The 57,303-nt window shown below is 47.4% G+C and overlaps 2 protein-coding genes and 1 non-coding gene across 9 annotated transcripts; 2 read left to right on the top strand and 1 right to left on the bottom strand.

Moving 5' to 3' along the window:
- Nucleotides 1-1,792: 1,792 nt before the first annotated feature.
- Nucleotides 1,793-14,889, top strand: ZNF23 (zinc finger protein 23). Of its 5 annotated transcripts, none has more exons than XM_043436860.1 (6): nt 1,793-1,830; nt 2,224-2,339; nt 6,851-6,915; nt 9,086-9,212; nt 9,893-10,006; nt 12,595-14,889. In XM_043436860.1, the coding sequence occupies exons 3-6, from the start codon at nt 6,883-6,885 to the stop codon at nt 14,394-14,396; spliced, it is 2,076 nt and encodes a 691-aa protein (XP_043292795.1). In that variant the 5' UTR covers nt 1,793-1,830; nt 2,224-2,339; nt 6,851-6,882; the 3' UTR covers nt 14,397-14,889. The 5 variants fall into 5 exon arrangements, with proteins under 5 accessions (XP_043292795.1, XP_043292794.1, XP_043292796.1 ...); XM_043436859.1 differs by lacking the exon at nt 1,793-1,830 and adding an exon at nt 1,850-1,914; XM_043436861.1 differs by lacking the exon at nt 1,793-1,830 and having other exon boundaries at nt 1,921-2,339; nt 9,893-9,940.
- A 132-nt stretch (nt 14,890-15,021) lies between these two features.
- TLE7 (TLE family member 7) lies at nt 15,022-29,869 on the top strand. 3 transcript variants are annotated; one of them, XM_043436864.1, is made up of 10 exons: nt 15,022-17,343; nt 25,929-26,336; nt 26,450-26,472; nt 26,651-26,709; nt 27,206-27,418; nt 27,525-27,766; nt 27,968-28,109; nt 28,243-28,396; nt 29,140-29,213; nt 29,510-29,869. In XM_043436864.1, exons 2-10 carry the CDS (start codon nt 26,029-26,031, stop codon nt 29,612-29,614), a joined length of 1,320 nt encoding a protein of 439 aa, XP_043292799.1. In that variant the 5' UTR covers nt 15,022-17,343; nt 25,929-26,028; the 3' UTR covers nt 29,615-29,869. The 3 variants fall into 3 exon arrangements, with proteins under 3 accessions (XP_043292799.1, XP_043292800.1, XP_043292801.1); XM_043436865.1 differs by lacking the exon at nt 15,022-17,343 and adding an exon at nt 17,730-17,832; XM_043436866.1 differs by lacking the exon at nt 15,022-17,343 and adding an exon at nt 17,787-17,832 and having other exon boundaries at nt 25,999-26,336.
- A 3,161-nt stretch (nt 29,870-33,030) lies between these two features.
- TRNAM-CAU lies at nt 33,031-33,103 on the bottom strand. Its single transcript has one exon. It is a non-coding gene; the product is annotated as a tRNA-Met (tRNA).
- Nucleotides 33,104-57,303: the final 24,200 nt, after the last annotated feature.

Here is a 57,303-nt window from a genome sequence, read left to right as displayed (position 1 = left end):
AGTGAAGTATTCCTTCTCCAAGGGATCTTCCTAACCCAGGAATCGAATCCAGGTCTCCCACATTGCAGGCAGATTTTTTTACCAGGGAAGCTGAGCCACCAGCTTGGAAGCCCAAGAATACTGGAGTGGGTAGCCTATCCCTTCTCCAGTGGATCTTCCCGACCTAGGAATTGAACCAGGGTCTCCTGCATTACAGGGTCTCCTGCATTACAGGCGGATTCTTTACCAGCTGAGCTACAAGGGAAGGCCTTGTACAAGAAGTAGCTGAGCTTAAATTGAGTACTATTTTCCAACATCATCTATCATAATGTGTTACTGTGTCAGTGGTCACAGGATACAGAGCAGTTACACACATACCACACATGCACACTTACATCTGATAAATAGCTTGTCTAACCAAACCCCTACCATCCTCCCACTAATTCTCATACTTTATATACCATTATCACCCTGCCACACCCCCCAAATAAGTCAAAGCATATAAGATTCTGCTAACTCACAAACATTCTGCCCTCAATTCACCAACCCAAAGTTAGTTGAACTCCATACTTGCCTAACTACACCATTGAGTTATTTACATATATAAGGCTTATATAGACAGCCACCTATCTCAATCTGCCATTTACCTTGAGCAAAATTAAAAGTAAAAATTACATTTTAATGATCATTTTGGAGTTTAACAGGGCTATTTTTGTCACAAGATTTGGTGGTGTTGATTGGGAGCCAGGAGTAACACAGCCTGCAGTGCACAACACAGACCTGCCTATGAAAAGTTTTCACAGGCTTTCATATGTCTTGATGGGCATTCACATAGGTAAAAACTGCTTACAGATGATCTGAATCTAGAGCTTTTTTTTTTTTTTTAAATCAGGATAAACACAGTATATTTTTGCACAGTTTTGACATAGCTGATTCTCCAAAAATCTAACTACTGTGTATGTGTAATCAGGAGATTCTGTGATAAACCATTTTGGATCACACCTTGTAGTTTTTTGAAATACCAACATAAGATACAACATTATGGCTGTGGACCCCGTATGTTCTATGTGTAGAGGCAAGTTATCTGAGGACTTATTAGGTCTCTGGGCTTCCCTGGTGGCTCAAGACAGTAAAGCATCTACCTGCAACGCGGGAGATCTCCGTTCGAATCCCTGGGTCGGGAAGATCCCCTGGAGAAGGAAATGGCAACCCACTCTAGCACTCTTCCCTGGGAAATTCCATGGACGGAGGAGCCTGGTAGGCTACAGTCCATGCGATCGCAAAAAGTCGGACACGACTGAGCAATTTCACTATTCGGTCTAAATCCGACTTACCAAACATTTACCTACTGAAATACATACACTTTAAATTATAAATTATTTTATTTTTCCTTTATAACATTACTTTTTAAAGTGCAGGTTGTTTATACTGTCTATGATCTTCTAAGCTATTATCTATGAGTTTCATGACAGGAGCTTATGGTGGTCATTAGGAAATATTTGTTTCAAAAAGGGGGGCCTTAGGTTTGCCATCGTGTGATCAGGGGTCCAGTCCGGAAACTCCCAAATCTGGTTATACCTGCAGCTTTACTACGATACAGATCCCCGGCGCCAGCCCCTGGTTTGGGTCCATCGCTCGCCTCATTCTTGCCTTCCCTAACCCATCTCGAGGACCACTGCTTTCTCTGTTAGACCCGCAACCGGGAGAAGGAAGCCAGGATTGCGTACCCGGTATTCCGCTGCAGGGGGCGGGGCCAGAGCACATCCGAGTAGGAGCGATGCTGCTGCTAGAGACTCGGCCGCGCTCTGGTGACGTACTTCCGGCCGCGCCGTGGAGCGGCTAGCTTCGGCGGTGAGATTGGGCTGCGGGAGGCGGGGGCGGTGCCTGGTCAAACGCTCTGGTTGCGGTTGTGATGCTCCTCCAAGCTCCGTTGAGGTGGATCTGTGGGCTTCTTCGGTCCTCTTCGCGCCTTCTTTAGATTTAGTAGCCGATTACGTTCCGTCGGGTAGAAGGCGAAGCCTGGGTTTTTGTCACAACCGCGAAGCCGCGAGCAATTAGCACTTTGGAGAAGATGCTACTGGCCTTTTGGGAGCTTGTGTTGGAGCAGCCAGAGGGTGGAATATTTGCAGAGATGAAGAGGCCTAAGATAGTATCACGAGTCTCTCGATGTGTTGGGTTAGTGCAGGGGCTTTTATCTGTATGCGTTTCAAGTATAAGCTTTATGTGTCTTCCTTCCGAACACAGGGTGAATCGAGGTCAGTGGGGAACAGAAAAAGCAGAGCCCCTCCAGGGCACCCGAGATCGGAAGAAGCCCGGATTTTGGAGGGCACTGTCTTCTGGAGCGATGTCAGTTCCAAAAGGTAACCGGGCCCGACATCTCTGGGGCTGTGGGATGACGATGACCTGGGAATGATTGTTACAATGTAGAATATGCTGATTTTCTCCGTTCTAGAATACCCATAAAATAGTTATTGAATTGCTCATTCATACCCTCAGGAAAGCAAGTTTATTAAAAATGTAAAGCAGTAATGAAGACATGTGTGTGTGTGTGTGTGTGTGTGTGTGTGTGTGTGTGTATATTTGAAAAGCTTTTGGAATGTAGTTTGTAGTGCATTCAAAGGAAATTTGTGGTTTTAACTGCCAAATAGGGAAGAATGGCAATAAATTTAAAAATCATACAACCTCAAGAAGCCTTTGGGTACAGGTCTTTTTAGCCTTAGAGTATTTAGTTAAAATATTATTTATCAGAGTTACTTGTTTTCTTTCCCATCGCTTCAGTGCAGTAATGTTGTGGTATGGTTAGGCTCATTTGCTGTTGTTTTTAGTTTTTGGAGGTTGTCACCCCCATCCCATCCTGGTGGTTGATTTTTTTAATATATGTATGTGTGTGTGTATTTTGATATGCAAAGCATTACATGAAAGTCAGAACAAAAAGACACACTCAGTGAGGTGTCATTTCCTGTCACCCCTTCTACTTCTGCACCCAGGTTTCCTTTCACCCTGTTTCCATTCCCTGAGTTCCTTTCACTGACTTCCCATCCACACCTGAGGCACCCATTCTCCTTAGTTTCTGGTTTTTCCTTTTATTTCTTTTTGCACAAATCACCAGATATACATATATTATAGTTCCTTTTTGTTTTACACAGAAGATAGCACAGTACCTTTTGCATGTTGAAAATTATTTCATATCATACAGATAAGTATATATTTTAAATGTAATTCATGTATTCAGAAGATTGATCTAGCATGGCATTTATGAAGCATAGTAGTGATGTGAGCACCCATGAGACACTCCAATAAAAAGGAGAACATTGCCAATATGGCTGCATGTGTTTGTACACTCCTCCCCACTCCAGCTCCCACTTTCTGTCCCCTAGAGGTACTCTCTTGAATTTTGTGTTAATCATAGCCTTTGCTATTGTTGTTTAGTTGCTAAGAGTCATATCTGACTCTTTTGCAGCCCCAAGGACAGTAGCCCTCCAGGCTTCTCTGTCCTTAGGATTTCCCAGGCAAGAATACTGGAGTGGGTTGCCATTTCCTTCTTTGAGGGATCTTCCTGACAGAGGGATCAAATCTGAGTCTCCTGCATTTCAGGCAGATTCTTTACCACTGAGCAACTAGGGAAATCCATTATTCCTTTACCTATTTTAAAAAATAATTTTATCAGATATACTTGTTTCTGTAAATAATGTGATTAATTCTGTTTGTTTTTGAGTTTTATGAAGGTAGTGTCATGGTGTCTGTAAGTCTTCTGGGCAAGTCTTCTGACTTGCCTAACTTGCCTAACTCAGTATTATGATCCTGAATTCATCCAGATTGTGTGTGTTGCTGAGGCATTCATTTTTGCTACTGGGTGATGTTTCATTGTAAAAATAGTATGACAGCTCGTTTTGCTGAAAGTTTTCACTTCATCTCAGGGTCAAAGGATTTGTTAACAAAATAAGCCACTTGTTCCATACAAGTAAACAATAGCAATATTTATTAGAGAATTATGTAGCTTACTTTTAATATACTAACATTAAAAGAAAAGAGAAACAGAAACAGCAGAGGATGCATCACCAAATTGGGTTTTGACCAACGTCCAAACTCAAACAGCCCTGGGAAGTCCCGTGTCACAGCACATCTGGAGTCCCAGTTGGGAAAAGGTCCCAGGCAGGGCATCTTCTCCATGGGTGAGACTTCAAAGATTGCAGTTTGGGTTTCCTTTTATGATCCAGGAAGCAAACTGATATCGTTGTCAATCTGAGCAAAACTGCAGCAGTGGTATTATGTTAATTTTTTTACAATGCTGTTTGCTTTGTTCTACAGTTTCCCTAACACTGCTTGTTCATATTCTCAGTGGACATGTGAGTTGTTTCCAGTAATGAATAATTTTGTATGTATATCACCTACATATGAGAAGTTCCTTAGGGAATTAGTTTTAAAATTTAGGTGTGAATGTTGAATTTTATCAAACACGTTTGACATCCACTGAGATGGAGAGCATGTTTATATTTCTTTGATTTATTAATGTGAAAAAGTACAATCTGTACACCAATACTGAACTTTACTTGCATTCATGGGATGATCCCTCCCAGTCATGATGTCCCGTTAATAAACTACTACAAACTTATTTTGCTGGTATCTGCTACAGTTTAAGTAGTGTTAGAATTATTCATTTCTTTAAAATTTGAAAGGATTCGCCCATGATATATAAGGACTCAGAGTTTTGTGAGAGTTCACTCTTTACTGGGTCTCTAAACAATTAGGTAAAAGTAATCATGGGTTATGGAGAAAACGTTATGTAATAAAATTGGTAGAACCTTTTGTAGTTTAGCATTCCCTAAAAGCAGAACATTGGACAGAGGCTTGTGGGCAGGCTGTTTATTTGGAACTTTAGTCGTAGGGCAGAGTTAAAGACAAGGGGAGTGAAACAGAGAAGGAGGGACCAATACAGGGATGCGTTGCCAGGCTGGTCTCTCAGTGGGAGAGTGGTACTCTGACTTACAGGGTCTTTGAAGAGCCTTGGAGTCTCATGGCTCCCCACCTGGGAGACTAAAGGGGAAAATGTTTTTCCATTGACCTCTATCTGTTGTTGGTCAGGGGTGGCATCACAGGTGTTAACTCCCCTGTCCTTCAGGACCCAGTGGACGTCTGCAGATGTCCCACACAGGACAGAGAAGCCCCAGGGCAGGAGCCATTACCATGTGTGGTGTAGACCCTTGAGGAAGCATTGGTAGGTTGTACTTGTGCAAAGCTGGTCAAAGCCTCTGGAACTGGACTAAGAGTGGACAGGCGGATTTGGTAAGGTGCATAAGGTATCTCTTACAGAGCTAGAGAAACAAATTTTACAAAGCAGAGCTTAGGGGCACACATGTGCACCCATGCATTCATGTTGATATATGGCAAAAACCAACACAATATTGTAATTATCCTCCAATTAAAATTAATTAATTTAAAAAATCAGAACTTAATTAAAAAGTAGAAAAGGAAGTGGTGTTCAAAATTAAAAAGCTGGTTGTTTAAAAATAAAAGTTAACATAGATATACCACACTTCAGCCTAATGTTTTTAGTCTGCCTGGATTGCCATAACAAAACACCATACACTGCTTAAACAACAGAAAGTGATTTCTCTTAATTTTGGAGGCTAGAAGTACAAGATCAAGGTACTAGATAATTTGTTTCTTGGTAAGGATTCTTTTTGGTTACAGATGGCTGCTTCTCACTTGTGTCCTCACATAGCAGAGAAGAGAACTCTGGAGTCTCTTCCTCTTCTTAGGGCACTGGCCCTATGGATTATGACCTTGTTTAACCTTATTACGTCTTCATGAGTCCTGTCTCCAAATATAGTCACATTGGAAATTAGGGCTTCAGCATACAAATCTTGAGGGGAGACATTCAGTCCATAACATTAACTAAAGCTAAAAGGTCTGGACAACACATATATCGAAAGAAGTAGGAAAAGCAGAGTAGCTTCAGGTATGGGAAAAAGTGAAAGAAAAAAATCACAGGCCAGTGTTGCCCATAATCCTACACTCAAGTTTAAATTCTGAAAGACATGGACAGTATTTTAAGAAAATATAACATCTCAAGACTGACTTTGGAAGCAGTAAAAATCAGGAAATAACCAGTCCATGTTGTTTGGAATATAACGAACAAGGAGTGCTAGGCCATGGCACCCTGGATGCTATAGTGACTCCCTCTCTCAGGCAGCTGAGGCCTTGGCTTCTTTGCCATCAGAAGCCTGGAAGGTATGAGGAGCCAGCCTGGTATCTCACTTGCAGCCCAGCATCCTCATCGTAATGCTGGACTGGGCAGGAGCCTAACTTCCAAGATCTGTACAGAGATATCAGGAGTCTTGAGGGCTCTCAGCTGTATGGGGGAACAGGCCCATGGGAGAGAGTGGCTGTACCTTTCTCCACGAACTGCCTCCCTGGGGCCTGACTCTCAGGCCTCTGTATTGGGGCTGCAGCCTCTCTATCTTGGCTTCTCTTGTTGTAAAATAGAAGGGGAAGCTCGTTTAGAGAAAGACAAATAAGCCTAAGACCTTGGGAATGTTCTGTCCCTTGAGCTGAACTGTTGCTACATGAGTCTTTGTTTTAGTATTCTTCAGGCTCTACCTGCATTTTATGTACACACTTTTGTGTGTACAGTATATGTCAGAATTGTAAAAATCCCAGAGTTCCTGGCAGTGAGCATCGATGTCATGGCTGGGAGGACCCCTGGGCACAGAACCATTGAGCAGATCACTCCTTTCTTACCATGGCAGGTAGCTCTGCTCGCACCTCTTGTCTGGATGCTGGCTGCCTGTGTCTCAAACCTTCTGTGAGGGGCTATATGTTTCCTGGTGGGGGTGACTTGTCTTATACTTGTTCCCCTGTTTTCCCTCAGCTCCAGTCCTCCTCTGAGAGGGAGACCAGATAATGGCAGCCATGCTCCTGACATCCTGGCCCGAGGTGAGCTGTGGGTCCTTCATCTCTTCCTCTGAGCAGTTTCACATTGAAGAAAACTGAGAAGGGAAGCTGGTGAGCCTTGCTGTGAAAGCTGGAGGGGGCCTCCATGCTTCAGCCTGCTGGGCTGGAGCTTGTGGAAAGGGGTGATGTGGAGGGATAGGGTCCAGAGACCAGGAAAGGAAAGACACGAGTGAGGGGAAGGCAGAGGTATAGTCTTCTGCACAGCAGTTTGTCTTGCTCCACCAGCAGAGGGCTCTGGTGAATAAGAGAAGTGGAAGCTGCCCGTGAATGGAGAAGAATAGCAGAGGAGTAGGATTCCAGGAAGGGGAATATAAATAAAGAGGGATAGCAGGACCAGATCCACATAAAGGTGGTTGTACCTATAGTTCCAGGGCAAGCAGAAGATGAGAGTGGGGTCAAGTGAAGGAAAAAAGGAAGGATGTACTGTGGGGTGGGATGTCTTACTGTGTCCTGGAGAGGCTTTTAGGGCTTGGGGTGCAGTGGTAAAAGTTTAGTTCTCTATTAAGAGCTGTGGATACTCTCCTCCAGAATAACAAGCAAACAGAATTTTCCATACAATTTCAGGGATTTCATGGACCCCCTGATGCTCCTTGGGCCTCCATGGACTATAGTTTGGGAATAATCATAGTCATAGTGACTCTAGTTACACCATTTGAAGCTTACTATACTGCAGCCACCATACTAAGCACTTTATTTGGATTACTCAGTTCTGACTGCAGCACTGGGAGATAGGCACTGTGTTGTGTTCATTCTGTCACAAATGAAACAAAGGCAGAGGGGATTGAAGTGACTTGCCCACAGTCACACAGTCATTGCATGACTCTTTACTGTTCAGCCCTGTGTCACATGTGGGACCATAATGTGGTCAGATTTCTTATGGCTATATAGGGAATAGTTTTGAGGGGAGATTTGAAAGCAGAGTGACCACTTCAGAAAAAGTCCCATCAGTCTAGGTGATGTAGGCTTCATTAAGACAAGTGGTTGCTAAAGAGGAGGATGCTTAACATAATTCAGGTAATGCTTAACAAAAATCTCTAGGACAGTGAATCCAAGGATTGGGGTGGGATAAAGGAGGGAGGAGCCAGGAATAAATCACCAGGTTTCTTTTTTATGCGGATGATGGTGGGTGACACCAGCTGAGATTTGAATTCAGGAAGAAGCACTGGTTGTGGGAAAAAGCGGGTGGTGGCTGATGTTGAGGGCATTTCATTTTGTACTGGGAAGTTACTTGACTTATCCAGGTCACACAATGAGTGACTCACAGAAATGCTCACAGGTTGGACTAGAATGGTTGACGGGTTGGAGGCCAGTACAACTGAATAAAACGGATCCTGGTAGAGAACTAGTTGAGAGGCAGATCGCTGCCAGTGTGTCCCAAAGGTGTTTCAGAAGGCCGAGGAAGGAGTCTGTGCTGAGTGTGGAGTGATGCAGAGGAGTAAGTGAAATGATGGTAACCTCCTTGGAGAGACAGTGAAGTCTTGGTTGAAGTTGGACAGGATGAGGCTTAAATGGGAGAGGGTAACAGAAAACAGGCTTTCAGTGAAACCCATTTGGAAGCAGAATGGGCAGCCTGCTCTTACCACACTCTCCACCCCCACGCCACCCAGCTGATCTGGGCAGCACCGAGTTTCCTCTGCTGTAGACGCTGGAGTAGAGGTTGCACATCCTCTCATAGAGGGCGCGTGATAGAAATCTGTGGCAGGTGGGGGTGGATGGGATAGAAGCCATGGATATGCTTTGGAGCTGACTTGAGGGTGAGGGCAAGGTGTGGTAAGCTGGGCGCAGAAGGCAAGACCTCAAGGCCAGGAGTGTGAAGCCTATGGGTGGGTCCGGGGTTGCTTCTGCCAGTGAGGGGCATGGTAGCTTAACTGAAAGAAAGCAATTGCATTGGGAGAACTCAGTCATGAGAATTTGTTTTCTTTCATTTCAACTTAATGTCATCTTTGGTAAGTATGAAATATGGCATGAGGTTTCTCTGCTGTGAGCCAGATATGCCATGCCTTACTTTCTAGGTGTTTTTTGTAAATATTTCCCCCTATTACCTCTGTGCTCTCCACAAGCGCCTCCTCAAGCCCTCATACTGCCCTCTGCCCCTCACCTAGGGCATGAGCCATGGAATTGGCCGTAGGGCAGCAGGAACCTGTTGTTTCAGAAGTTGGTGACCTTCGAGGACGTGGCTGTGTACTTCACCCAGACGGAGTGGGACAGCCTGTCCACTGCACAGAGGGCCCTGTACAGGGATGTGATGCTGGAGAATTATGGGAATGTGGCTTCCCTGGGTAAGCACTTTCTCCCCCCTGGGGCTCAGACTGCTTATTAGGGTTTCCTGGCTTCCTTTCCCTTTACTGGTTGCAAGGGGGCTTCTGGTAATCCTTTACAGAGTAGGAACCTCAGGAGCTGATTCCTAATCCCCTAGACCCAGGGGTTGCTGGGAAGGATGAACCCTAAGCCCTTTTAGGGCCAATATAGGACTCTGCTGGGACTGGCATGCACTCTTGATTCACCCTATAGGCTGTTCTGGATACAGAGAGGAAAAAAAGTAACTTCCTTTTCTGCGGTATTACCTTCAGGTTCCCCCTCACCCAACCTGCATCTCTTGAGTCTTTCTAGGAATCTCAGTGTACTTGGAATAGTATTTAGGCCGTGGTCAAAAAATGGTATCTGTCCCTTTAGGCAGAATATCTTTATTTGCCCTGCATGAACTATCTCAGTCTGGCCCTGCCCAAATCCTCCCACATCTTCTCAAGCTTCTGCCTCCCACCCCACCCTACACATGCACCTTCCTACCCACCCACGCCACCCCCTTTCCGATAGTTCTTAGGCACAGGACCCCCCCCCGCCCCCGCCCAGGACTCTTTCCTTCTCTCCCCATTACTGACACAATCTGAGAAATCAGGTTTAGGAAATCAGCTGTGGGAGATTATTCACCTGCCTTTCCTTTTTCCTTTCTCTGAAACAGGATTTCCGCTTCTCAAACCTGCTGTGATCTCACAACTGGAGGGAGGAGGTGAGCTTGAGGGCCCATCTCCACTGGCCTCTGGAGCAGGCACAGGCCCCCAGGGCCTCTGGACTGGTAAGGAGGCACACATTGCCCTTATGCTGGAAAGTAGTTTAACCCTTTAGGAAGAAAGTCAACTTCAGCAATGTAGAAGCATGCCATGTTTAGTGGCCAGGTGTACAGAATAACATTTAAATAAATTTTGATTTCTAGAGATAGGAACATTTGAGACCTTTCTGTTTTTGTAGTTTGCTATTTCTTTATAATTCCAAGAACAGATCTTTTTTTGAATGCTTCATTCTAATTCTTTTCAATCCTAATTTTGTTATTCTACCTTTCTGAAACAAAAGGATTCAGTACTTCTTTGGGTCCTTGATATTTTCTATGCACTATCCACTTAATATGAAGGGTACAGAATTAAGTCTTTCAATGTAGGCTTTGGAGTAGACTTTCTCAGATCCAGTCCTAACTGTGCTACTTCCTAGTTGTGTGACTTGGAGCAGGTCAGTTATTTGCATTCTCTAATAGTATTCTCACTCTTGCAAATGGAGTAGTAATTATAAAATGAGGTAATAGTCCTTTGGATTGTGGATTGGTGATAAAATGAGAGAACATGTACCAAGCCCCTAACTTATAGTGTGTGCTCAGTTAAATTTTGTTTTATTATTTACTAATGTATTTTAGGAGAAAGCTGTATATAATAAGCTGTAGGAAGTAAGGTGGGAAGTACTGCTATCAGTTCGGCATTTCTCAAAAGAAGAATGAGTGCATCACCTGGGCATCTTGCATATGTGCAGGTTGTCATTCAGTTAGTTTGGGGCAGGGCCAAGATTCACTCTTGAAGTAATGAGGTTCTCATGGGCTCACACAGAGTAGCTGCCAGGTGATTTCCCATTTTTCATGAGGCCTAGCTTTAATTCCTGCCTTTGGGGTCCATAAGATACTCTTGCATCCTTTTGATAAATCTTTTTTTTTAAAAAAAAGATGGTTTCATTGGATTTTTGTTCCTTGTGATCATACAACCAGTTGTTTACTGACCAAGGAAGACATATTTTGGAAATGAAATGGAGAGTTTAAAGTGTTTGACCAAACAGAGGGGCAAGTCAGTGATGTTGTGGAGATTCTCAGTCAGAGAAGTCTAGATTTCATTCTGTAGGCAGCCCACAGTCCTGAAGTCTTTGAACAACCCATCATGATGTCAGCAGAGGATAGAAACATTCATCTCATTAGTGTATGTAGGTTAATTGGGATAAGGAACCAAATGGGTTCTAGGCAGGCAGAAGGGTAAATCATAGGGCACAAGACCTATGTCAGCAGAGTTGATTTCTTTTTTAATTAATTGATTTATCTCTGCACTCAGTCTTTTGTTGCTTCATGTGGGTGTTCGCTACTTGTGGTGAGCAGAGGCTACTCTTTATTGTGGAGCATGGGCTCTGGGCTTACCAGCTTCAGTAGTTGCAGCATGCAGGCTTAGTTGCCCCATGGCATGTGAAATCTTCCCAGACAAGGGACTGAACCCATGTCCTACAGGAAGAGAAAGATGACTTGGGATTACTGTTTCGCATTACTGTCTTGGTATTATAATGAAATACTGAGGTAGGGGGCTTATTACATATGATTGAGAAGAGATGAGAAATGAAAAAATAGAGGCAACATTTTGGGGCCAATTTTGAGAAATTTGAAAATAAGTGTACAGATCATTAGTTCTACTAGGACTGTGGGGATTATAGAAAAACTAGTAAGACGACAGAAAGAATGTTGGAGAGTGACCAATTTTAGGATTGTAGAAAGAGGTATGAGGAAAGACAAGGTGAATGCAGCAGTGTTCTGGTGGGGGTGGGAAGAGGTGGGGTCAGAGGCATCTAATGGGCCTGAATGGAGCCATTCACAAGTACAGAAAAAAGATGTTAAAGGAGAAAGTTTGGAAAGCCTAGAAGTTTGGTTCTAAGAAAACAAACAAAATTCATTCCCATTTGCTTCCTAGTGCTGTCAATGCTTGCCATCCCTTGTTGCCACATGTTGTTGGATTCTGTGCCTTATCCTTCTTAAGCAATTTCCATTTTTATTAATGGAAACTGCAGAGTGTAGTAAAATATGATGTGATAGAAGGAATTTGATCTGACAGATAAGACCCTAGAATTTTGTCCCACTGCTGTTACTCTTAACCTTCTTGTTATTGGCTGTTGGTTTAGAGACTGATAATCTTTTGAAATCATTACTTTACTATGTGTAATATTTGCACATGCTCAAAACAGTACAAAAAGTGCATAAGGTGAAAGCAGTGGGGAAGTTTCCCCAAATTCCTGTGCCAGTTTGATCAGTTTCTTGTGTATGCCTGCAGTAGATTTCTAGCCATATTCAAATAGATGTATGTCAGCCCTTTTTACTTTCTGTAACAAATGGAAGATATTTTACATACCATATCTCAAGTTGTTTTTCCAGTAAACAGTGTATTTTTGACATCTTTTCACTTCAGCACACATGGGTTTATTTCATTTTTTTAATAGCTACATATTATTCCAGATTTAGATTCTTTGGCCCAATCTGGTGATTTTAAAGAGCCCTCTTGATTACTTTGATCATGTATTCTGTCACAGTTCTTTCTTTTTTTTTTTTTTAACATGGTTCTTACATGATATTTTATGTTTTGTTTTTTATATTAGATATTGATATCCAGACTGACAATAATTTGACAGGAGAAATGTGTGAAGAAAAATATAATACATCATATGAACTTCAGAGGAACTCTTTTCAGGAAACAGATTTTACAGAAACGTATATTCTAAAGAAACAGCAGGAGGTCCACTCAGTAGGTAGTGTGAAGAAAGAAAACAGCAATGTCATTGACAGGATGGTGAAAGACAATACTAGCCCCATGGAGGAGTGTTTCTTTAGTCAAAGTCCAAATTTGAATCAGTGTCATACCGTCTCCACTGGAGAGCAGCCCCCTGAGTGTACAAGACTGGAGAAAGCCTTCAGCTTTGACACAAAACTTATTCAACAGGAAATAATTAATTCTGGGGAAAGACCTTTCAAATGTGAAGAATTAATAGAAAACTTTAGCTGTAACTCTCAACTTAATCAGGGTCAAGATAGCTACACTGGGGAGAAGCCCCATCAATATAAGGAGTATGGCAAAGCCTTTAACATCAATGCAAAATTAATTTGGCATCAAAGACTTCACAGTGGGGAGAAGCCCTTCAAATGTGTAGAGTGCGGTAAAAGCTTCAGTTACAGTTCCCATTATATTACACATCAGACAATCCACAGTGGGGAGAAGCCCTATCAGTGTAAGGTGTGTGGAAAAGCCTTCAGTGTTAATGGGAGTCTAAGTAGGCATCAGAGAATCCATACAGGAGAGAGGCCCTATCAGTGCAAGGAGTGTGGGAGCGGCTTTAGCTGCAGTTCTGCATATATCATACATCAGAGAATCCACACTGGAGAGAAACCTTATGAGTGTAATGACTGTGGAAAAGCTTTCAATGTTAATGCAAAATTAATTCAACATCAGCGGATCCACACTGGAGAGAAGCCTTACGAATGTACTGAGTGTGGGAAAGGCTTCAGGTGCAGTTCCCAGCTTAGGCAGCATCAGAGCATCCACACTGGAGAGAGGCCCTTTCAGTGTAAGGAGTGTGGAAAGGCCTTTAGTAGTAATGCAAAACTCATTCAGCATCAAAGAATTCACACAGGGGAGAAACCCTATGAGTGTACTGAGTGTGGAAAAGCCTTTGGTGTCAAAGGGAAATTAATCCAGCACCAGAGAATCCACACGGGTGAGAAACCCTATGAGTGTAAAGAATGTGGCAAACCCTTCAGGTGTAACTCCCAGCTTCGGCAGCATCTGAGAATCCACACCGGGGAGAAGCCCTATGAGTGTAATGAGTGTGGAAAGGCCTTCAACGTTAATGCGAAATTAATGCAGCATCAGAGGATTCACACTGGGGAGAAACCCTTTGAATGTAATGAGTGCAGAAAATGCTTTACTTCTAAAAGAAACCTACTTGATCATCACCGAATCCATACTGGAGAAAAGCCCTACCAATGTAAGGAATGTGGGAAAGCGTTTAGCATCAATGCCAAACTAACTAGGCATCAGAGAATACACACTGGGGAGAAACCTTTCAAATGTATGGAATGTGAGAAAGCATTCAGCTGTAGTTCTGACTATATTGTGCATCAGAGAATCCATACTGGAGAGAAACCCTTTCAGTGTAAGGAGTGTGGAAAAGCCTTCCATGTTAATGCTCATTTAATTCGGCATCAAAGAAGCCACACTGGTGAGAAACCCTTCAGATGTGTGGAGTGTGGCAAAGGCTTCAGCTATAGTTCTGACTGTATTATACATCAGACGGTTCATACTTGGAAGAAACCCTATGTGTGTAATCTGTGTGGGAAAGCCTTCAGGTTTAGCTTCCAACTTAGTCAGCATCAGAGCATTCACAGTGAAGTAAAGTCCTCATGAAAGGGATGTAGAAAATTGTCAGTGTTAACGCTGAACTGGATCAAGTGTCCTCAGATTCACCCTGGTGGAAAACCCTGAAAGGGAAATTAATATGGCCGAGTCTTCACAAGGAAACAAATCTTTTTCATTTTATTCAATTTTAAATCAAGAATGATGACCAGTTTTCAAATAACATCCAAAACTAAATAGTTTGGTTTATACCAACAACCAATAGAAAATATAATGAAGGAAAATATTCCATTCCCAACAGCATCAAGAACAGTCAATTTTCTGGGTATAAACTTATTATGTAGGACTTCTGTGGAGAACTTAACAGATCTCCACTGAGGGCCACAGAAGGGAAGTTAAATAAATGGAAGAGAGCAGTACCTTCTTAGATAGAAAAACTCTTCAACTACTTACCTAAATTAATTTATTGCCCTTTAATTTTTTACAACAAGCATGCACCAGTTTGTAAAGAGGTATAACAATAAAACTTTCCTTAAGGGAAAAATAATGAGTAAAATCTTTTTATTTTCATGGAATGGAGAAAACCTTTCTAAGCATCAGATGAAAGCTAGAAACCAACCATGAGGGAAAATATTGATAAATTGGCTTTTCAAAATTGAACCTTTATGCTTTTGTTTTAAATAACTCCAAGTAAAAGATAAAGCACAAAAAGTGGAAATACCTTTGTAAAATTTGTGATATTAACATGTAGTATGTAATATACAAAGAAATCTTACAGTTAAGAGAAATTCTAAAACCCAGCAAACAATAGCAAGCAGCTTTTTAAAAAGATACAAAAGTGACTAATGAAGATGTTCAGTCTCAGGAGTACTCTAAGGAGTAAAAATTAAAAGCATACAGTCACACATAGTAAGCCCTCAAACCTCTGTCCCACATCAAGATGAACACAGACTCTCATAGACACACAGTATACCCCACAGCACCCCCTTTCCCCACACCTGCTCCTGCACTCTCTGTAGCTCGGAAGACCAGTGTTGGCTGGGAGCACTGTCTTTTGTACCTCAGAGGAACCACTCCTGGCAGAAAGCTAATGACATGGTGTAGCACCTCAGCAGAATGTCCAGGACCACTGTATAAGTGACCTCTCCCCGCCCCCAACTCCAGCTTCTGGAAGCTGCACATGGGTGGAGGCAGACCCTGGCAGCCCCCGAACACAGGAGAGCATAGTCCTTTACCCAACCATCTTGGCCTACTCCTTTGGGCAGTTGTAGACCACACAAACCCAGAAGTGCCTCAAGCCATGGATCCATGTTCTTCATTTACTTACAGAAACACTGAAACAGAGACAGATGGCACTGCCCCTGGTCACACAGCAATCAGTGGCTGATGTGTCCCATTACCCAGGCCAGAGAAGAGGGTAGAAGGCCGTGGCTCACCCCACCCCTCCTAGGTCATGAATATTCTCCAGCTGGTCTCTGGATGTGACAGGAGAGATGGGGACAGGAAGTCCTGCAGTCCTGGCTCCAGGTGGAGTCTTAGCACCATCTCTGCTGTGGCAGGACCAAGGCAGGGACTCTAGGAGGGCTGAGAATCACTGAGGACAGAACCTATCTTCTGGATCTGCCCCCAAATCCTGTGTGAACTTGGGCTCTGGGTCTTAAGGCTATTGATCTGCAGGGTTGGGACTGGACATAGGGCGTAAGGCCCATCTCACCCAGACGGCTCCTGAGAGTTTTCTCCCTCTCTGTAGCTTTGTTACTATCCATGGTAGGTCATCTGCTCAGATCCCAAGGATACGAGGGTGAATAAAGCAGGTAACTGCAAAGTCTCGTGAAGTCATGTGGACCCTATGGCCCAGAAGTCCTGACACCTTGTAGCCTCCATGTTCACTACTCCAGTGAAGAGCTGCCTGGGTCCAGTGGGGGCCTTCCAGAGACTAAGAAGAGCCATGGCACTGGAGACCTCGAAAAAGCACTTCTTTCTCATCAGGAGCCATGAGCCTGGAAGGGTCAGGATTAAATCAAGTGTCTCTCTCAGTCCAGGTAAACATGTTCCATCTCTGCAGCACAGGGCACCCTTCTGCCCAGGCCTGTCACACTGGAAGGGACCTCAGAAAATACCTGATCCTGCCCTGTCCAGATCAGGAGGGAAAACAGGCTCAGAGGAAATATGGCTGATGCAGGGCATTCAGCAGGTCTGGGAAGCCTGGCGAGCAGAGGCCCAATCAGGGAGGGAGGGTGTGTGCAATGGGTGGAGGCAGGGCTTCTGTGACATCTGGTCAGGGTGGGGGTGGGGGTGGGGGTGGGGGGGTGGGCGGAAAGAGACAGCACAGCTCCCCCTGGGTGGCAGCCCTGTCCTTGTGGTGGGGCTGGGGGTTCTGAGAAGAGGCTCGTAAGATGTTCCTCTGACCTCTCCGCCTCTGACATCCCCGTTCCTCACAGACCATAGCCCCGCTCTGCTGTTCTTTCTCCTGACAAGGAACTGAGGACACCCCTTCCCTTACACAGTTCACTCAGTTCAACTGAACATTTGTGGGCCCATCCACAGGCCAGGGTTTCCGAAGTGCCCGGGGACTCCGAGAGGAGCGAACTTTGGTCTTCTCCGCGACCTCCCTGCAGCCTCTTCCGCCTTCTCTCGGGCCCCATTCGCACCACAGACCACGTGGTCTCAGCAAATCCCACACCTCACAGGGTTCCTGGGGCTTCCGCCCGGGGTCTGAGCCCGCTCTGCGGGGGCCCGGCGTTCTCCGCCTGCTCCTGGGCTTCCCGGGCCTGAGTCCCACTCCGGCTCTGGTTTCCCACCCTCCCCTCCCTGCTCCCCAGCCCCTGCCCTGCGCAGGTCGGTGCTCAAGTGTTTCCAGTGCCCCTGAAGCGTGCCCCCCCCCCCTCCTCCCGGCCACTGAAATCCCACCCACACTCAGCCGAAGCCCAGCCTCCAGGAAGCCCTCCCAGCGGCGCGGCCGAACGCACCTTCTCGCCCCTCTCCTCGGCTCGCCAAGGTAAGGGGTCCTCCTGCCCAGGGTTTGACGCATTTGCCGGCCGTGCTGGCCGGGCCTCCGGGGCCCACCTGCTGCAGATGGGGGCCTGAGGCTCTGGGTCCCATCCGTCCTGGGCCATAGACGTGCGGCGCTGGCAGCCGGTGGCCGCCTCCAGTGGTTGCCTCCCTTCCTGTCGCCCTTGGGCGCGCGCCTTGTCGCCCTGGGACTCTGTTTTGGCCTCGAAGTGAGAGAGAGCGGACAGGACAGGCCTGCGCGTCCAGGGCTCGGAGGCCGGCGCTGTGGGCACGAGGAGCCAGCCATTAAGACGCACAGACCGCCAGCTTGGCCCCTGCTGCCCCCGGCGGCCGGTCCGCTCACTGCAGGGCGGGAAGAAACGAACTAGGAGCGCGAGGTTCCCCGGGTTCCCTTGTTGCGGTCCGGCTCTCCCTGCTCTGGTCCTGAGGAGTCTCCCAGGCGGAGTCCCGGGGCAGCCGGTCTGAGCCCTTGACGGTAAGTCTCCTGTTGATCCGCGGAGTGAGGGGTGGGGGACGACACGATCTTAGAGACCAGGGCGCGGGGGTGGGGGTGGAGGTGGGGGAATGTTGGGGTGCGTGAAGGCTCGGAGTTGGACTGTGTGCGTCCAGGACCCCGTGTCCTGCAGGTCAGTCAGCGGGACGCATAGAAGGCGTTGCAAACTTTTCTTAAAAGAAGCACAGCCTATTCCCACCCCCACCCTCAGTCCTACACCCCATGAAATCTGACTTGAGGCCTAGATGGTGAACACAATAGAGGGCTGCCTTAGGACTGCGGGCCGTGCCTAGTCGCTCAGTTGTGTCTGACTCTGCGATCCCATGGACTGTAGCCCGCCAGACTGCTCCGTCCTTGGGGATGATCCAGGCAAGAATACTGGAGTGGGTTGCCATGCTGTCTTCCAGGGGATCTTCCCAACGCTGGGATTCAACCCTGCATTTCACTTTTCCTGATGGAATGATCTCTTACCTCCCAAGGGACCCACCAGGTGGGTTCTTTACTATCTGAGCCACCAGGGGAATGTACTTAAATAGAACTGTTGTAGGACTTCGGGGAGGGGGCAGTCCCAGGCCCCTGGGAATGAGGGGCAGGGGCTTTGCTTAAACGTCCCTTGGGAGGTAAGAGGTCATTCCGTCAGGAAAAGTGAAATGCAGAACTGAGAACACAAGCTTTCAGTAGCCAGGCTGTGGGGGTGAGATGGGTAGGAAGAACCTACAAGATGGGGGAGGTGGGACCCACCACCGTGCTCTTGTGGGAAGGGCTCAGAGTAAGGAGTGGTGAGTTGGAGGCTCCTCACGACAGGAAGGGAGGGGGAGAGAGGAAGCGCGGGGACCCAGGGAACTGTGAGGAGTGTCCCTTCCCTGGAGAACTCTTCCCCTCCCCCTTCACACAGCTCAGCCAAAGGCCACCTCCCCTTCGCTGGCCTCCCTGATCTCCTTGGTTGGTTAGCACTGTGTCCCCTGTTCTGGGTCCTCACCTCACCTCCATCTAATTGATACCATTTTCTGCCTTCTCTACTTGGAGCTGCTGGTTTACTGACTCGCCTTGTGGACCACAAGCTCCTTGTGGGTAACTCATTGGGCGAGGCCGGAACTTCAGTTCAGTTTAATCGCCCAGTCATGTCTGACTCTTTGCGACCCCATGGACTGCAGCACACCAGGCTTCCCTTTCCATCACCACCTCCCGGAACTTACTGAAACTCATGTCCATTGAGTTGGTGATGCCATCCAACCATCTCATCTTCTGTCGTCCCCTTCTCCTTCTGCCTTCAGTCTTTCCCAGCATCAGGGTCTTTTCCAATAAATCAGTTCTTCACATCATGTGGCCAGAGTATTGGAGTTTCAGCTTCAGCATCAGTCCTTCCAATGATATTCAGGACTGATTTCCTTTAGGATGACTGGTTGGATCTCCTTGCAGCCCAAGGGACTCTAAAGAGTCTTCTCCAACACCACAGTTCCAACACCACCTCCAGCATTCACAGGCTGGGTGGAACTTGCCTGTGAATAATTTCTGTTGAATGGATGATGTCAACAAATTCGTAAGGGAAGAAGTGTTTTGTGCCTGTGTTTATATGGTTTATACATTTTCATCCACAGCAGGGGCCCTAGTCAGTTCTCTGGAGGCTCTCCTGCAGAAAGAGAAATTCCAGGGTGGGGGAGTGGCACCCTGAGTACAACCATTAAGTGCTTTGGGATGTGAGCACAGATATCTTAGGTGGTTAGAATTGGGTTGCTCTCTGATTGCCCACCAGAGGGCGAACAAACCCTTGCCCGTTAGACTGTAGCTGGCCAGGGTCTCTGGGCAGGGAGGGGTTCAGTTCAGTTCAGTCTCTCAGTCGTGTCTGACTCTTTGTGACCCCATGAATCACAGCACACCAGGCCTCCCTGTCCATCACCAACTCCCAGAGTTTACTCAAACTCATGCCCATCGAGTTGGTGATGCCATCCAGCCATCTCATCCTCTGTTGTCCCCTTCTCCTCCTGCCCCCAATTCCTCCCAGCATCAGGGTCTTTTCCAATGAATCCCTCCCAGCATCAGGGTCTTTTCACATGAGGTGGCCAAAGTACTGGAGTTTCAGTTTCAGCATCAGTCCTTCCAATGAACACCCAGGACTGGTCTCCTTTAGGATGGACTGGTTGGATCTCCTTGCAGTCCAAGGGACTCTCAAGAGTCTTCTCCAACACCATAGTTCAAAAGCATCAATTTTTCGGCGCTCAACTTTCTTTACAGTCCAACTCTCACATCCATACATGACCACTGCAGGGAGGGGTACATACCTGCATCTTGCTGGTTCTTCTTTTATGGAAGCAAAGGTTAGAAAACTACCAGCTAAACTGTTTGGGGTTTGGTGGATGAAGAGGAAGAAGGGGAAAATGCTACTGGGACTTGCACGGCCTCTAACTCATTGGCACAAAGTCTGTTTTCATTGGCTTTCTAATTGTGGTAAAATACACGTAACATAAACTTTACCGTTTTAACTATTTTAAAGTGGCATTTGTACTTTCACAGTGCACTGGTCACTACTATCTAGTTTCAGACCTTTTCATCACCCCAGAGAGAACCTCATGACTGTTAAGCAGTTGATCCCTATACCCCCACCCCCACCTTCCAATCCCTAGAAACCACTAATCTGCTTTCTCTTTATATAGATCTGACTATTCTGGGTATTTCATGTAAATGGTCTCTGATCTCTGTTGTGGCTCAGATGGTAAAGAATCTGCCTGAAATGCAGTAGACCCTGGTTTGATCCCTGGATCAGAAAGATCCCCTGGAGGAGGGAATGGCAACCCACTCCAGTATTCTTGCCTAGAGAACTCCTTGGAGTGATTCATGGGGTCACAAGGAGTTGGACATGACTGAGCAAAGAACACTTACACTTTCATTCTGGGTATTTCATGTAAATGGCCTCATACATATGGAGCTATTATGTCTGTTTTTTTACTTAGTGTAATGTTTTCACGGTTCATCTAAGCTGTAGCATGTATGTGTCCTTCCTATTTACTGGTGACTAATATTCTAGTGTATGGATATACCACATCTTGCCTATCTATCTGTTTGTTAATGGACTCTTGGGTTGTTTGTTTGCACCTGTTAGCTATTGCGAATAATGCTGCTGTGAACACTGGTATACAAAAATCTGTTTGAGCCTCTGTTTTCAATTCTTTTAGGTATATACCTAGGAGCGGAATTGCTTGGTCATATGGTAATTCTGTGTTTAAGTTTGTGGTTTTGGCTGCTCTGGGTCTTTGTTGCAGTGCCCAGGCTGTTCCTTGCTGCGCACAGGCTTTCTCTGGTTGTGGTGAGCAGGGTCTACTCTTAGTTGTGGTGGGCGGGCTTCTCACTGTGGTGGCTTCTCTTGTTGCAGAGCACAGGCTCCAGGGTGCATGGGCTTTAGTAGTTGTGATGCATGTGTGGGCTTAGTTGCCCTGTGGGATTTTAGTTCACCAACAAGGATCAAACCCACATCCCCTGCGTTGGAAGGTGGGTTCTTTACCACCAGGCAAGTCCCCACTTCCATTATTATCAATAGTTGACAATTCAACTCTTAGCATTCCCATGTCTGTCCTGAGAGTGCCCAGAAAGCACCCCTCCAGGCTGCTGCAGCCAAGTGGCCCCCCTGTTCCTATTGTCCTCCGTCTCCCTGCACTCCAATAGAAGGCTCTGTGGGGTTGTGCAAACCTGGTCTCAAAGTCTTAACTCTAGCCCTTCCTTGCAGTGTGATCTTGAGCAAGTTATTCAAACTCTCAAAGCTTTAGCTCCCTTCACTGTAAACCTCCCTCCTGGGTTGGCTCTGAGAGTGGACTATGATGATGATGCAGAAAATGAACGTCTAGTGCCCAGCAGTGCTCTGGATTATGATCCAGACCCTAGGCCCCTTCTATGAACTCTCTTCTCCAGGGGCTGCCTCGCTGACCACTGGGGTCCTCTCACTGGCCTCTCTCAGGCTGGCAGGCTGTCTGAAAGTGACAGACGTGGTCTTTTTTTAATTTTTCATAAATCTTTTTTTTTTTCAAAACAGAGGTCCTAGATGAGAGAACAAACAGCATGAGGATGGAAACATGGAGCCTTGACAGGGACAACTCTCTCTCTCTTTTTTTAAAAAAATATTTAGTTATTTGGCTGTACCTGGCCTTAGTTGCAGCATGTGGGATCATTTAGCCACTGCATGTGGGATCTAGTTCCCTGACCAGGGATCAAATCCGGGCCCCATGCGTTGGGAGCTGGGAGCATTAAGTCTTAGCCACTGGACCACCAGGGAAGTCACCTAGGGATAGACCTTAAATACAGGCATTATCTGGAAGACGATAGGCAGCAGTAACAGTTTTGGAGACAAGGGCTGTGTTCATGAGTGGGGAGAGAGAAAGGGAGAGACAGAGAGCTTTGGATATTGGAGGTCAGGAGTGGTAAAAGATTTCTTTGTAAGCAGCAGCAATTTCAGGACTTACACTTCAACAGAAGGAAGGCAACAAGTGAGAAAAGCAGAACAGAAGAGAGTGTGTTCAGTGGGAGGGGTGGGCCATGACTGGAGGTGAACAAGGGGAGCAGAGCAGGAGAGGTATGGCCTCGTTACCCCTTCCCCTCCTGCCAGAAAAGGACCACCAAACAGGGATTTAGGCGGTGCCTCTCCAGTGGAGTCCCCAGACCTCCAGCAGCAGGGTCACCCTCACCGGGGAAGGTGCTAGAAATATCGTCTCAGACCCCACACCAGTTCAGTTCAGTTCAGTCACTCAGTTGTGTCCAACTCTTTGTGACCCCATGGACTGCAGCACACCAGGCTTCCCTGTCCATCACCAACTCCCAGAACTTACTCAAACTCATGTCTATTGAGTCAGTGATGCCATCTAACTATCTCATCCTCTGTCATCCCCTTCTCCTCCCGCCTTCAATCTTTCCCAGTATCAGGGTCTTTTTAAAAGAGTTGGTTCTTTGCATCATGTGGCCAAAGAATTGGAGTTTCAGCTTCAGCATCAGTCCTTCCAGTGAATATTCAGGACTGATTTCCTTTAGGATGAATTTCTTTTAGGATGTGAAGAGAAGCTCAAGACAAAGGACAAAAGGAAAGATAAACCCATTTGAATGCAGAGTTCCAAAGAATAGCAAGGCGAGATAAGAAAGCCTTCCTCAGCAATCAATGCAAAGAAATAGATGAAAACAATAGAATGGGAAAGACTAGAGATCTCTTCAAGAAAATAAGAGATACCAAGGGAACATTTCATGCAAAGATGGGAACAATAAAGGACAGAAATGGTATGGACCTAACAGAAGCAGAAGATATTAAGAAGAGATGTCAAGAATACACAAAAGAACTATACAGAAAAGATCTTCATGGCCCAGATAATCGAGATGGTGTAATCACTCACCTAGAGCCAGACCCCACCCCAGGGACACAGAATCAGAATCTCCTGGGGTGGGCCCAGTGCTGGGTTTTAACAAGCCCTCCAGGTGTTTAGCACTCCAATGTAAGAATCACTGGTGAAGCCTCCGCAGAGAAGAGTTCCCTGATCCTCACTTTCCGAGAGAGACTGGTAAGAGATGAGAGGTGACAGGGCTGCCTCCCCTTGCCCAGGGGGTTCACCTGGAGACGAAAATGTGAAACTGCTTCCTGGTGTAGCTCCACCCAACTCTCCATCTTTGCGAAAACACTGGCTTGCATGGGGTGCCCCGAACCCATCCCCTGAAAAATGTCTCACTGCACCTGGCCTCCTGCTGTGAATTTACTGGACAGATCCCAGTCTTATCCCAGGACTCTTATCCCAGCCTTATCAGTAAAGGCAGCCCAGCTCTGTGGTGGGTGGTGGCCAAGGTCACGCCGGGTAACTGATGAGCCCTCCAGGGCCCTACACCTGACCCAGGTTCTGACCCAGGGCTTAATTATCAGTTAGTCTAAACTAGCAGCCTGCAGCACAAGGGGCAGTGCCTGAGGGAGGGAGGGGTGGACGAGGCTGGAGGAAGCGATTCCCATTACTAACCACATGTGTGCAATTCTCACCTCCTGCCTCCAGCGTCTGACCTGCCTACGGAGGTGAGTTGCGTGCCGTGAGGGACTGGTGAGTGCTTGTCTTGCTGGCAGGGTGAATCTCTGCTCTGGCATTTTGTGTTGAAGCTTGAGAAAAAGAGTTGCTTTTATTCCCGGTTCTGAGGGTGGAGCAGAGAAGGGAATTGGTGATGCTGACTCTTCCTTGGACACTTTATAAAGAAATGACCTGGTTGAGGAAAAAGGCTCATGGTCCAGCAATTTTAATTTAGGTCTAAAGAGCCACAGGCATGCAAAATATATCCCAAGTTTTGCAGTGACATCCTCCTTCCATTCCTTTTTCCTACTTGCCAATTTCTATTCCTAGGGCAGCACCCTTCCTAATTTCTTAAGTCTATACAAGCATATGCAAAGGTAGGTTCTAATTTCCATTCTTTTACACCAAAGCTGTGCATTATACACATTGAATCCACTCCTTCCCCATTAACTTCCCTTGGAATTTTCCACGTCCAGACATCAGTGTCCTTGTTGTTTTTCACAGTTATGTCATATTCCACTTTACACATATTACTGTGACTTATTTTACCACTCCCTTCTTAAAGACTTCGTGTTTGTCCAGTCATTTATCACAAGCAATGCTATAATGCTTCCATTTAGACATAGATTATTTAGCTTATATTTGAGGGCAACTTGAGGATAAATTCCTGAAAGTGGAACTGCTGGGGGTTGGGTAACTACATCGTGACTGTGGTAGATGGTACCCTCCTTCCTCTGATGGGAAGGAAGGAAGGAGACGGTTGAGAGCCAGACACGGCAGAATTTGAACCTCTTCTCCGTGCTTTCTAGCTGTTTGCCTACCCACTCAGAACCTCAGTATTTAAAACCTGTCAAATGTGGCCCGCACAGGTGTGTGGATGAAATGGGACCAGGAATGTGAAGTATTTGGTTCAGGGCCACAGGCACAGTGAGACCGCCAAGTGTCCGGAGGAGCTTCCCAAGGGCAGGCAGCCTGGGTACCCCATTGTATCTGAGAGCTGAGGACCGAGCCTGGCTTTCAAGGCATTGGTTCCAACTGGAAGATCCCCTCTTCAGCCCTGCCTGTCATCTTGTCCCTATAGCTTCTGATCTGTCCTGTCAGTGGAACACTGGGTCTCGCCTGGGACTTCTGGGGTTGGCTTTTGAGCATCCTGAAGGAAGGCATTTGGTCTGCCTTCAATCCTCAAAGCTCTGGTCCCTGGCATAGCTCTCAAATAAACACACTATCTGCCATGTCTTGAGTGTTTGCCACTGGCCTTGTATAATTCTGAGTATTCCACAATCCTGTTTGCATTCAGTTCTCAGAATTAACTCCTAGGATGGGAAAGATTAAATCCCCACCAGCCAACCTCTTCATCCTTCTGCAGCCTCGCCCAAGGCTTGTTGCATGACCGCTGAGTTCTTCCATGCTGTCCCCTCTAGAGGGGAGAGACCCCGTGATGTGTGTATGGTTTCCTGTGGCTTCATGTTTCTTTTACCTGGTGGATGAACCCTCATTTGAAAACGCTATGCAGTGGTCAAGAATCTGCCTGCCAGTGCAGGAGACGCAAGAGACGCGGGTTTGATCCCTGGGTCAGGAAGATCCTGTGGAGTGGGAAATGGCAACCCGCTCCAGTATTCTTGCCTGGAGAATCCCATGGACAGAGGAGCCTGGTGGGGTACAGTCCCTGGGGTTGCAAAGAGTTGGACTCTACTGAGCACGCAAGCAGAATTGTTGCTCAACAGTGTGTCTGTGCTTAATGCCACTGACCTGATCTGCATGTTCAAATTTAAGGGTGAGTTTGATTTTAGAGGATAGGAAGTGCAGTCTGTGTCTCTAGAAGGAAAACCAAAACACACCCCTGGTACTATTATAACATCTCAAAATGTCCAAGTGATGTTTCACCCTCGGCACCATCACTGCCAACTTTAGTATCAAAAGTGAGTCTGTGGCCAATTGCGAATCCTCTCCCTCAGAGGAGTGTTCTCACAGCCTTCTCAATAGACCCCAAAGATCGCATCCACATGTCAGCATCTCTTCTCTCTTTTGCTGCAGGGGATCTGGACAAATTGTCTTTTGCTGCAGGGGATCTGGACAAATTGGGGACCCAGGGTCTGCGTGACAAACTCATTCATTCCTCAAACCCTGGAACCAGGTGGCTCAGGCACTTCATTGACTGAAAACCATGAGTGAAGAGAAGGAAGAGGCCTCGTTCGGTGTGCTCCCAATTTATGATGAGCCTGAAAAGAGGAGGGACATGCCAGAGAGCCCTGATGCTTCCTCCCAGCTGGAGCACCGTGCGCGGTCTCAGCTGGGCGAGGTGTGCGGTCCCCCGGAACAGCCCCTGGGCTCCCCGAGTCAGCGTGGCCCAGCTTATCAAGAGACGACCTGTGTGAGTCCCCAGCAGTGGGCCCCCCAGGCCCTAGATGGATCTGAGCTGCCAGCCACTCGGCTCTCCAAGGCAGAATCCGAAGATGCAGCGTGTGGTTTCAAGTAAGCCTCACTTGAACAAGGCTGGCCTGGGGTGGTGAACTTTCTCGGGAGAGGGAGGCTCCACCCATCTCACTTCCCGTCTGTCTCCTCCCTCTCTCCTCCCTGTGTCACAGCCCCCCACCAGGAGCGGAGTTTGGTAAGTCCTAGCTGGGACGATGTGAGCAACATCGTGAGCAACAGGGGTGCAGCCCGTGGCTGGGCTTCAGAGTGGGGGTACCCTGGGATGTGAGAGCAGCCTTCTCCCTGGGTCCTGTGATGCTGTTGCTGCGAGACCCTACCTCTCTGAGCGGGTGGCCGCTGGTCTCTCCCTGTAGGTCAGCCTTGTCCTTCGCCTGGTCCCAGTGAAGAAGTCTTGTCATTCCTCAGAGCAATTGTACGTGTCTTTTTTTGTTTTAATCCTAGTATCTTTCCCTTCCCATTCCCCTCTCCCGCCTCAACAAGAAGTTAGTAGGAAGAGGGTAAGGGTGTGTGGTATGTTTGCACCCTCACTCTGTCCCCCATAGGTGGTGGGTGCATGGAGTCCCTGCTTCTTTGGACCTGGGCTCCCCTCCGTCTGTCACCAGTGTGTAGGGCCTCAGCTGTCAGGGTCGCATTTAGACTGACATCCTTAGGGGAACTCTGAGCCAGGCTCTGCTGTTATCGCTAAACTCAGAAGTGTCTAAGATATGGCCTGTTTGTCAGGGAGGCCACCCTGGGCTGGTGCAGAAGGATGTCAGTGGTCTGGGGACCCCAGTTGAGGACATGGTCCTGCTTGGGGATCAGAGAGCAGCTGGTGGATGCAGGCTTAGGAACTGAGTTAGAGGATAGGACAGGCTGGCTCCCATCGATGAGAGCAGGTCAAGGCTGTGACCCTTTTGTGGCCACCCCAGCCTCCCGTTCCAGATGACGTGGTGGTTAGGCAGAGGGCCCCACATAAGTCCTGGAAGGTCGGCCGACTCCGCCACGGGAAGAAAGTCTATGCAGTGGCCGTCAGTGGCTCCACTCACCACGTGTACACGTGTGGCCACGGCTACATCAGAGTGTGGGATGAGAGTGCTCTGCATGCCTGGGACCGGGCGCCCCAGGCCCAGCTCAACTTCCAGGTAAGGGGTCCTCCAGAAGGCTGGGGGAGCTCGGGATGACCTCTGTCCTGACACTGAGAGCCCATGCTTCCTGGAGACCATTTGAGAATGTTGGCCCTTCCAACAGGACCGTGACAGCTGTGTCTTCACCTGCAAGCTGTTCCCCGATGAGCGGAGCCTGATCACGGGGGGTCTGTCCCAGACCCTGACACTTTGGGACTTGGCGCCCACCCCCCGTGTCAGGGCACAACTGGCCTCCACTGGCCCCGTGTGCTATTCCCTGGCGCTATCCTCCAATGCCCAGATCTGCGTGGCTTGTTTCAAAGGATTTGTTGAAATTTGGGATTTACAGAACCAAATCTTGATCAGGTATGACCCCAGGGGGTGGGGTGCAACGGTGAGGCTTTTGGGAAGCTTGGGCTGCTTGCCCCGCTTCACTTCCTCCTCTGCAGTAGGACGAGGTGAGTCCGTGTGGAGGACGCATATGGGCTGCGTATCTAGGGACTTCCTGGGCCCCAGACTTCTGAGGGTTCAACCGACGCATGAACCTCTGAGTTGTTTTCCCACCAGGAAGCATGAAGTCCCCATATACGGATCCCAGTGTGTGGACATCACGGGCAATAAGTTCTGGACGGGAGGTGAAGACACCAAACTATACTCCTGGGACCTGAGGAGCTACCAGAGGCTGCAGCAACATGATTTACGGCATGAGGTGCCCGCATGACTACCGAGGGTCTGAGTGCGGTCCCTGGGGCCCGGGAGCTGTGGGTGCATGCCGAAGTGGGGGGTGATGAATGATGGGCCTGGCCTCTTTGAGTGCTGACCCCAAACCTCCTCCCCGACAGATCCTCAGCATCACCCATGACCCGAGTGAGGAGTGGTTGTTAGTAGGCTTGAGAATGAGCGACATCGTAATCGTGCACACACACCGGAAGGAAAAGTTTAAGGCTGTCCTACAGAAATACATCTACCATCACAATCTCAAGTTTGCCTCCTGTGGTGAGTGAGCAGGCCAGGGACACCTCTGGGTGCCCCGTCGCCTACCAAGCTGTCTGCTCATCTGTGGAGTCTGGGCCCAGCCTCCTTTCAGACTGTTTAGTTCCCCCGTCTTTGGCCCCAGAACTGGCCAGACCAAGGTCTCGGGCCACCTTCCCATTGCCTTCGCCTCTGCTTCCTCGCACCACCAGTTTTTCTCCCCTGCTGGCATGGCTAAGTTTTCTTCTTTCTTCTTCTTCTTCTTATTATCACTTATTTATTTGGCTGTACCAGGTCTTAGTTGCGCCAGGCAAGCTGTTAGTTGCAGCATGTGGGATCTATCTAGTTCCTTGACCCGGGATTGAATCTGGGCCCCCTGCATTGGGAGTGCAGAGTCTTAGCCACTGGACTACCAGGGAAGTCTCTTTCCTCCCTCCTTTCTCTGCTTGTTCCCTCTGCTTTTCTGACTCTGTCTGTAATGGTAGCTTCCTACACGGAACCCCAGCCCAAAGACACCAGCCAAAGACAGAAGAGGAACGGAGCCCCATGTGATTGTCCTGTTGTTCAGGGACTCTCCCCGGGATCCTGGGTGTGGCAGGAGGGAGCAGGCTGATGAAGGAATGGTTTGGGTCATGTCTCTGAGTTTTATAGATGCGGGAAGCTGAGGCAGAGAAAGAGTGGTTCCTTCCCTGGTCTTGTCGGGAGCAGAGCTGGGGCTGGAAGGCAGGTTTGGTCTCTGGCCCCTCCATCTGTCTTTTCTCTGCCAGGGAGCTATTTTGTGGCCACAATGAATGAGACGATCCGCTGCATAGCTGCACCTTCTCTGCATAGATTGTTTCAGGTACTGGGTGGAGGGGTGTGCAAACCCAGGCACTGGGAGCTCACAAACCCCAGACCCCGGATGGGGCCCCAGAGATAGTGCTGGAAAGTACCTCTGAGATGGCAACCAGGGCTGTTGAGTACATCAAGGGGAATGAGGACTCAAGGTCCTGGGAACTCCTGGGCTCCACCTTGAGCTCCGAACCTAGCCTGGCCTCTGGACCAAGCCTCGGGTATACATGGAGCCTTGAAAAGAGCCCTGTATGAAGCCTGAAACACCCCGCATGTTGTTCCTCCATGGCCTCTCTTTCCCTCCAGGTAGAGGAGTCCGCACACATCCTGTGTTGTGACATATCTTCTGACAATCGGTATCTGGTCACGGGCTCCAAGAATAGTGCCACGGTTTACCAGCTCTTGTATTGAAGGTCCCACTGGTGAAGACCCAAAGAAGACCAGTGTGCTGGGAGGGTGATCTTGGGGTGCTGGGCCACTCTGACACCTGCTACTCCCCCTGCTTCTCCTCATGGGTTGGTTATCTGTCCATTCCCCTCTTGCCCAGCACATGCCTAGCCTGCTCTCCAGGTTTTTATTATACAACTTAGGGATTTTTCCTTTGTTATTTTTCTACCACTGGTTTCTGGATTTTGTAATTAATAAAAGAGAAAAGCAAAAACCAAAGTGACTTGGGTGTGTGGTCAGTTGTTTTACACAACAAACTCATCATGATGGATTGCTTACACCCCCTTTCAGCAAATTCCTGGGTGGGTAAGAAATTTTAGACCAGACTTAGTTTTGTTTATAACTCTTTTTTGGGGGTGTCAGGGAATTCTTGGACTCTTAAGAAAGTTCAGGAAGCAATGTATGTCCATGTACAAACTTTCAGTTTGTATCAGGATGCTGGTAGACCAACAAAACTCAACTCTTGACGCAGGTTAAAACTCCAGGAGCTGATCTAACCATATCCAAGGTCTTGATTCTCAATCTGGCATTTGGTGCCAGTCAGAAGCTGCCTGTCTGTTTCAAGGCATCTTCTCATGTTGGTGGATGTGATATTTTGTGTGGCCTTCACCAAACTGAAAAAGACCCAACTCTGAATCAAGCCATATAGGCCTGCTTTCCTCCAGCCTCTGCTTGGAGTTGGCATGGCTGAGACAGCTAGTAGCCTACTAAAGTTTGTAGCTTAGAATTAACCTGGAAGAGGCATGAAGCCTGGGACCAACTCTACCATCCTTTGCATCAAGATACTGTCCGGTACTGGTTCTTGCTGACAGATAACGAGTGAAGAATGTGCCTCCTTTCTAGGCCAAGACTAAAGGAGTAGGGGGATGTCTCCTCCAGGCTCTCTGTCCCCTTCTACCAGCTCCAGGCAAGTGATGTGAAGGTCCAAGGGGATTGCAAAACAATGAGATGAAAGCATCCTGTGTCCCCAAATCAAATATGGAGAAAAGCTTCCCCTTTGGAATATTTCAGGGGAGAGAAATAAACTTGTATTTAAATTGTTATACATGTTGAAGTGTCACTATAACTCTGGAAATAACAAACGTTTACTTAAAGGGCCAGATAGCAAATATTTTAGGCCTTGTTGGCAATTGCTCAGCTCTGTTGTAGCACAAAAGTTGCCATATGTGAATGTGACTGTGTGCCAATAAGACTTTGTTTATAAAAATAAGCAGTGGGTCACATTTGGTCTGCTGGCTGTAGTTTGCTGACTCCTGCTATGGCCATTGTGCTTCTCAATAATATATTTATTTAGCTTCCATGGAAAAATATACAGAGAGTAGGGTCCAACAGTAGTCCTGTCCTGGGCTATAGTAACAATTAGACTCCAAGTGTCTATATGTTTTTTACACAGTATTTTTAAAAGGTAGGGAATTCTAAAGATCGAATTCACAAGGTGGTAATTTCTGGAGACTAAAGTAGAGAAACTGGATCATAAAAGGATGAAAAGGACAGATTCAACTCTAATTTCTGGAGACTAAAGTAGAGAAACTGGATCATAAAAGGATAAAAAGGACAGATTAAACTCTATCTGCATTGTTTATTTCTTCAAGGTAATGTTTGTCAAAAAAGAGTTGGCTTCAAGAAAAACCATTAACAAAGTGAAGACAGCCCACAGAAGGGGTGAAAACCTTTGTGAAGATGTTTCTGGTATGGGATTTATATCCAAAATGTGTAAAGAATTCTTAAAACTCAACAGCAAAAGACAAAACGATTTTAAAAAGGGCAGAAGATTTGAATATCTGTTTCTATAAAGAAGGTATACAGATGGCAATAAGCACAGGAATAAGCTCAATGTTATCAGAGAAACACAAACCAAACCCACAGTGCAAAGGAATGTTGCATGAGCAGGATGGCTAGAATAAAGAAGACAGACAATAACAAATGTTGCTGAGTCAATGGAGAAACTGGAACCCCCATAACTTGCTGGTGGGATTGTATTAATAGAACACATTGCAGCCACTTTGAAAAACAGTTTGGTAGCTTTTTAAAATGCTAAAGGTAGAGTTACCATATGACTCAGCAATTCAACGCCTAGATGTATACCCAAGAGAACTGAAAAAAAGGCATGTAAGTTGGGAGAGTAAGACTTTGAAAAGATAAAATAAGAGAACTGTACTTTTTCTACTTTTGTGGAAAGAAGGTAAAAGTCCAAGTTAAGAGTAGTCACTATAAGTCAAAGAGTAGTGTAATTTCAAGGCTAATTACTAAAAGAATACTAAAGAAGGGTACAGCTTCCAAGTTAATAGAGGAAAACTACTGGAATAATAGAGTATAATAATATTAATAAGTTATTTATATTTATAATATAATTTATTATTAACTCAGGACATTGTTTAATTTGATATTAATCTAAATAAAATTATGTAATAATGACAAACAGAAGACGTGACTAAATACTGAGCCATAAAGTTCAGAGTATTTAATTCTTACAGAATATATTCTAAGACCATAATGCAATTAAGATAGAAATAAACAATAAAAAGGAAACGAGAAATTTCTTTGTTTTGGAAATTAAGAAATATATGCCTAAATAATTGGCAGAGGCTAAATCACAAAGAAACTGGAAGCTATTGTTAACTGAAAAATCAAAAATTGAAGGATTTTTTTAAAAAAAATTAAAAAGAATGGAAGGACTTAGCTAAAGCTATAGTTAAAGTTTGGCCATTCCTAGGTCATCAATGCCAGGCGTCACCTTGCTTTCCGGGGCCACGTGGGAGACTTGCACTAACAGCCCAGGTCTTCCCAGAAACTGAAAACTGGGTCTGGACCGTAGAAAGGATACAGTCGCCGGAGGCAGCAGAGAAAGAATGTGGAGACACGGCCTTGATCCGAGTAGAGGAAGGTGGTCGTGTTTCAGTTGCTAAATGGTGTCTGACTTTTTGCAGTCCCATGGACTGGGGCCAGTTAGGCTCCTCTGTTCGTGGGATTCCCCAGGCAAGAATACTGAAGTGGGTTGCCATTTCCTTCTCCAAGGGATCTTCCCCACCAGGGATTGGACCCGCGTCTCCTGCGCTCCAGGCGTATTATTTACCGCTGATCCATTAGGGGAGCACACGGAGGAAGTGGGAAAGGAAGTCAGAAGTAGTTTAGGAAACATTTTTCAGAGATGTTGCGAGACGAATTTAATCACTCAGCAGTGCTGTATCCATTTCCCCGCAGGAAGATGGGACAATGATCGACCCTCTGGCTGTGGCTTGTGGTTGAACGGGCTCTCTGTGGACCTACGCATTTACCGTGTCCTCTGGCAGCACGTGGGGATCCCTCTATCTGCTGGGTCCGCAGGGCCTCTGTAAACACTATCCCGGAAAGCATTTTCTGTGAATGGCAGCAAAATGTCATGCCCTCTCTGAGGCTCGAACTCAGGACCTTCAGATTATGAGACTGACGCGCTGCCCACTGCGCTAAGAGGGCTGACGAATAAAAGTCCTTCTTTATCATTAAAGGGAAAATACCTGTAGCCGCTTCCTTTGGCCTAATCGCCTAACAAGAGTCGGTGTTTGCCGGCAGAGCGCCGGTGGGTCCCGGGATAGCTGGGGCAGGACGGCTCCTCTTCCGGGAGAGGAGAGGAGCCGTCTTGCGGCGGGAGGGAGTCCCGCGCCTGCCTGGAGCTCAGAGGGTCGGGAGAGGAGGTGGGTTCGTGCAGCCGCGCTCGCCAGGCGTGGAAGGGCGCGCGCGGCCGGTGGGGTTCTGCGGGGCGAGCAGGCGTAGGCGGGGCAGGACACGCTAGGGTCCCGCGCGGGCACAGGCTCCGAGGGAAACCGGAGAGCACGCGCCTGGCTTTGGCGGGAGGACCGGCGGCGGGGATGCGCAGTGCACGCAGGCGGGCGGCGCTGGGGCGTCCGCCCAGACAGCCACTGTCGCCGGAGCGTTCGGGGAGTGAGCTCGGGCTTGTGTTGCGACAAACGGCGGGTGTCCGGCTGGACGAAGATTGCAGATGGGCATCGGGGGGCGTCCCTGAAAGGTGGGAAGGGACCTGGGGGCTAGGGCAGGCGGGCGGGAGGAGGAGAGAGGGGTTCGGAAGAATTTGGGGCGTGAACTCTCCAGGCCCTGAGCCGGCCTTAGGAGTGGGGGTGAGTTAGGAGAGGGAGAGAAGATTCCAGAAGACTCTTGGATGTGAATTCAGTTGGAAAAACGGAGGGAGAAACCATGATTGCCTTGGACTTGCCAGCTTACTCGTTTATTCAACCTTGTGGTTCTGCTTTCTCCTTCAAATCATTTTGTGTCCTTATTACATATAGAGCATTGCATTTTGGAGAACAGAAGAGCAGCAGCGTTCCCTCTAGGCAGGGTTTAAAATGTTATTGTTACAAGAATGCAGGGTGGATGGATGAATGAGTGGATGGGCAGAACATATAACATAGAACATATAAGTCAGAAAGCGTTCCTTCCTTACTTCTTCACGGGAATTTCTGCCGCCGATGCCCAGAAGGCATGACTACAGAGGAATCACTACCCCATCCCGTTTATCCAACGATTATTACCAGGTAAGATTACTACCTTGGGCTGGGCGGCTTATTCTTTCCCTCAGCCCTTGTGGAATTATTGTTTTCACCAGGGAACAGTGTATTTCCATATCTGGTGGGTCTAGCCCCTTGCCCTGGCCGCTTTCAGGTCCTTGGTGCACAGCTGAACGCAGGTTTCAGGTCATCTCTTGGACAGCCGTTCACACCGGTTCCCTCTGGCTGCTCTGATTTCCCAGGGCGCTTACGTGACTGTATTGCATCCTGCGGTTCCAGGCTGTTCTCAGTTGTTCCCAGTGCGTCTCCTCCTTGACTGGGTGCTCTGTAATGCAGGGACAGAATCTGAGTCACCCCTGGGAACACCACATTCAGAAGGATGGTTGAGGAGGTTCTGGACCCCACCCCCAGGCCCCTCTTGACTGCCACCTCTGGCCTAGACTCTGTGAGCCTGTTTAGTGAACAAAGAGTTCACATGGCCGGGAGTCAGGGCGTGGCATTTGTTCTCTCTCAGCCACTACCCAATCTTGACCTTGTGGCTTCCCCTCCGGGTCATTCTGCTGTTGCTGCTGCTGCTAAGTCGCTTCAGTTGTGTCCGACTCTGTGCGACCCCATGGACTGCAGCCTACCAGGCTCCTCCGTCCATGGGATTTTCCAGGCAAGAGTACTGGAGTGGGGTGCCATTGCCTTCTCCGCTGGGTCATCCTGCTGCTGCTGCTGCTGAGTCACTTCAGTCGTGTCCTACTCAGTGTGACCCCATAGACGGCAGCCCACCAGGCTCCCCCGTCCCTGGGATTCCCCAGGCAAGAACACTGGAGTGGGGTGCCATTTCCTTCTCCAATGTGTGACAGTGAAAAGTGAAAGTGAAGTCGCTCAGTCGTGTCCCACTCCCAGTGACCCCATGGACTGCAGCCTACCAGGCTCCTCTGTCCATGGGATTTTCCAGGCGAGAGTACTGGAGTGGGGTGCCATTGCCTTCTCCACCGGGTCATCCTAGCCTGGTACAAATTCTGCCCCGAAAACAGGAAGAAACCGGCTGCGGTACAGGCAGCTCTTCCAGCGGGCCAAAGTATCCCTGAGCCCAATCCTGAATGGCTCCTCACAACATTTGGGGAAATAGTTCTCAGGGCTCTGCAGCTTGGTCTCTCAGCTGGAAGAGTTAGGCCATGTGCCATCCTGCACACCCACTCGGAACCTTCCAGCCTCCCTCCCAGCCTCTGCTCCTGCCTTCCTTCCACCTACCCACACATCCTAATCTGACGCTGGTCACCCACAAAGCCCCTCTGTCCTGAGCTCCTCTTGTTCGGCGGCCCAGAACCAACAGAGAATGTTTCTCCTTCACTTTCCTGTATCTTTACTCTTCCCTTGAGATGATTCCTTTACCTTTGTGGCAGAGGTTGCTCTGGAATTTTCTAAATCCTCTACAGCAGATACACAGAACTAGTTTTAGTTTATTGATTGATTACTGTAGAGAGTTCTCTATAGAAAGGCCTACAAAGGACTGGGAGATCTGAGGATTTGGGGTTGAGGTTGGGAGATGTGACCAAGGGCGTAGGGGGAGGGAGGGGAGTTAGGAAGGGAGGTCTAGAGTGCCCAGTGGGATCCTGGATTGGCTTCTGAAACTTGAAAAGGACATCAATGGACAACTGCATAAATTTGAATAAAGCCTGTAGATGAGTTTATATATCAATATTAATTTCCTGATTTTGATCATTGCATGACAGGTTAAGTGTTAATATTTGGGGAAGCTGGGTAAAGGGTATATGGGAACTTTATTATTTCCAAACTGTTTTATAAGTCTGAAAAGTACTTTAGAAGGAAAAGTTAAAAGTTGAAAACAAATGAATCGCAATGGAAGCCCTCAGACCTTCCTTTAGAGATTCTGATTCAGTAAATTTTGGGAATGGGCTTTGGGATTGTACTTTTAACAAACTTCCTAGGTATTTCCAGTATTCAGCTGTAAATTCTCTTGGATCAGGTAACCATTAACATCTCTTTCATTCATTAGCTCAAGAAGTATTTGAATGAATAGTCCACACACATTAGTGTGTGAAAACAGAAATAAATGAATAAAAACAGGGCAGGTGTGCAATGCAAGGGCCAGAGTGACCTGGACTGTGGGAGTGGGCAGTTTTATGTTTCTGTGTCATGAATACATACAAGTTCCAAGTTGTTAGGTTTTGTTTTTTTTTTTTAATGTTCCCTATGAATCAAGACACTGTTTTAACTGAATTCCCAAATTCTTTTATTCAAATATGTTATTAGTGGTTTTCTATGCTAGTTACTGTGATCAGTGTCAAGGGGACAAAAAATAAAAAGCCACAGCTCCTGCCCCCAAGGAGTTTATTGTTCACTGAGTAAGACACTCAGTTGGAACTAACTCTTATAGGGGCCAGAGTGTGGACAAAACTGAAGGGGGCTTGGATTTGGCCTGAGCTTGCAGGAGGCAGGGAGCAGTTGGGCTTTTGGAATGTGGGGGAAGGGAACAATCTAAGAGGCAGTTGGGAGGCAGTTCTGAGTTGAGAAGACTGTTGGGGGAATGAGAAGCCTGCTGGAAAGGGATGGTCCAGGAAAAGTTTCAGATCTTAGAGGACCTGATGAAGGAAGGATACAGTGCTGTGATTCAGAATGAGAGATCAGGGAGGGGACGCTGGTTGGAGAGATAGGTAGGTCCTGTGTTGAGTGTGCTCAGGTCTTTGAGAGGCACCAGGAGACAGTCTGTCCTCCAGGATCCCACACTGGGGATGGAGACCGGCATGGCCACCCTTCTAGATAGAATGAAGTTAGGAGGTACATGGCACGAGTTACCCAGGCTCAGGCTAGAGGACAGGGCTGGGAACTTGGGACTGGTTAGGCTTCAGAAGAAGACAAGACATCCATGTAGATACTGGCCTTTGGAAATGTGGGTCTGTTGATCAAAGAAGATGAAGGTCAAAAACAAAAAAATTGAGATTTGTCCTTGTAACTGCCAGAGGAGGAGTTATTAAGGGAGAATGTGTAGCTTGAAAGTCATGGAGGAGCCACAGAGTCCTGGGCCATCTCATTAGGAGGCTGTATGAAAGTGTGGTTAAGAGAGGGGTGCTTGATCTAGTAACCCAATTCAAACCCTTATTGGGTGCATGTAAAACTCTGTCATTGAGTTTTCTCACCTTTAAATCAGGGAATGAATAGAACTGATCTCAAAGCATTATTGAAGGATTAAATGAGCTTGTGCTTTGATATGGGTGTAGTACTCAACAGATGCTAGCATTAATTAGGGGGAAGAGATCGAAGGAGTAACTCAAAGAGATAACCAAGGCGGTGCTAGCTTATGAAGCCCTGGGAAGAACAAGGGTTAAGAAGTAGAATAGAGCCGTCATGATGTGGAGCACCAGCTAGACACCAGGCGTAGAATGTGTCTTATCACGGCAACTCTTACCTTATGAGGGAATTTCTGTTATGGTCCCCACTCTGTGATGGAACAAGCCTGAGGTCACAAGAGCATTGACTTACATTTCCTGTTCTGCTCTAGACCTTGAGTCTTAAATGGCCCTTGTGTTGAAGGCTGGCCTCCCAAGGATATGGTCAGCTAGAGGAGACCTTCCAAGGCCAAGGCTGTACGAAAATGCTGGTGACCCTGAGATGAATGAGCCTCTAGTCTTGCCCTCAGCAAGCTCCCAGGGTAAGGGTTCCTATAGCCCCTTCCTCCACTGAATCATGTCCAATATATCCCAGAAGGCCTTTTTAAGGCCCAGACTTCCCTCTGGTTCCAATACCTTCTATGGCTCCCTGTGGCCTCCAGCCCAGGATCTGAATCAACTCTACCAAGCAGTCCACTGTCTGCTTTCAGGGTCTTGTCTATGTTCTGAGCCACTCCCCCAGTGAGTGAGTCAGTGAAAGTCGCTCAGTCATATCTGACTCTTTGTGACCCCCATAGACTATGGAATTCTCCAGGCCAGAATACTGGAGTGGGTAGCCTTTCCCTTCTCCAGGGGATCTTCCTAACCCAGGGGTCTCCCACATTGCAGGAGGCTTCTTTATCAGCTGAGCCACAAGGGAAGCCCAAGAATACTGGAGTGGGTAGCCTCTTCCTTCTCCAGGGGATCTTCCCAACCCAGGAATTGAACTGGGGTCTCCTGCATTGCAGGCGGATTCTTTACCAACTGAGCTATCAGGGAAGCCCCGAGCCACTCCCCCAACCCAGCTTTATCTCTCGCAGCTGCCCAACACTTACTTGGTTTCCTGGTCTTACCAAACCCCCTTCCTGACCTGTTAATACCCTTCATTCATCTTGGCCTTTTGACCTGAAACCTGCCTCTCCCTCCACCAGCCACTGAAATCTCACCCACCCCTCTCACCAGCCCAGCCTACAGGAAGCCTTCCCTGGCTACACTTCCGTCCACACTGATGTTTCTTTCTTCTCTGTTTTCCTAGATTTAGAGATGGTTCCACAGCGTCACTCAAGGTGAGAGGTTATGTTTGGGTGATATCATGTGTCTGTGTGTTGAGTTATATATTTGGGTGGAAGTTCCTTGAGCTGATGGTACTTTCGCCATCTCTGGGATGCCCACTGTCCTTGCACTAAGAGCTATGGGGAAGTTCCAAAACCTCATCAAACTCCCACCACCATTTATGGCCATCTGATGCCCAGGCCCAGGTCTGGGTGCTGTGGGAAAAAGAGTACTAACTGGGAGTCAGTGTCTTGAGGTCTGTGCCATTCCACCCGTGCACGGCCAGTGATGCTGAGAAAATGGACTTTCCCCTCTTGCTTCAGTCTCTGCATTTCTAAACTAGATTTGGCACTGGATTAAGACTTCCCTGGTGGCTCAGACGGTAAAGCGGTAAAGCCTACAATGCGGGAGACCCGGGTTCAGTCCCTGGGTTGGGAAGATCTCCTGCAGAAGGAAATGGCAACCCACTCCAGTATCCTTGCCTGGAAAATCCCATGGAGGAAGAGCCTGGTAGGCTACAGCCCACGGGGTCACAAAGAGTCGGACACGACTGAGCGACTTTTCACCTTTCACCAAGACGACCCTAAGGGCCCTTCTGATTACTAGGGCCAGCATTCCTCAAACTTTGATATGCACACAAAACCCCTGGAGATCTGGTTAAAATGCAGATTCTGATTCAGAGATTTGGGATGAGTCCTGAGTTTCTGCATTTCTAACAAGTTCCCAGGTGATGTTGATGCTGCTGGTCTGTGAACCACGATTGGGTTACAAAGGCCTAACTCAGTGGTTCTCAACCCTAGCTGAAAAAAATGGTCTGAGAGGTTGCTGCTTCTCCTCCTTTATTTTTTCCCCATTAAACAAAAATAAAGTTTTTGTTGGGAGACCAGAACGTGTGATGCTAGGATTGCACCCTGGGACAATCAAAATTTCTGGGGGTGGGATCCTGGCATCAGTGTTCCTGTAAATCCCCCTCGGTGAGGCTGATCTGCAGCCAAGGTAAAGAACCACCGGGCCACCTAGTGGACAGAGAATGTAACAAAGGAGCTGGTTTCTGGTCAAACTGTGGTCTTCTGCTGCCTTCTGGTGGCAGCACAGATTTCTAGCTCAAGCTGATTTTCCCCAGATGAGATAGGAATATCAGAAGGCTAGAGAAAGCAATGCTGCTGTCCAGGGTGACCGGGTTTCCCTGCACCATCAGGACCCACCCTGCCATGAGTGAGGACGTATAATAGCCATAAGGGCCTGCAGGGATCTTGCTCCTTCCTCTGAACGTGCAAAAAAACTTATTGGCATGACACCTTCATACTTTTTCTCCTTTCCTGGGATGAATTCTGTTTCTTAGGGACAAAGGATGGTTTAGGCTTTGCTGAATCCCCTGCATAAGAAATATTTCCCACATATTGAGTTCTCAAGCATCCAGATTGTGGACGGGCTTGTGCAAGATCCAGGAAACTGGTGTTCATGGGCAGGGTCAAGGTATGAGACCTGGGAGAGTCATAGGAATCCCACTGGAGACGGACCTGGTGGGAGAGGGGAGCTGCAGCCAGGAAAGGTGGGTGGCTTCTCTAGGTGGACAGCCACTGTGACCCATGGTGAATTAGAATGGATGGAGGGAGGAAGAGGAAGCATTTGGGACATGGGACTAGTAAGAAGGGGTATTGGCTATGTCTGTTCCATCCCCCACAAGTGCTTTCCCCTCTCCCCACATCTGTCTACCTGTTTCTTCCTCAAAACTCAGCTAAAACACCTTGTCTGTCATTAGAGCCCCTCTGATCCATATTCATGGTACTTGGTCCTCCTTTCTACCCCCTCCATCCCACTGCCTACCATCAAATATTTGTCTCACTGTTTCTTTTTCTGCCTCACTCAAGAAATTCCACTGTGGGAAGAACAGTATCTTGTTGTTTCCAGTCCTCGAAGTACTGTATCCAGTGGCTGGTCACATAAAGCCATCAATAGATGATGCTGGGTTAGGGATGCAGTAAGAGAGAAAAAGGGTCTTGTACACGATGGATATGATTTTATCATCATCTGGAATCCTGGGGATTCCCCCAGGGGTAATCTAGAGAAAAAAGAAAAATCTCTCCAGGAGGGGTTTGCCCTCAATCTAACCCTCAGCTCCTGGGTGGGGATCACAAGAAATCCTAAGAGGTAGACCTAAGATTTGGGTTACTTAGCAGTTAGCCAGCAGATGGCGCTCTGGCTCCACCTAGATCTTAACTTGTGTGCCCTAGTCCTCTCCCTCCTGACCAGAAATGCTGACTCCAGTGGCAGGATGCCCTCAAGCGGAATTTTAGCAGCTGAGAGCCTCAGGTCACAGCTTCCTGTAACTGGCTGGCTCTTCTCCAGGCTGAGTGCAGTGGGGAAGGAGGGCCCCGTCCACAGAGCCCACTCTCTGTGGGATGAAGAGGAAGAAGGTTCTGATGATGTCACCATATCATGAATGCACCTTGGCCCAGGCCAAGAGCTCAGGTCTATTCCCTACCTTGCCACTGACTTTGTGATCTCAACATGTTCAGTTCTCTCTGGGCCTGTTTCTCCTCCATTAGATGGCAGGGTTCATCCCATCCAGTCTGAAATGGAAAAAGCCACCCTTGCCCATTTGCAGGGATCCGATATTCAGTCAAGAAAAGGAGCTGGGGCTGTTTTAGAATGAGTCCATTAGGGTCCAGATATGGGCAATATAATGCCTTTTCTGTAAGTTGTCAGAACTCACTGGGCAGGTATAACATACTGATTTCTGGCTACACTAGTGTCCCATACCAGTAAGAAATATCCAGAGAAAGGATGCTCTGTTGACTCATATAGTGATTGTCCCAGAGTAGGGGTGGGTTACAGAAAGGAATAGCAGGGTAGTGGTGGTGGGTGAGCTTTAGAATAACGTTTACTCATTTAAAAAACTGATCTGGTGCACACAGGGCAAAGGGGTAATATCCATTAAATCTGGTTGGCTATTGTTTTCTGAAACAAAAATTTTAGATCTGAATACATGTAAAGTAGAAGAAAAAATGTGCCTCTGAACAGTTTCTCCAAATGCTATTTCTTGACTGTCACAGGCCTCTGGATGCAAAGGTGCCCTGCTGGGTGGTTTTCAGCAGGAACCCCGTGATCAAATTAAAGCTCGACCACCAGGAAGTGAAGACACAGGACGAACCCAGGGGCATGAATGTGCTGCATCATTCCCCAGTCAGAGGAGGAAAGTGAAGTTTTCCCCTGAAGGACAAAAATGAGACAAAAATGAGGGAAGCGAGGAGTTTAATGAAGGAAAAATAAGGAAACCTCAGGGATTCGCCACTGCTCATTGACATACAGGTATTGGTTGGCTTCTGGCCTCCGAGGAGCACAGAAAGGCTCCTGGCGGATGGAGCCAGCAGGCAAGTTTGGGGGACCCTAAATGCACAAGTGAGGGGCCTTGGCGCTGACTTGCTCCATGAACCAGTAGCTCCGACAGGTGCCACAGGCAGGCGTGGCTGCAGCGGAAAAGGAGCGGCCAGCCAGAGACGCACCTGCGGAGACCCACACAGCGGGGAAGAACACGGGACAGCGTGTTCTCTCTGCAGACGCAGCGCCAGCCCGGGGGAGGAGGCGCTGCCCACGCCCCACGCTGCGTGTCCACGTCAGTGTCTCAACGTCAAGTCCGCACGTCCTGTCAACGTCCGCACGTCCTGTCAACGTCCCCCACGTCCACGTTCTTGCCTCCGCGTCTGCGCCGAGAGCCGCCCTCCGTGGTGGGGGGTGCGAGAGGGCCGGGCGGGGCGTTTCTGAGGTTTTTAACTACCAGTCAGAGGAGGGTGGCCACTTGAGGAGGTGCGAGCTGGGTGGGAGCCAGGCTGGGGTCGGAGTGCCTCCCACAACCCCCCCCCCCCACCTCCACCCTACCGCCGTGGGCTGGGATCCTTCCGCGAGTTTCCACGTGGCTTTGGGACCCTAAGGCCCCCCCGGCCTGCGGCTCTGCCACTCGCTGGCAGTGTCGCCTTGGAAAAGTTGCTTGAATCTTTAGGCTCCTCCTCTGTCACGCAGTGACTCCGAGTCCCGACCTGACAGGATGACTATGAAGTTTAAATGAGGTAATAAGTGCGGAAGCTTGTTTTGAGCAGGGTTTCTTTTTATTTAGAAGTGTCTTTAAAAGTTTTGGAATACACTCTGAAAAGAGTTTCTGACCTGAGTATCCTTGGGTGCCTGGCATTGCAGGGTGGGGTGAAGGAGAGTGGTCGCGATTGGCCATCAGGGGCTGTTGACGCCCCCACCCCCACCCCCCATCCCTTCAAAACGGCAAAGCTTGGAGTCTTTGGGTACAATATGTTTCCTCTGTCAGGGAGACTGTCTCCAGAATAAGCTGCTCAAGAGTGGATGCCTCGGGGATTTCAAGTGACTTTTGGTTGGGATTTTCTTAGCCTCTGAAATCTTGACACTTGGGTGTGGATTGTTCTTTGTCATGGTGGGCGGTGTCCTGCCCTGTGCGTTGTAGGATGATTGGCAGCGTCCCTAGCTCTCCCCATGAGATGCTAGTAGCATCCCCTCCAATTTGTGACAGTCAAAAATGTCTCCAGACATTGCCAGATATCCTCAGGGAGGAGAGATGGGGACAAGGTTGCCTCTGGTTGAGAACTGCTGCTTTGCAATATTCTCTGCGGAGTGAGCCCTCAGAACGCGGCTGTTAGGTGCTCTGGCCAGCTTACTTTTCTGAACCTTGGTAGTCTCTGCCTACTTCTGTGCACCGTCTGGAGGGTCCAATGAAAGCACGGCAAAAATGTTTTCAAAGGTGACGGCCACAGACTTTTTAAACCCTAGCCCTTTTAGATGTGAATTACTGGTTCCTAAATCTGATTGGGTATCCGCATGGGCTGGAACTTGGTGTTTATTGTATTTGTTTTTACTCAAATCCAAAGAGTTTTTTTTAGAGCATCATACGTAGTGCTCTAAATCCCTAAGTCCTTTACTATTAAAATGATTCTGTGGGGAATAAGGTCTTGAGATAACCTTGTGTGGTGAATACATTTTCTTTTTAACCACAAACTTCAGAAGTGGTAGTTGCTTATGCAGGGAAGAGACCAGAGGAGAAGGGTTTTAAGGAGAAGGCCCAGCAGGGAAGGGATGTGGAATATGAATTGGAAGCATTTGAGGTCCCCACTATTTAGGAGGTGATGTAAAAGCGCCCTGCACTTGCAGTGCCGTCATGCTGGGGCATCCTGGATGCCATGAGGATCTTTGGCTTTTTTTTTTTTAAATGATGATTCGTCCTCCGTAGTCGAATCAAGCTTTCTTTTTCTTGCTTAATTCTTTGTATAGCTACTCCAGCACTTCCCCAGGAATTCCAAACCCCAGGATGTGTTGCTGCTCAGGAGTGAGGAATGTTCCTCCAAGCTTTGGAAGTTTTTTGTTTGAATGCTCATGTGTGGCCTGCTTCGGGCAGTCCTTTGGTTGTAGGTCTGGCAGCCTGCGAGTCCCTCATTATTGGGACTGTGATGTCTGGTACCAGGCAGTAGAAGCAAGTTTTGGAAATGCTCAGGGTGCAGCAAGGAGCACCTCCGGTGAGGGAACTGAGTGCTGGTTTTTGCCTTGAGTTACTTCTGCACTCTGTGGGATTTGGGGGTTTTGACAAAGACCCCAGGCAGAAGAATTGGCATTAAGTTGGGCTCTGGGAGGTGCATGTTGGTAGCGTTGAGTGTGGCCATTTGAGTCCCTCTCCCCATTGTGTATACCTGGATGGTCGTCTGCATAGCTGTCCCTGTGAGTTCGATAATGAAGATTCCAGGTAGTGCCTTGTGACATCACGGCCATGCCGTGACAGAGGTAATGTACACAGAGGTACATTGGGAAAGATGTGTGTACCCTGGCAACGTTGCTGGGTGCTTTAAAGCATGGAGGTGGTTCTCTGCAGAGCGAATGTGGCCATTATCATGAAGTCTCTAAAGATGCCACTGGGATGTTGAGGGCTACGTGTTATAGACCAAGTCACTGTTGCAGATCATCACCGATGTGTGGGTTCAGAATTCTGGTTTCCCATGTGAGAAGTAGCTGTGGAGCTAGGGCTATCAGTCTTGGCTTTAATTGCAGATGACACCTCTTCATGCTGATCAGACTGCACCAAGGATTGTGGTGTGAATAGTTACAAAAGTGTGGAGCCCTCTGATTTGCTATGTAGACAGCAGAGCCGATGTTGGAGTATGCCCAGTCTCCACAGGGTGGGTCCCATCTTAGAATTCTCACTTGGAAGATTCAGGGAGAATGGCTGAGGAAGATGATGATGGGGTTGGCCCAGGACTGGCCATGTTTGTGGGAATCGAGTTGGTTCCCTCTGATGCTATGACACTAGGGCTCTTCTGCAGAGATCTGCAAAAGTGAATGGTTTCAGCAGAGCACAGCTATGTGACCAGAAGAGACCTTGGAGGAGCCCAGGACAAGGTGGAGGGGCTTCCTCTGCAGGCCGGACTCAGTTCAGGCTGACCTCCTCCAGGGAGGGGCTAGGAGGGGCTCGTGGGCTGTCTCACTGTTGGTGGTGGGGAGAAACAGCTCAGCCAGTGGTCTTTACAGGGGTCAGATAGTTGTTTGAAACGCAAACCTCAGATTGTTGTCTGCGTAGACTCTCTTGGGCAAAAGGAAGTTCTTACTGGGTGGGGGGAGGGGGAGAGCGCAGGTTGTATTTTCTCAGTAGGTCTGAGAGGAACCATAGGTGGGAGGATGCAAGGGGGTGCAGGAGGTCTTCCTGGTGGCGTGGGTGTCTTTGTCTCCGTGTGATCATGGAAATTGTGGAAATGACAGGCAGCCTGTGGCATCCAGCTCCCTAGAATAGAAGGGTTTGTTGCATCTGTGGTGGGATGCAGCTGAACCAGCCAGGAGGTGGGTGCCACACTAGAGGCCTCAGGGGATCCCTGGGAGTGGTTGTTGGGGCTTCCAGTCCAGGCCGGGGTCCTTCAGCAGGGAGAGAGCCCCCACCCCCAGTTGACCTGCGGAGCCAGATTTCACCTGTTTTGATGGTTGGACAGACCACAGGAGCCTCTGGTTGTCGAGGGCATCTTCCAGGAAGTTTCTGGCAGACTGCTTAACATCTTAGAACTTTTTGAAGAGACACAGCTTGTTAGAGTCTCTCTTTTTCTTGGTGTGTTTGTCCTAAAACATGTCTCAAGTTGGCAGGTCCCACCTCCTCTGTGGCAAGAGCTCTTTTAACATCCTGTTCCCAGAACAGGAGTCGTGGCTTTCCTGTTTAGGTGGCAAATGTAAATTTTAGAGGATCTTTCTTGTTTTTCTAATTTTTTTCTCCGGGTCTTGGATTTTCTGGTTGTCCATTTTCAATTTCTCAAGGAGTGCCTGCTCTTTCTCCCTTCTGATGGCCTGGATGTGCAACAGCGCCACCTCGTGGCCGATGGCCTTCATTAGGGCCTGCGTGGTTTTGGCTTCATTTGTCAGGGGTGCATCGATTGGCCAGATGCAGGGAACTCTTGCCTCCTTCACTGCTCCCTTTCCTCTCTCAACACTTGCCCGCTGGACACATCATCTCACCTGGGATTGGGAGACTGCATCTTTTTTCAAACCATTCCCTTTCTTCCTGATTTGTTTGTGTTATGGAGCCATGACTTGCTGCTGATGGCCTTCTGAAGGCCTATGTGACTCTTCTCTTGATTTTTCGGTAGAATGTGGCCTGTGCACCTTCATTGTCTCTGGTATGACACAGTGATGCCCTCTGTCTCCATTTGGATGGGAAAGAGGGTACCTTTTTTGAACTGCTGTGGGCAGTATTTTATTCTGGGATCGTTTCATTATGATCGAACTCATCAGACTTCTGATTTTCTCACCCTGGGATTCAGTTGCTTTCTGGCTTGTGGTTCATTGGATGCTGGGGTTGGGGGCACAGGGTCGGAGGTGGGGTGTGAGCCACAGGAAATGGCACCAGGAAGCTGGGGGATTTACTTGCCAGCTCCAGTCTCCTTGACTGAGAGATGCTCCTCAGGTGATAACTCTTCTGATTGTGTGGCCTCCCTGCCTTTTTGGGTCCATTTCTTCCCCCATTTATACTTTTGCCTGGGGTTTTTCAGCTCTTTGCCAGTTAACCCAGCTATGGTTTTAGCTGCTTAGTCTTTGATACAATACCCTACTTCAGAGGAGTGCCTCCTGACTTCAGGGATCTTTCAGGAAAGTAGAAGCCAAGAGAGGGGAGTACGGAGCAACAGCCTCTTTCCTTCAGGACTTAGAGAGGCTACCTTGGGGTGCGGGGAGGCATCCTCCTCTCGGCTACAACCTGGGCACAGCTGGCTCCCCTTCAGTTTCATCTCTCTGTTTGCTGACAGTATCCACCCTGAGGACGCGCTGCCCTGACCACACCTGTCCCAAAACCAGGCCTGCTGTGCAGGCTTTTGTGATTCAGAGTGTAGTTTTGTGGTCATGAAGCACCCTTCACAACTTCAGTTTGGTTTTTAAAATTAACATTCAGGATCCTTGCTTTTCTTTACTGTTAAGTTTCATTTGCAATTTCTGCTCTGACACGTGTTAGTGATTTCCTTTATGGGGTGTTGGTGAGATTCTGGGTCCCGTTGGGGACAGTCAGGGATGAGAGCCCATCCCCTGCTTATGACAAGCTAAGGGGTCACAGACTGATGGTTCTCTTCCGCCCTGGGCTGATGGTCAGTAAGCTCACTCCTGTCTCCATGTCGCAGGGTGCGGGCTGGCTTTTGGGGTGCACAACGTGAGCAGCCTCAAAGGGCCCCAGGCTTGGTCTAATGCTCTGCTGTCCTTGCCTCGTGGTTCTTGCTAATTTTCTGAAGTGAGAGACCCCCTGTTTTCTTTTAGCACTGATCAGCCCTATAAATCATTTGCCTGATTAGTCCGAAGAAGGGCAGTTACAGGCCACAGTGTGTCCCTGGAATATTACTGAGGGCCGTGAAGGAAGAGGTAATCGGTCATCAGAAAAAGAGTTGTGCATAAAGGCTTGGGGTGAGGAGAGAGAGTGGAGGGTGAGCATGGAGGGAGAGGAAGGGGATCAATGGAATGAAGAGTATGAGAGATTAGCATTTTGTATGGGACTCAAAAAAGGCAAGGACACCCCTGGAAGTATTTGCTGTCTCCTCCACTAGGAGCCCGATACGGGCAGGTTCTTCATGATACAAACTCCAGTGTGAGTGTAGCTCACAGCCTGTGGTTATTGCTCCAAACAGTAGTTGTCAAATGATGACAAACTTCATAACTGAGCTGAGTGGCAGTGAAATCTCTTGATAAGCAGGCAGGTCCCAATCAGTCAGGGCCCTGAATAAGCGGAAACCAGCTGGTCATTTGGCATTGATCACTGATATTTCTATTGTTGGTTTAATGTGATGGAGCATGTACCCTTCAGGACACATCCATGGGACTTGAGCCTGTGGCGCTGACCCCGTGGATCTCTCTGCACCTTTTGAAGAACTTTCTTCTCTCAGCTCCTGGCCCTCCAGTCGGGATTCTGTGTCTCTCCTGGGTTCTTTTTTCTCCCCCACCTCTAACTGTGGGCACCATGGTGCTCCAACTCACGCACCTTTTAAAGACGTTCACTTAGCACGATGACAGACGGTGTGGTTGCTCCCTCCAGCCACTTCTGTCACTTCCTGCCTATTTCCAGGTTAGGTACATGCTTCCCACCTGGCCAGTGTTCCCAGCCTTGTCCCTGCAACTATACAACCTCTTTGGTCAATGCAGGTGGTCCATACATGATAAATTCGCATGCGTTGCCTCTCTGGTGTCCACCTAGCCCCACCTGCCTTCCGTCTCCTGGGAGCTGCTCCCTCCAAGGCCAACTCTCCCCTGCTCTCTCCGTGTGTGGATTGCTGGAGAAAGTTCTCCAGGATGAAGCATCTCTAGGAAGGTGATGATGCTCGGAGCCCAGGACGGGGGTCTCTGTGTGTTGTCAGTTCTGTCCTGGGCAGCTGCATCTTCTTTGGGAGGGGGCGTGGGAACCTTCAGGGCCTAGGGTGACTTTCAGCACACTTCTTTTATTTTTTTTATTTTCACTAGTTGGAGGCTAACCACCCTACAACACTGTAGTGGGTCTCGTCACACATTGACATGAATCAGCCATGGATTTACATGTGTTCCCCATCCCGATCCCCCCTCCCACCTCCCTCTCTACCCGCTCCCTCTGGGTCTTCCCAGTGCACCAGGCCCGAGCACTTGTCTCATGCATCCAGCCTGGGCTGGTGATCTGTTTCACCCTAGATAATATACATGTTTCCATGCTGTTCTCTCTAAACATCCCACCCTCACCTTCTCCCACAGAGTCCAAAAGTCTGTTCTGTACATCTGTGTCTCTTTTTCTGTTTTGCATATAGGATTATCATTACCATCTTTCTAAATCCCATACATATGTGTTAGTATGCTGTAATGTTCTTTATCTTTCTGGCTTACTTCACTCTGTATAATGGGCTCCAGTTTCATCCATTTCATTAGAACTGATTCAAATGAATTCTTTTTAATGGCTGAGTAATATTCCATGGTGTATATGTACCACAGCTTCCTTATCCATTCGTCTGCTGATGGGCATCTGGGTTGCTTCCATGTCCTGGCTATTATAAACAGTCAGCACACTTCTTAATCTGTTTCCTTTCTTACCTAACACAGCTTTCAGATATGGTCTTCTGCTCTACATTTTTAAAACTCGTTGAAATTACCCAAAGAACTTTTGTTTATGTGGGTTAAAACTATTGGTATTTACTGCATTTGATATAAAAATGGAAACATTTTGTAAATTATTTATTGAGTCATTTGAAAATAGCAATGATGAACACATTGTGTTGACATAAATAACATTTTATCACTATTGTGAAAATAGTTTTGACCTCACTGACTCTCTGTTGCACAGTAAAGGGTCAGTTTGTTCCCAGAAGTGAACAAAAGGTCTGCCTTTTGTTTATATTACTTTACACTGTCTTTGTCTGGAAATAAACTGTGCAATGCATTCTATTTTAGCAAAGTTTGCTCAGGTTGGATGGGCTTGCCCCCTTGATTTACTGATTAATACCATTGCCTACAACATAGAAGGTTATTTTTGACAGCAGAGATGCTGTGTCCACCAGAAAACTTTTTGGTGCTTTATGTTGAATTTATTTGTTGTGTCCTAGAATAGACCATTTTATAACACAAAAAATACGAACTCCTTATTTGGTAAGTGATTTTTAGTATCTTATTAGGTTGTGCGACCATCAACACTGTCACTACTATGTCATTCTGCCTCATTCCAGAACATTTTCACAGTGAAACCCCATACCAGGTAGCATTCACTCCCCAATACCCTTCGTTGTCTCCAACCACTGCCCCAGCCCCTGACAACCATTAGTCTACTTTTGGTATCAGTGGATTTGTCTGTTCTGGATATTTCATATGAATGAAACTATATAGTATGTGGCCTTTTGTGTGTAACTTCTTTGTGTAGTGTTTTTGAGGTTAATCCATGTTGTAGCCCGTATCAGTACTTCATTCCATTTTATGAGTGATAAATATTCCAGTGAATGGAAATACCACATTTTATTTATCCATTCATCAGTTGATGGGCATTTTGGTTTGTTTCCACTTTTTGGCTATTATGAGCAATGCTGCTGTGAACATTTGTGTGCAAACATTTATGTGGACTATGCCTTCACTATTCAGTATGCCAATATTTTGGTTGCTTGATGTGAATCGCTGACTCATTGGAAAAGTCCCTGATGCTGGGAAAGATTGAAGGAAGAAGGAGAAGAGGGTGTCAGAGGATGAGGTGGCTGGATGGCATCACTGATGCAATGGACATGAACTTGGGCAAACTTCGGGAGATGGCGAGGGACTTGGTGGCCTGGCGTGCTGCAGTCCATGGGGTCACAGAGTTGGACATGACTGGGCGACTGAACAAAAATGAACAATGTGCCTTCAATGCTCTTGGGTCTGTGTACTTTTAAATGTTATTTAAATGGGTAACCAGGGATTGTTTCTCAGGCACCCACAATCATATATTAATCAAGTGTCTATATCTCTTCTGATAACTCTTTGTAGATTTTATCTTTTCAAATAATAAACATAGTAAAAGAAGGAAACTTTCAGGATATCCTTTATGTGTACTGTGTTCTTTGAGATTTATTTCTCAGAGCAGCCCTGGAAAATCACAAAGATTTATTTTTGCATCTTATTAAAAGAGAGGTTCCAGAACGAATTAGGTTTATTTAATATGTTACTGTTTTAAGACTTGCATAAGAATTGTCAGATCAGAGAATGTTTTTGGCCTTCTTGTGGTTATGCTTATATGGATGAAGTGTTAATGTAAGTGTCTTAGAAATTATATGGTTTGTGGAAGCTCCTGGCAACTTGTCAGTGCCTCACTGCCCATATATTTTTACCCTTAGGGGCGAGGTTCATCTAAAGTCTCATGAAATTGTTCTGTACTATAGTCTGAGAGAGAAGTGTACTCTCCTCCATTCTGATCTTATTGGTTAGAGTAATACGGTAACCACAGCCATGAAATCTCTGTCATCTTAGAGATGTTTTTTTTAGTCTGGTGTTTGCCTGAAGGCCCTGCTCTAAGCTGCAGAGTGCTTGAGTCTTCAGTTAAAGAGGATGGTCTTAGAGCCTCATAATAACAGACTGTATGTACCAGGTACTTCAAACTGTCCATACTTTATATGAAGAATAGACTCTTGGGCTTCTGAGTTGACTTCAGTTAGGCAGCTCTCAGACTATCCCCATGGATTGAGTTGGGATTTCCAGGACGTTTTTGGTCCAGAAGCAGGTAAGAATGAGTTACAGAGCACTGCATGGAGGGATGTGGGAATTTCATTGTGTGTTTTTTTTTTTTTTTTAATTTTTGGCAATGTTGTTTTATAACACTCTGCTTATTGGCTCTGTGAGAAAGCCTTTTTTCTTCTTCAGCTCCCTGTCATCCACACCAATTCATTCAGTAGATTTTGCTTTTGTAAGTGGGAATAAGACACTTAAAAATTATACTCAGTTTTTCACAGTGGCATTTCCCTAATGGCTGATGACGTCAGTCATCTTCAGTGTGTTTATTTGCATTTATAAATACTATCCGTGAAATGTCAGGGGGTAAGATTTTGAAGGAACCTTGCACGCTGTCCACTCCAAGCTTCCCATTCTACAGATGGGGGACTTGAGAGCGAAACCAGGGCTGTCTGGCAGGGTTCTCTTGGTTGACCGTGATCTCTGAGTGGACTCAATGGACTGGCATGAGGAAGACTGAGCACCCTGAGCCAGACTTCTGGGCAGTTTCTGGGATCCTCATGGGCCTGGTGTATGAGGTCAGCTGCTGGGCCAGAGTGGACAGAACCATCCCCTTGGAGTGTCTGCCGGGCTCAGAAGACTCCCATCCCCGAAGGAGGAGGTGGTACACCACGGGGCGGACGCCTGCTCTGAAAGGTGAGACTTCCCAAATCTGGAACCAGCTGGGTCCCCGTGAGTCCTGGGGCAGCCCCAGTCACTCACCATGAAGAAGAGAAGCCTCCTGCCCGTCCACCACAGCAGACGTCATCCCCACAGCTGCCAGCTAGAGAAACTCCATGCTGGGCACCGTGCAAAGTGTGTGTAGCCAGGATTATCTGGATCCTCACAAAAACACGTGGAGGAAGATACATCCTTACCCCTATCTCGTAATGTGCCAGGAATACAAATATGGAACAGGTGGGTCTGTGTTTTTGCCTGAGTTTCACTTCATGTTGCTGCTGTGTATTCACTTCCAGTTACTACAGACTTGGCTGCTTAAAACAACACAGATTTATTACCTTACAGATCTGGAGGTCAGAAGTCCAAGTTGTGTTAAAATCAAGGTATCGGCAGGCCTGTGGGACGGCTCTAAGGAAGAATATTCTCCTGGTTTTCCTAGTTTCTAGATGCTTCTCACTTATGCATCATTTTGATTCTGGGTTTGGCCTCCATCTTTCATATCCAAGGACCTTTGTGATGACTTCAAGTGCACCTGGATCATCCAAGATAACCTCCCCAAAGTCAGCTGATTAGCAACCTTAATTCCGTCTACAAGTAATTCCCCTTTGCCACATGAGATAATATATTCACTATACATCTGGGGGTTAAGACTCAGACATCTTTGGGGCCACTCTTCTGGGAAGCTGAGGGACACAGGTGAGGGGGAGGCTGGAAGGAGTGGTGCCCCATGTGTGTGGGTTGAGCAGGTATGGGGGACAGGGAGAGAGAGCACTGCCCTGGAGGACTTGCCTTCTAGCTGGGGGAGCACCTGAACACACATCAGGGCATGTGGTCATGCGCTGTGGAGAAAAATGTTCCTGGGGAAGGGGTTATGGGGTACGGGGTGTGGGTGAGTGGGTTGCAGTTTCATCAGGGTGGGCCTCATTGAGGAGGTGACAGTTGAGCCACCTCCTCAAGGTGGCTTCTCAACAAGACCAGAAGGAAAAGAGAGAAACTTCAAAGCAGCCTGGGGAGAGATTGATGACTAAGCCTTCAGGGCTGCAGGGCCCTGCAAGAGCTGGTCCTGTCTGGTCTTTGAGCTTTATCCTCTGGCTTCTCCCTTCTCAGCTTCAGCTCTCAAGGGACTAGCATTCCCCACCCTCCACCCCACTGAGCCTGGCTCTGGTGCCTGCCAGGCATTCTCACCAAGGAATTTCTCCACCCTCAGGGGCCTCTTCCCTGCTTTTTTCTGACCCACCACTTACCAGGCTGAATTGCTAGTTTCCTCATCCCTCAGGCCTGGGAGCCTTTAAGCTCTCAGCAGCCAGGAACTGGTCTGTTCGCTCCTGTGTCCCCAGCACCTAGTGTTTGTCTTTCTTGCAGATGTTTGTCAAAAGCAAATAACATGAACCTGTTTTCTGTTGGTGTCCTGACAGACACCTGATATCAGGCAGCATGTCCCACATCCTGGTTCAGTCAGTTCAGTCACTCAGTTGTGTCCGACTTTTTGCAACCCATGGACCGCAGCATGCCAGGCCTCCCTGTCCTTCACCATCTCCCAGAGTTTGCTCAAACTTATGTCCATTGAGTCAGTGATGCCATCCAACCATCTCATCCTCTGTCGTACCCTTCTCCTCCTGCCTTCAATCTTTCCCAGCATCAGGGTATTTTCCAGTGAATCAGTTCTTCTCATCATGTGGCCAAAGTATTGGCGTTTCAACTTCAGCATCAGTCCTTCCAATGAATATTGACTGATTTCCTTTAGGATTGACTGATTTGATCTCCTTGCAGTCCAAAGGACTCTCAAGAGTCTTCTCCAACACCACAGTTCAAAAGCATTAATTCTTCGACATTCAGCTTTCTTTATAGTCCAACTCTCACATCCATACATGACTACTGGAACAACCATAGCTTTGACTAGACAGACCTTTGTTGGCAAAGTAATGTCTCTGTTTTTTAATATGCTGTCTAGGTTGGCCATAGCTTTTCTTCCAAGGAGCAAGCGTCTTTTAATTTCATGGCTGCAAGTCACCATCTGCAGTGATTTTGGAGCCCAGAAAAATAAAGTCAGCCACTGTTTCCATTGTTTCCCCATCTATTTGCCATGAAATGATGGAACCGGATGCCATGACCTTCTTTTTTTTAAATGTTGAGTTTTAAGCCAGCTTTTTCACTCTCCTCTTTTACTTTCATCAAGAAGCTCCTTAGTTCCTCTTTTCTTTCTGCCATAAGGGTAGTGTCATCTGCATATCTGAGGTTATTGATATTTCTCCCAGCAATCTTGATTCCAGCCTGTGCTTCATCCAGCCCAGCATTTTGCATGATGTACTCTGGATATAAGTTAAAAAAGCAGGGTGACAATATACAGCCTTGACATACTCCTTTCCCGATTTGGAACCAGTCCATTGTTCCGTGTCCAGTTCAAACTGTTGCTTCTTAACCTGCATATAGATTTCTCAGGAGGCAGGTCAGGTGGTCTGCTATTCCCATCTCTGTAAGAATTTTCCACAGTTTGTTGTGATGCACACAGTCAAAGGCTTTAGTGTAGGCAATGAAGCAGATGTTTTTCTGGAATTCTGTTGCTTTTCCTATGATCCAGTGGATATTGGCAATTTGGTCTCTAGTTTCTCTGCGTTTTCTAAATCCAGCTTGAACATCTGGAAGTTCATGGTTTACGTATTGCTGAAGCCTGGCTTGGAGAATTTTGAGTATTATTTTACTAGTGTGTGAGATGAGTACAATTGTGCGGTAGTTTGAACATTCTTTGGCATTGCCTTTCTTTGGGATTGGAATGAAAACTGACCTTGTCCAGTCCTGTGGCCGCTGCTGAGTTTTCCAAATTTGCTGGCATTTGAGTGCCGCATTTTCACAGCATCATCATTTAGGATTTGAAATAGCTCAACTGGAATTCCATCACCTCCACTGGCTTTGTTTGTGGTGATACTTCCTAAGGCCCACTTGACTTTGCACTCTGGATGTCTAGGTCCAGGTGAGTGATCACACCATCGTGGTTATCTGGGTTGTTAAGATCTTTTTTTGTATAGCTCTTCTGTGTATTCTTGCCACCTCCTCTTAATATCTTCTGCTTCTGTTAGGTCCACACTGTTTCTGTCCTTTATTGTGCCCATCTGTGCATGAAATGTTCCTTTGGTATCTCTAATTTTCTTGAAGAGATCTCTATAGGTTCCCATTCTGTTGTTTTCCTCTATTTCTTTGCACTGATCACTGAGGAAGGCTATCTTATCTCTCCTGGCTATTCTTTCACATTCTGCGTTCTGATGGATGTATCTTTTCTTTTCTCCTTTGCCTTTTGCTTCTCTTCTTTCCTCAGCTATTTGTAAGTCCTCCTCAGACAACCATTTTGCCTTTTTGCATTTCTTTTCCTTGGGAATGGTTTTGATCACCTCCTCTTGTACAGTGTTTCGAATCTCTGTCCATAGTTCTTCAGGTACTCTATCAGATCTAATCCCTTGAATCTGTTTGTCACTTCCATTGTATAATCATAAGGGATTTGATTTGGGTCATACCTGAATGGTCAGTGGTTTTCTCTACTTTCTTCAATTTAAGTCTGAATTTTGTAATAAGGACAGGGGCTCTGGCTGCAGCAAACCTGGGAGGCGCAGCGTGTGGCATAATTCTTCTTGGAGGAGGTTGCCGTTAGCCCCACCATAGAGCCGCTGAGCATTGACCCACAAACTGGAGAACAATTACACCAAAGAAGTTCTTGCACTGTTGCAAAAGTTCTAGGACCCACAACAGATATCCCAACCTGGGGATCCAGCAAAGGGACTGAGAGCCTCCAGGGCATTTGACTTTGAAGGCCAGTGGGTTTTGATTACAGAACTTCCACAGGACTGGGGAAATAGCCTCTTGGAGGGCACGGACAAAACCTTGTTGTGCCAGGACCCAGGAGAAAGGAGCAGTGACCCCCACAAGAGACTGAGCCAGACTTGCCTATGAGTGTCCAGGAGTCTCCCGCGCAGGCGTGGGTCAACAGTGGCCTGCCACGGGGTCGGGGGTGCTGAATACAGCAGTCCCAGGAGGCTGCGGTGTGCTGGTGTGCTGGTGTAAGCCCTTTTGAAGGAGGTCTCCTGACCACCATTACCCTTACCATAGTTTGGCCTCAGGCGAAACTACAGGGAGGGAGTACAGTCCACAGAAGATTGGATTAAAGATTTACTGAGCATGGCCCCGCCCATCAGAGCAAGACCCAGATTCACCCACAACCAGTCCCTCCCATCAGGAAGCTTTCACAAGCCCCGTACTAAAACCACAGTCATATCCCTGTTAGCCCTCCCCCATCCCCAAACATGCTCTCTGCCTGCTCGGTTACTGGCGTCCACCATGCACCCAGTTGCTACAGTTAATAGCCTTGGAGCCATTCCTGACTCGTTTTTCTCCCAGATGACTTATCCAGTCTTCAGTAAGCCCTTTTGATTCAATCCTAGAAATAGGTCCAGAATCTGATATTTGCTGTCACCTCCCATCACTTCCTTGGTCCAAGTCATCAGCATTTCTCAGCGGCCCTAGTGCATTGGCCTCTTAACTGATGTCTCTGCTTTGTCTCCTGAGTTTAGTGTTGACACAGGAGTCAGAGTGACCTTTGAAATGTCACTTCTCTGATGTTCCCCCTCTCTGTGGCTTCCCTTGACACAGTCCTTTTTGTCCTGGCCTCCACCTGGCCTTACCCTTTCCCCCAGCCCTATTTACTGTTCACCCCCTTCCGTTATTCTGCTCCGGCCCCAGTGACCACATTTCTGAGCACGCCGGGAACTCTTCCACTTTAGGGCCTTTGCACTTGCTGTTTCCTCCATCTAGACTCCCCCATGATGGCAGCATGGCCCACTCCTCTCACTTCATTCACTTCTCTGAGAACCTAAATAGATTCTCTTTTCAGAGAACCTAAAATAGACTCGTATATCTGACCCAGGTATATCCACTCTGGGGGCTCTGTTGCTCCAGCTAGGTTCCTGGTTATCAAGCGGACACTTCCAAAGTTACTTAATGTCTTTGAACTTTAGTTTCTTCACCTGAAATAGTATTCATTGCAAGGACTGTTGGGACATGAAATGAGGTAATGTCAAAACTCATCTTGTAGACAGTCAAACCTGATAGCATTAAACACACACACACACACACACACACACACACACACACACACACACAGAGTTATCTCTCTATTCTGAGATCCCAAAGAGTTCTCTACACACACACACACACACACACACACACAGAGTTATCTCTCTATTCTGAGATCCCAAAGAGTTCTCTGCACCCAAAGGCCATGCTGACCCTGGGGCACCTGATGTGTTGTTGTGGGGTAAATTGCATTTTATGGGGAGAAGTTAAGTTTTTGGTGTTTGGA

The sequence above is a fragment of the Cervus canadensis genome, chromosome 18 (genome assembly GCF_019320065.1).
Source record: "Cervus canadensis isolate Bull #8, Minnesota chromosome 18, ASM1932006v1, whole genome shotgun sequence".
In the NCBI taxonomy this organism is placed as follows: domain Eukaryota; kingdom Metazoa; phylum Chordata; class Mammalia; order Artiodactyla; family Cervidae; genus Cervus; species Cervus canadensis.
Note: the sequence above shows the minus strand (reverse complement) of the source record. Positions and strands in the feature narration are given on the sequence as shown.

What these genes read in the sequence shown, in the direction of transcription:
- ZNF23 (XM_043436860.1), top strand. Translation starts at nt 6,883, where the DNA reads ATGGCAGCCATGCTCCTGACATCCTGGCCCGAG. An exon ending in TCCTGACATCCTGGCCCGAG is followed by an intron (nt 6,916 to 9,085) that starts GTGAGCTGTGGG and finishes CTGTTGTTTCAG; the next exon opens with AAGTTGGTGACCTTCGAGGA. An exon ending in CCCCCAGGGCCTCTGGACTG is followed by an intron (nt 10,007 to 12,594) that starts GTAAGGAGGCAC and finishes TTTTTATATTAG; the next exon opens with ATATTGATATCCAGACTGAC.
- TLE7 (XM_043436864.1), top strand. Translation starts at nt 26,029, where the DNA reads ATGAGTGAAGAGAAGGAAGAGGCCTCGTTCGGTGTGCTCCCAATTTAT. An exon ending in CCCACCAGGAGCGGAGTTTG is followed by an intron (nt 26,473 to 26,650) that starts GTAAGTCCTAGC and finishes CTCTCCCTGTAG; the next exon opens with GTCAGCCTTGTCCTTCGCCT. An exon ending in AGGCCCAGCTCAACTTCCAG is followed by an intron (nt 27,419 to 27,524) that starts GTAAGGGGTCCT and finishes CCCTTCCAACAG; the next exon opens with GACCGTGACAGCTGTGTCTT.